Below are 72,089 nucleotides of genomic sequence, written 5' to 3'. Positions count from 1 at the left end.
TACAGAAAAGCTATGGAAAAAGCGATCAGAGGTAAGGATTAGCGACTATACCTCGAAACCTTGAAGCAGCAACTAACGGATCAACGATCAAGCAAGTAATGAAGAAAATTCTTCTTCCTTCTTCCTTGGATGAACTCGCGGCCTTGAGGAGAGAAAATGGAGGAGTTTTGTGTTTTTTTCTCACTTGTTTGCTATATATAGAAGATGGAAATTCGCGGGAAAATGAAAGTTTCGCGAATCTGATTTTTCCGGCGTCATTCTCCATGAATTCTAAGATAGGTTTTGGCGAAAGAATTCCAAAACTAAAATGAGGTCTCCTTATATTTTTGGCAACTAAAGCATAGTCGGTGTAAAACTATTTTACCCCCATAAGTTGCTTTTTGCATCGAATGTCGGAATGGAAAACTTCCTTCTGAAGAAAGATTGAAGTCATCAAGAGAAATGGGTGTACGCGTGTAGAATCTTCATTTGAAGCTCTGAATAGAAAAAGTCCCCATAGTCGGGTGATTCTAGGGTTTTGAAATATCAGGGATTCGATTTCGGCAAACTTCCGATGATTGGAATCGGACGTTCGTAGATCCTAGAGTTTCGCCTCGAAACGATTTTGATATATGGAAAAAGAGAAGTTCTAACATTTCTCTAAAGATTTTTGGAATTAACTTCCATCGTGCCTAAAAGTGAAAATTAGCTATATACTAGGGTTTCTGACCTAGGTTAAGCGTATAACGATCGTACTATAACTTTTATCGATCATGATGTAATCCTTTGACTTTTCCTGAACTTTCTCCTTCATAAATTTATTTCATTTGGTAAACTCTAGTTCAGGTTTCCCTTCACAATACATCAACCCTAATCGTAAATGGAAATCTCTTCCACTGATCCTAAGCTTAAAATCTTGGGTCTTACAGGGCAATCCTAGGAGACTTTCGTTCTGGGATCCGGTAATTAATAAACTAAAGAAGAGTATGTGGAAGAGTATGTTTGGTGGAAGAGTATGTTTGGTAAAATCTGTTTTATCTTCAATTCCTTTGTACTTCTTATCCTTTTTTAAGATGCATGCAGGGATTATTGCTAAATGTAATAGTATTATGAGATGCTTCCTTTGGGGGGGCTCGGAGGAAGGGAGGAAGATAGCTTGGTTGGGATGGTCTAAGGTTTGCAGGCCTAAAGGGGAAGGAGGTTTGGGTATAAAGGACCTTATGTCCTTTAATCTTGCCCTCCTGGGGAAATGGAGGTGGAGGATGTTGCAAGAACAAAATAGTTTATGGTGCCAAATTCTGAATGAGAAATACAGTGGTCCTCTCCATCAAAAGGATTCTCCTTGGTGGAAGGATTTGAATTCAGTTTGTTTTGGGGCGGAGTGTGGGCGTTGGTTTAATGAGGCGATTTGTAGAAGGGTTGGGGATGGTAGGGATATTGCTTTTTGGGTGGAGGATTGGACAGGGTCTGGGAGCTTCAAGAGTATTTTCCCGAGACTCTTTCTGTTATCAAGCCAAAAGGATGCTTCCATCTTGGAAATGGGAAGGTGGGTTGGAGATGCATGGGTTTGGGATTTTAAATGGGAGAGGGTGCTGCTGGATAGGGAATTGCAGAGGGTTGTAGAGTTGGAAAGGAAGACCGGAGGTTTTTCCCCTAAATTGGGTCAACGGGACAAATGAGTTTGGGTGAAGGATGAGTCAGGAGTGTATAGTGTGAAGTCAGCGTATGCTCTAATTCATGATGATTCTGTTGCAGAAGATAGCTGGGTTTTTAACAAGCTTTGGAAAGCAAAAGCACCTTCTGGCTTGATTGCTCTGGCTTGGAGGGTTTTGATTGATAGAGTGCAGACTAGATATGATCTTAGCAAGAGGAATGCTCTTCCAGTTAACGTTACTACTACTTGTGTCCTATGCGCTTCTGATGTGGAAAATAGCTTTCATCTCTTTTTTAATTGCCATGTCTCGTGGAGAGTTTGGTCTAAGTTGCTTGACTGGTTGGGGATCCAATTTGTATTGCCATCATGTGTTGTAAACCATTTCAGTCAATTCTGTGGTGTGTTGAGGGGAGGAAAAAAGGTTTCGCAGGCTCTTATCTTGATCTGGATTGCTGCTGTTCATTCGATTTGGCAGTGTAGAAATGGTTTAATTTTCAGGGGGGATTCAGTGGAAATAGGCAGCCTAGTGGATCTGGTGCAATACAAGGTTTGGTTGTGGTTATCTTCGCATGAAAGGAGCTTTTCCGCTTCTGTTTTTGAGTGGATTTCGAACCCTGCAATATGTATTTTTTCCTTGTACTAAGTGGCAGCAGCTGGTGATTTTCTATGTTGGATTGTGGGTTTGCTTGAAGGGAAGTACTTTAATCTTTCTAGTGACAGATTTTCTATGTTGGTTTGTGTGTATGTTGAATCATGTTTTGCTGTGGCCGTTTGCTCTTGCTGGGAGAATTATTATCTTATTGTTTCTGTATGGCATTGGTTTTCATCAGATGAAGGTTAGTAGGTGCACTATATCTATTAGTGGGAAATATATATTGAAGGGTATTAGATGGTTTGGTTTTGTCTTGTCTGTGATAGCATGTGGTGCTTCCGTCTTGGATTTTTTGCTCCTCCACTGTTGTGCGCCTTGGCTGGGTTCATCTGTGTGTTAGGTTTATTTCTCTTTAACTTTTTGATTGTTCTTCTGTGATTATCTTCTTCCTCCTAATACATATTTTCCTTAGTTTAGGAGCCTTAGGTGGACTTCTCATTTCCACGGTGAAGGTTCATTTGTTCATCTCAAATTTGTTTATTTGATTCATCTGAACTGTCACCCATACTTGCATTTTGGGTTTGAATTGAATGGATGTTTTATGCTTTTGTGTTTTTCTATTTTTGGGGTTTACTCAAGCTATAAACACAATTCGTTAGCTGATGCATAAGTTTGAAGGAAGAAATAATATGACCTGCATGTTTGATGGATTCTTTTGTTTCGAAAATTTCGATTCAAATCCCTTAATGTCCTCAATCAACCATCCTTTTCTCCAAACAGTTTACTTTTTCCGCATAGATCAACTCACACTGTTGCCTTGATTTTTCTCTTCGCATCTATTAATTTTTTTCATTTATGATTATGTGGATATGTTGGCTGAAAATATGGTTTGATTCCTTCATAGCAAAGCCAAGCTCTCCCAGGTCTGACAATGACCGGAAGTGGAAGGAGTAAGGTATAGGGGTTTTTGCCCGATGATTGAAAATTTTCTTCAAATTTTATGAAGCAGTCAAGTTCACTTCTTCCTGTATTGGTTAAATTCAAGTTTTTTCATTTTTAATTTTATCTTTCTTCCCAATTCAATTTCTTATTTATTCTTGAATTTATTTGAAATCTGATCATGTGTGTGGAAAAGGCATATATGTTAAACAACTTCTTATATTCTCAGTTCAATTTTTTTAATTGTGATTGTTGTTTCTTTCTCCTTTAAAATTGGATTTCATGTGTTAGAAAACCTCACACTAATTCGAGTGATTATTTCTTTTCGTAGTGTGTTCTGTGACAGCAACGCAAGAGGTATCACCACAGCTTTTCCTGTTAAGTGCCTCTTCTGTAAGGTTTGTTGTTGCAGACCAAGCTTCCTTTACAGTTTACATTTCTGATGGCATCCATTGCTTCTTGATTTGTCATTACCTTGAATAATTTAATATACAGATGTAAGAAGTGCAAAAATATGGTCCATAAGGTGTGTGCATAGTTCATTATTTGTCAAATCTTACCTTCCATAACCCATCACTGGCTAATATAACAAACTCTGCATCATCATCTATCAGCTCCACTACCATATATATGGTTCTGAGCTCAAGTGTTTCTTTAGGCTCAAGTGTGGTTTTGAGCTCAGTTTCAACATATGCTCTCTTCACTACATCTCCAAGTTCAGTCCAAGAGTCATGCTACATTATGAAAAAAGAAAGGTACTAATACCTGAGGTATAGTTTTCTGCATTATTAATTCATCTTCACTTCATACTTTTTCCTGCAAGCAACACACTCATGTCAAAAGTTTCACAGATGAAAACTCAACAAACACCGGCAATTTATCCACCCATGTTAGCTTCGGGACTATTTAAGCAAGGTACTAATAGCTCTACCCATATTTGTTGTTATTATAGTTTCAGTTTTCTAATTGCCATTTTCAAATTTTGGAAAGTATGAAAAAGTATAAGTTGAAATTGTCTAACACTGTTCTGTCATCTTCTATGTCTCTGTAGCATTTTGATTAACTACAATTGAATCACTTTTGCTGGTCCGGGGTTGACCAAGTTCAAGTCATGGCTATTTGGGCTTACGGTTTATTTGGTGTTGAACTATTCTCATTGTAGTGTGGTTCTAAATATGTCTCAGATTTTTTTATAATGGCAAAGCTGTGAAGTTCTAAATATCTTTCTCTATTAATTATATTCCCTTTCAGCTATATTTAAAGACTTGATAGTATCATTTTCATTTTTATCTTATTCTAGGAAACCCAGTCGAGAAAGTGACTTTGAATCTGCTACAGAGACAAGTCAGCAGTCGCCATTGTCATGAAAGAAAAGAAAAGGGATGCTTCTAAGGTAACATGAACTTGCCACTTCATTCAAGTACAGTTGTTTATATTGGCTTATGATGTGCTATTATTGGTTCTCCATTTAAATAGACTCAAACTTTCAATCAAATAGAGGTACTTAAACTTTCAATCAAGAATGGGAAGAACATGTGAATTTCGCCTCTGCATTGGCTAGCAATTCATTCCAAGAATAGCTTCCTTCAACTACTCTCAGAACCGAGGGAAGTGGAACTATTATGCTCAAAACTACCAGCAATCCAATAGCACTTTCTCATGATGGTGCAAATACTAAAGCACTTTCTCATGATGGTGCAAATACTAAAGGGTTCTAAGTTTGATAGCATTTCTTTGCTTTTTTCTGTCCCTCTTTTCTTTTTAAGTTGGGAGCTAGGTCTATGTAAATCACATTCCTTTTTCATTGCAAATGAATTGCACCTGATGCAGATTTCAGTTTGGATTTCTATTTGTTAGTTAGCTTATGAAGGAAATATTCTTTGTCATTTGTATATTTATTTTCTAGCCAATTTTACATATTTCTATCCCTCCTTCTTCAATATATAAGTTGCCTTTTGTTATGAATATTTGGATGCCCATCAGAGTTAGGAGTCCATGGGTCAGGCCCACATGTATACTTGTTCAACGCTCTAAACCTAATAGTATAAATACAAGGGAGTCTGCACCTAGCAGAGTATCCTCATCACACTATTTCTCTATCTCTTGTTCCTCTCTTCTCCTACCTTATTCAATTGCTTACTCTTTATTCATAACACGTTATCAGCACGATAGTCTCTCAATAATCCCTAAGTTCTTCCACTTCTCTTTGAAGAGAGTAAGCTCTCCACAATTCCTAAGTTCCTCCACTTCTTTTTCAAGCGAGTAAGTTCAAGTTCATGTAAGAACAGCAACCTTCTCATCTCAAGAAACTGGCAATATCTATCAAGTGAGTAAGTATCAGATCTACATGAAAGACATGTAAGTATATCAACCTTGATAGTTCTCATCTCAAGAAACTATCAATACCCATCAAGTGAGTAAGTATTAGATCTACATGAAAAGTTACAATTTTATATAAAAAAAATTCTGTTGGATACTCTGGAGGTCCCTGAAATTGTATGGAGTATGAAAATAAGTCCCTGGAAAAAATTTTTCCGATTCCGAATCCCTGGAAAATGTTTTTTAATCAGAATAGGTCCCTACTCGTGTTATCAGCTTACGTGGCTCAATTTTTGCTGAGTCATCATGTCCACGTGGCTTTTTATATATCCTAGTCATTTTTTTTAATTCCACAACTTATTAAATACTAAAAAATTAATTGAAAATCAATAATAATACCTAATTAAATCATCTCAGCCACAATTAAGCCCTAATTAACTCATCTCAACCCCAATTAAGCCTCAATTTGAACCCTAGATTTGTGGAAAAAGATAGAACACAGAGTGAGGGAGAGAAAAACGCAGCACCAGAGGTGTGTAACAATACAGATCATTATGCAACAATACATATCATACGCATGCAGGAACAAACAAAATTAAGTGACATTAGCCACATATATCACAATGGTTACAGAAGTATTGGAGGAATTGTGTCTAGAATAAGAACTAAATGCTTCAACGAAATCATGTGGGGGTACTGAAATCAAAGAAGGACTAAGTACTCGATAATGAAAGCACACATTTCATCTCCAATGCAGCAATTTCTCACCAACCCAGATGCTCAAACGAAACACAAACCCAGAAAAGCGATGACTTTCTAAAAGAAGAACAAATCAACAAAATTTGACTGAAACTCTGAAGTTAATTGAGGATAAAAAACTCTACTTTACTTGATTCTCTATTTGGGAAGGTAAGGTAAGAAGAAGCTCAATGATTTTTGCAGTAGTTTGTTTATTTCATTTGTGGGCGGCGCCGCTGGCAAAAGGAGAAGGAAGCACAGATCTGCTCGATGGGAAAAGAAGAAGGAATGCAGATCTGGTGGTTGTGTTAGTGGTTGGCCTTCCTCTGCAGATCTGGGTTTGATGGGGGAGGAAGAGACGACACGGAAGGCAGAGGTTGACGGAGAGGGAACAAGGTTCTGGATGCTCTAGTGTGAGCATGTTTTGGAATTAATAGTGTGAAGATGGAGAAGAGTTTTGTGAGATGGAAGAGATGGAGATTTTAATGATATGTAGAGTTGCATCTTATGTTCAAAGCCAACCAGATCAAAATGTGTTTTCGGAAGTAGAGATTATTCATATCTGAGTTTATAGATTATGGGTTTCAACATTGTAGCCTCTGTCTCTAAAACTGGTTATCAGTGTTAATAATGTTGATATGAAAAATAGAAAATTTAAAGAAAAAAAAATATGACTTGAAAATCATAAAAGCCACGTGGAAATAAAAATAAATATAAAAAGCCACGTGGACATGATGACTCAGCAAAAATTGAGCCACATAAGCTGGTAACACGAGTAGGGACCTATTCTGATTAAAAAAAATTTCAGGGATTCGGAATCGGAAAAATAAAATTCAGGGACTTATTTTCATACTCCATACAATTTCAGGGACCTCTAGAGTATTTAAGCCTAATTAAAATTGAGCACATCCAAAAATTAACTATAAATAACGCATCATGGTTAACAAAGATTTATGTATCTATTTTCTTATCATGTTTAAATATATATATTTTCAAAATATGACTTAATCTGATGTATAAAGAAAACGGACTGATCAATATTATATAATTTGAAATAAACTTATCAATATCATATAATCCAAAATCATCATTATGGCATTTGAAACATTCATTGTTATAAGAAAATAATAACAATCACATAATTAAAATGAGACAACCGTGACATGATAATAAAATCATTCATTGTTATAAAAAAAACCCGTGACATATTATCAACAATTTTTTTTTATTGACAACCGTGATAAAAAGTAATATAAAAGGATTTAATTAATCAATCATCATAAAAGGATTTATATAACAAATCATATAAAAACTAGTCAATTCAATAAAAAGATCTTTTACCAAAATAAAGAGTTCAATTTAATTTAAATATAGTATATTTTATGATTCTTTTGTTGATCTCTTCCTGATATATCCCATGACATTTCTTTATATCTTCCACTTCTAGTGGTAAGATTCAATAATACACCATACATTCAAGAATCTATATAAGTTTCTAATTCTTCATGAACTGTTCGTTGTGTATTCATGCTATGGTACTCCTGGACTCATAGCTCAAAATGAATATATCTTATGAATCTTCAGGATTCATTTTTCACAAATCTTGCACTACGGTACTTTTGGACTCGTAAGCCATGAATCTTCATGATTCATCTTAAAATCTCACTACGGTACTGTTTGACTCGTAGGTTATGAATTTTCAAGATTCATAAATTTTTTTTCTTTCTCAAAATAATTCAACTACAGTGCTTCTGGACTGTAAGGAGATGAATCTTCTTGATTCATTCAAAATAATTCAATTACAATACTTCTGGATTGTAAGGCTATGAATCTTCTTGATTCATGCAAAATAATTCAATTACAGTGCTTCTGGACTGTAAGGAGATGAATCTTCTTGATTCATTCAAAATAATTCAATTACAATACTTCTGGATTGTAAGGCTATGAATCTTCTTGATTCATGCAAAATAATTCAATTACAGTGCTTCTGGACTGTAAGGCTATGAATCTTCATGATTCATGCTTATTACTATGGTACTTATGGACTCATAGAAAAATGATTCAAAGAAGAAGAGAAGGAAGAAAAAGAATTTTTTTTTTAGGCTTAAATACTCTAGAGGTCCCTGAAATTGTATGGAGTATGAAAATAAGTCCCTGAATTTTATTTTTCCGATTCCGAATCCCTGAAATTTTTTTTTAATCAGAATAGGTCCCTACTCGTGTTACCAGCTTATGTGGCTCAATTTTTGCTGAGTCATCATGTCCACGTGGCTTTTTATATTTATTTTTATTTCCACGTGGCTTTTATGATTTTCAAGTCATATTTTTTTTTCTTTAAATTTTCTATTTTTCATATCAACATTATTAACACTGATAACCAGTTTTAGAGACAGAGGCTACAATGTTGAAACCCATAATCTATAAACTCAGATATGAATAATCTCTACTTCCGAAAACACATTTTGATCTGGTTGGCTTTGAACATAAGATGCAACTCTACATATCATTAAAATCTCCATCTCTTCCATCTCACAAAACTCTTCTCCATCTTCACACTATTAATTCCAAAACATGCTCACACTAGAGCATCCAGAACCTTGTTCCCTCTCCGTCAACCTCTGCCTTCCGTTTCGTCTCTTCCTCCCCCATCAAACCCAGATCTGCAGAGGAAGGCCAACCACTAACACAACCACCAGATCTGCATTCCTTCTTCTTTTCCCATCGAGCAGATCTGTGCTTCCTTCTCCTTTTGCCAGCGGCGCCGCCCACAAATGAAATAAACAAACTACTGCAAAAATCATTGAGCTTCTTCTTACCTTACCTTCCCAAATAGAGAATCAAGTAAAGTAGAGTTTTTTATCCTCAATTAACTTCAGAGTTTCAGTCAAATTTTGTTGATTTGTTCTTCTTTTAGAAAGTCATCGCTTTTCTGGGTTTGTGTTTCGTTTGAGCATCTGGGTTGGTGAGAAATTGCTGCATTGGAGATGAAATGTGTGCTTTCATTATCGAGTACTTAGTCCTTCTTTGATTTCAGTACCCCCACATGATTTCGTTGAAGCATTTAGTTCTTATTCTAGACACAATTCCTCCAATACTTCTGTAACCATTGTGATATATGTGGCTAATGTCACTTAATTTTGTTTGTTCCTGCATGCGTATGATATGTATTGTTGCATAATGATCTGTATTGTTACACACCTCTGGTGCTGCGTTTTTCTCTCCCTCACTCTGTGTTCTATCTTTTTCCACAAATCTAGGGTTCAAATTGAGGCTTAATTGGGGTTGAGATGAGTTAATTAGGGCTTAATTGTGGCTGAGATGATTTAATTAGGTATTATTATTGATTTTCAATTAATTTTTTAGTATTTAATAAGTTGTGGAATTAAAAAAAAATGACTAGGATATATAAAAAGCCACGTGGACATGATGACTCAGCAAAAATTGAGCCACGTAAGCTGATAACACGAGTAGGGACCTATTCTGATTAAAAAACATTTTCCAGGGATTCGGAATCGGAAAAAAATTTTCCAGGGACTTATTTTCATACTCCATACAATTTCAGGGACCTCCAGAGTATTTAAGCCTTTTAATTATTACAAAAATCTTTACCGAATATTAAAGATTTTTTTTCAAATTTGTGTAAATATTCATGAGATCATGAAGAGAAAATTTTTAGAAATAATTTTAAGAGTTTGTTATATAATTATTTTAGTTATTTATAAACAAATTTATTTACATATATTTGGACTTCCTTCTTGTATCATAAAGGAATAGTTAAACAAACTTAACCTTTTGAAATAAACAAAAGAAGAAGGCTCTATAGTCTTTTGTCAATATTTATATTGTAGTTCCTGAAGAACTATATCGTTATCATTATAAATGATCAAGTTGATTGAAAGACATGTGTCTATCATGTAAGCTACAGAAGTAGCTATATTAAGGAAGGATTGAGATATTTCCTGAAGTGAATATTTCAACAAACATGGCAAAAGTTGTGATCATTTAGATCAACGCATGATCAAATGTCCCTGAAGGACATCCAATGACATATATGGTATTATTTCATGAAATGAAACTTTTGTGGTGGCTCTCTAGAAGAAGCCTATGAAATTTCAAAGCAATATCTTAAAATGGATCATTGACACTCTTGAAAAGATCTATTGATCAATAATATTATATTTTCTTTTGAAGAAACAACCCCAGATGCGGTTGCAATCCTAAAAATGGTATTTGAATTAATGGTTGATGTGACCATGATAATAACTCCTCATATCGAAAGTCTTCTTGACACAATGTGGTGGTCAGACAACATGTCCTATTGACACGGTGATGAAGCGAATTGCACTGCAATTGCTAATAGTTTGTTGAGGGGGAGCATAATAATATGGTTGTGACTCACACTTAGGGGGAGAATGTTGAGAATTGAAGTGTGAGTTAGAGTCTCACATTGGCGCATGATCTCATGCTTTCTGCTCCCTTTATCTTCCCCTAAATTGGTATCAAAGTATAGAAAGATAAGGAGCAATATAAAAACTGTTGTTAGATATTGCTTGGATCGGTAGTAATCCAGACATGTAAATATGTCAAACCTATTGCGTTTTCCATGCGATGGATATGAGTTAAAGGAAATTATGAGATGTAGTACTCATCTTGTGACACAATTGTCATGTACACATATTCCTTATTAATTTGAAAGTCTTGAAGGACTTTATTTACATCTAATTGATGTAACGATAAACTATGGGTTGAAAATATCAAAATCCTTGAAGGATTTAAAATGCCAGAAAATTTTACTTCAAACATTGAAGTATTATTTTGAAGGATGAAGTTCTATATATGGAACAAATTGAATGTGATTGGCATGCATGACCGGTTAGACCATCCCGAGTCTTATGATGCGAAAGTATATGAATTCATATGAGTACCCAATCGAAGAACCTAAAGATTCTTCAATATAATGAATTCTTATATCTTGTTCTCATTACCAATTAATAATTGGTAAAATATATGGGTTTGAATCCAGCATACTCTTGAGTATATTAGATGCGATACATGTGCACGTATTCACTCTTTTTATGGGTCATTTAAGTATTTCATAAATTTATCGATGCATCGACTAAATGACCAAATATATGTCATCAACTCTCAATATTGATAGAGTGAAAATTCCAACCTTGATCAAGTTGGTAAATGACATGATTTTGAATATCTAGTTGCACATGTTCGTATTCAAATTATCTAGCTGATTTGTTTAATTAAATGCCTCATATTTATAGCTAGACAATTACATATGAGAACAAATATCCTTATTTATGGACATGTGATATTGCAATTAGCAGCATTGACACGCATCAAGCCAACAATTCATTAGAATTCTCCCCATTGCAATCGGTTCATGGTCAGGAACCTAATATCTCTCATCTAAGAATTTTCAATGTACGTTATATATTTTGAATCGCTCCACCACAACGCACTAAGGTGGGACCACAAGAAAAGCTGAGATTATGTAATCAATTTGAGCCAGTACCGATATATATTCTATATCTTGTTGTTTCTCAGCATTGGGGGGAGAGGTAATTAAGCAGCTCTGAAAATTTGTAAAGAATGCATATGTATACTCGCACTATGAACCAGAAGTTCAAAAGATGCATTCTCTGACCTAAAAGGAATTATTAAATTCCTTATATGCTGCAAATACCCTTCTCTAACTTGATATCCCAGTTGGAAAATTTGTCATTATTATTGGGTTAAGGCATGCCTAAAACTTGGTTCAAAAATATATATCCTAGAGAAGGATGATGGTCTTGTTGAGAAGGCAAACTATCTTGAAAAGTGTAGAGACTACAAAAATGTTTATTCCTCTTGAAGAGGTTCAGGTACCTGTAATTATTTATTTAAGAGATCTCATATGATTATGTCTCTACAAGTTAACACAAGGAACCAAGAACATGAAGAATTGTCGACATGATGAAGTAGCGCTCAATATTAGAAATATGTGCGAGAATCTTGAACCCGAAAATGAATGGGTGTGATTGGCCATAAATAGAAAGAAGCAATTCATTTGTTGAATTTAAGGGTCTTTGGACCTCATATCTATATCCTAAAGGTATAAAGACGATAAGGCTTAAAGAGTCTTTGTAGTAAAGTGAAATAATGTTGTCATATTTAAGACAAACAAGTGACAATCGTGGTGGATACTTGGAGTTACAACTTATTGGTATGACTCACTTGAGATTGATATCTCTATAAAACTCCTTGAAGATTGTAAGATGCCTAAAGCACACAATTCATGTTCTCAACAATGAACAAATTACTAGATTGAGGCAATCTAGATGATTATTTTCTTAAGGACGGTCACAAAATGACCCAACAAACTCATGCATATTTATGATGAGATATGAGATTGTTTATGTCATAATTAATATTTATGACAATTATTTATTGAGACTCTAGAAGAGCTCACAAAAGCTGTAGATTTGTTAAAGAAAGAATTTGAGATAAAAGAGTTGAGAATGAAACTTTTGTCTAGCCTTATCAATTGAGTATCTAAAGGATGAGGTATTTATGTACCAAAGGACTTATATTGCAAAGGTACTAAAAGGATTCTATATGGAAAAATCATGTCCACTGTGTACTCTATTGATTTTAAGGTCATTAAATGTAAATAAAAATCCTTTTAGACCTTGAGAAAAGAATGAAGAATTACTTGATCTTGAAGTACCATATCTTAGTGCTATCAAAGCATTATTGTATCTTGCTAGTCATACTCGACTTGATATATCATTTGCTATTAACTTATTAGCAAGATATAGTTCTTCACCTACACAAAGACATTGGAATGGAAAACAAGTGTTTCGTTATCTTAAAGGCACATTAGATATGAGTTTTCCCTTTATGTCCAAGCTTAATCTAATTAGTTATGCAGATGCTGGATATTTATCTAAATATCTCAAACAGGTTACTTGTTTACATGTGGAGGAACAACCATTTCATGGAGATCTGCGAAAGAAACTATGATAGCCACCTCAGCTAACCTTGCAGGAATATTAGCATTACATGAGGCAAGACGAGAATACGTTTGACTGAGATTCGTGATTCAATGCGTACTTGATATTGGTGATTTGTCCTCTTGAAAGATGCCGCCAACAACTATATATGAAGATAATACTACATGCACTACTCAATCAAAAGAAGGATACATCATGGGAGATGGACGAAGCAAATATCACCGGAGCTTTTCTTCACTCATGATCTACAAAATAATGGTGACATAGACATCCAACAAATTCGTTCAAGTGATAATTTGACAGACTTATTTACGAAGACTCTTCCAACTACAACATTTGAAAAGCTTGTGCAGAATGTGGGAGTTCGTCGGCTTAAAGATTTCAATTAAAATGCATTGTACTATTTTTTCCTTAACCATGTTTTTTCCCATTGGGTTTTTCATGGTAGGGTTTTTAATGAGGCAATGTACAAAGACGAACTATAGAATGATGTACTCTTTTTCCTTCACTAGGTTTTTATCCCACACTGGGTTTTTCCTAGTAAATTTTTAATGAGGCACATTCTTAAGGGATGGTCATCCAAGGGGGAGTGTTATGAATATTTGGATGCCCATCAGAGTTAGGAGTCCATGGGCCAGGCCCACATGTATACTTGTTCAACACTCTAAACCTAATAGTATAAATACAAGGGAGTCTGCACCTAGCAGAGTATCCTCATCACACTATTTCTCTATCTCTTGTTCCTCTCTTCTCCTACCTTATTCACTTGCTTACTCTTTATTCATAACACCTTTCATTATTTCTTAGTTTTTATTATTTATTTGTCTTGATGCTAAAGATAAGTTTTTATTCATTGTTTTTCTTTATCAAATAATGGCTGAATTAAAAGTTATGTGCACATGTAAATTAATTTTTTATTGGTAACATAAATAATGCATTTAAAAGTTAGTGGTGAACCTTTTTCAATTCCTTAGCTTATATTAATTGCTATTAAAAACGGCTAATGGTTAAAATTTGAAATAAAATTGTAACTGAAAGTCAAATGTTAATTAGCCTACTTAACTTTTGTTTTGAGTAAGTGAAAAAATAATTAAGATTCTAATAAATTTTATATGAATGTCATTAACATTCAAATTCCTCAATGAGTAGTTTTTTTTTCCTATTTTATTATTGAGAACACAATCCCCATAAGTTCAATCATTATAATATTTATGAACTTAATATGATTGATATACCCCAGTGTATTATTAACGGATCACAATCCAAGAAAATGAAAATATCAGGTGCACTTTGAGTGGATCAGTCTCTCTAAATCCCAATCTAAATTTCAATCTTGGAAAATATCGAGTGCATTTTTTTTAAATATTTATAGTTCATTTTTTTTTTTAAATTAAATTTTTGTTGTATTTTATTTTCTTCAATTAACAAATAAAATGAAATAGTATGTTAAGATTTTTTATTTTATAAATTATAATTTATATAATAATAGAAAGTATATGTGAAAGGTTTTTATGTCATTATTAGGCACTCCAAAGTTGGTTTTATTTTTTTTTTATTTGTTTTCAAAAAAAAAGTTGGTTTTATTTGTAATATTTAATGTTATAACTTTTTTTTTTCCGAAAACTGTAACTATGACACCCTTTCATATGGGTAAACTATACAGCAAATAATATGTAACTAATATGCTTTTTAAAGACATTTTTATCAATTTATTTAGTTTAATACCTTACATTTTGATTTAAGACCTCCCATTAATGTCCAGCTGCTACATCCTTATTCTATTTTAAACAAGGTTATTATTATTTAGTTCATATCAGTTATGAAATTCAATATGACACATATAAATTAGTTTGGATTTACATAATTATTAATTGAATAATAACTAATAATAATATTAGTCTTTAGCAACCCTTTCTAATTCACTACCCATTAAATTAGAAATTTAATATTAATTATAGAACTCCACAGGTCATGCTGAATTATTTTGGATTTATATTAATATTAATATTAATCATTAACATTACATTTGAGATATGAATGCTTAAATAAATATTGAACTTCTTTCCGATGTACAAAAAAAATATTGAACTAACCCTTTCACCTTCACCAAATTTTGTTTTTACGATCATAATTAATATTAGCTACACACACAATAATGAGGTTAATATCAGTTACAGAATTTCATAGGACTTCATAAGTTACTTAGGAGTAATTAAAATCATGATTAATATTTTTTTTGACAGCAAACAGAGCAATTCCTTCATTAACAAGAGACATAATATCTTTGAGTACACATTGCTGAATACAAAATGGAGTGACACCCACCCAAATCCTATCTTCATGAACCAAAGAGAACCTAGACAAATCATGAGCTACCATGTTTGCACTCCTACCTACATGATTAAAAGAGAAAGATTGAAAACAAACACACCAGATAATGAGGTTACTATCAGTTACAAAATTACATTATAAGTGATAAATTATTTTGGTTTTATATTTTTTGCTAATCAATTCTATTTGATAGTTTAATACTTTCCATCAATATCATGCTACATGCGTCTTCTATTTTTTTGATACATCGGAAAGATAAATTGCATCTGCCAGGAATCGAACCTGGATCTCCCCCTACCCAACCATATGTCCCCAGCTCCTACCACACATGCGTCTTCTATTTTAAATGGGTTTAAATAATAATTTAATATTAATATTAATCTTTAAATGTTAAAGAGAGTGATTTTTTTTTTCAAGAGAAAAGATATCATGTATTGAGAGAACGGGGATTGAAATCCCATGATACAATTGTATGAAGGTTTACAATTGTAGCATGACTTACAGAAGTAACTACAAAACATAAAAGCAAGGAACAAACCTACAAAACAAGAACTACAGTGGGGTACAAGCAAACATGGTTCAATCTCTCAGAGAGTGATTTTATTATTACGCATGATATCAATGAAAAGATTGAAAACATTCTCACTGTCCCTTTTCCTTCAACTATATAAACATTAAATTAAATGGTTTTTAATTGTATTAATTTTTTTATTATTTACCTCAAAAAAAATTAAATGGACTTATTATTATTTAGTTCATATGAGTTAGGAACCCCATATGACACAAGTAATTAGTTTTGATTTCTAAAATTATTAATTAGTTATAGAGAAAAAGTTTGATGCACCGACGGTGTAAAGTTTTTTTACACCGTCAACCAATAAGATTTTAAGGATGTGAGAAAATCTCTGTTTTTATTTAATTTCATTAATTGACATGACACATCCTTGAAATCTGATTGGTTGACGGTGTAACATCCTTGAAATCTGATTGGTTGACGGTGTAAAAAAACTTTACACCGTCGGTGCATCAAAATTAAACTCTTAGTTATAACCATTTCACTAACTCTTTCCCATTCATATATAAACTGAGTTATTTGCATTGATTTTACAAAGACTCAAACTTTAAGTCATTTTACGGGCACATATAAGTGGGTGTATCATTTGTATAATTTACTTCTAGCCAATTTTGCATGTTTCTATCCCTCCTCCTTCAATAAAGAGTTGCCTTTCATTATTTCTTAGTTTTTATTAATAATTTATTGTCTTGATTTTTTTTTTGAAATTATTGTCTTGATGCTAAAGATAGGTTTTTATCTATTGTTTTTCTGTATCTAATAATGGTTGAATTATTAAAAAACATTATGTCCACATGTAAAATAATTTTTTATCGGTAACAAAAAAAATTCATTTAAAAGTTAGTGGTTTAAAAAAATTAATGTTTTTATTAATCTTTAGAAAGTTAATATCATTGATGAATTTTTATAGCCATAGGACATGATAAAATATTTCGAATTTATAAAATATATAAATATTAAATTAAGGATAAGATGCATATTGTGATTATGATTTTAGTAAGCCATTTAATTAAATTATACTAATGAGAATTTTATTATGATTTTATTTTCACAAAATTAGTTACAGAAAAAATAGTTGTCACTGCGAACTTGGGTTGACACAAATGGTCATAGGTTTTGAGTTTAACTCTCATCTTCACATAGGTCGAGGGATTGAATCTCCATGCGTCTAATAAAATCTCAAATTGTGGGCAACCCTCATCGGGGAGATTCTCAATGCCCCTACCCTAGAGTGAACCTCGGTTGGCCTTCCCAACATGCCGCTAGCGGCATGCACGATAGTCTAAAGGTGATTTCTTTCCATTCTACCATGTTTTTAGACAAAAAAAATTGTAGTAAATTTCCCATATAATTATTATATTAAAAAAATCAATTAATAAAAATTAAGCAAATCCAAATAAATTTATCCCATTCTACTAATTATTGTCTTCTATTTTCTATCTTATATTTCAAGAAATCACAAGGGTCAATCATAATTTCAAGTTTGATTCTCAATATATGACCTATGAAGAAGATCTTTTACAAGAAATGTGCAACGCTACATTCTCAATGTGATTATTCCAATCGAAAAAAAATATTTCAGTATCTATTTTTAGCACGTTCATGTTACAATCAATCAAGCATTTAGGAAAACAACAAAAGATAGAAAAAAAATCATAACTCAAAAAAAAAACAAACATTCAATAAAAAAAACTTACATATTTAAAATTTCTTATATCTAAAATTAATTTTATTCTTTTAATCCGTAAAATATTTTTAAGAAAATAACACATAATTTAAACAAATCACAAAAAAAGAAGAGAATATCCCCGTGCATCGCACGGGTAAAAAGTACTAGTTATGCATATAAATGTAAAGGCAGATATCATTCCAAACACCAAAATACTGACATTCTGTTTGTCAACAGAATGGCATACAATGTTCCATGTATTCTGAAAAATTGCATATGTAAATAAGTTTTCAAAAATAGAAAAAGATTCAACAAATTGAAGGCCGTGTATTACTCATTGATTAAGAATCCACGTATAATAGGGCACACCCTTGGCAATTGGCATTATTCGCCAAACACTTTCAAATTCTAGAGTAGACTAAACATTTTAAAAACTAAGCAGAATCATTCCAACCATTAAAAATATTAACATCTGCAAGTCGCGTCGTGCAAATGAAGAATTATATTTGGGAAATGGACCAGAAAAAGAATTACCCTCAGAATGCTTCCACCAGCTACACCTCCTTTTATTTCATCAACCTCATAACCAGGTTTATTGACATCAAATGATCGAATTAATATCATATTTGGTGGAGAAATGAAGTTCCTTTCAGGGATTAGGATCTTTTTCGCAATATATTCACACACAACATCAATGTTATACTTCAATTGTGCTGAAATAGGTACCACAGGTGCCGTAACAGCAACAGTTCCCTGGTAAACCACCAAAAAATAAGAGTATGTTCAGTACAGTGTAAGCTTATGAAAGAGGGATTCACATGTATAGCATAGACCACTTCAAAGAACACTTACTGCAATGAACTTCTGAATATCTTCATGCTGATTGATTGCCACGTTTTCTGGGATTAGGTCTACCTTGTTCTAAAGGATTATAATGTGCTGCAGACGCATAATTTCAACCGCAGCTAAATTCTCAGAAGTTTGAGGTTGAGGGCAGCTTTCATTAGCAGCAATGAATAGCAGAGCTCCATCCATGATTGCTGCTCCATTAAGCATTGTAGCCATGAGAATATCATGTCCCTACAGATCGGCCAAGTAAAAACAGAAATCATAAGTAAAAGCAACCAACATAACATACATTCAATGATTTAGCAGAGTGGAAACATGTAGCCACCTGACACTCTATTAAAAAGAATTCCCATAGAAATATAAAAATCTCACTATATGGGAAACAGTCAAAGCTAAAATATACAAGCAAATTTTAGGTTTCTTATTCTAAACCATTGGATCTGAATCACATCAAATGCATTAAAAATGAAACTACAGAGACATCATGATGGATTACATGGTTGAGGGTGGACACACATTTAATGGTAAAGAACAGGTGTTATCTCTTGCTCTAGAGCACTTGAGAATTTGTAATGGACATATAGGTATATAAGTACATTCATATACACACGCATAACAATAACAGTATCTTCCTAGGATTAAAAGAATTGGGTTGAGGGGAAGAAACGTAAAACCAAAACGTAAATACTCCTACATTATATCTAAAATCTAATGAAAGCATGAATAAAACAGCCTAGCTAGCAAATGACTACTGGAATTTACCGGGCAATCGACTAAAGAAACATGTCTCAACAATTTCATCCTGCAGTTTTCAAACCCTGGTACTTCACACATAGGAGCATCTTCCTTCCCACTTCCATAAGCCCTGTGCAAAATGTTAGATCACATCACAAGAGTTGAAATAAACTGATAATATAATAGAGAAAAAGGGTGCGAAATAATAACCCCACTTGTAGCTCATAGGCCTCATACACCGTACATCTTCACATTTATATATTTTTGCATTTGCATAGCCAAGCTTTATTGTAATGTTACGTTCCAACTAACTTTTAAAACGCACGGTCTGCACAACAATCACAGGAAACCATAGAGGGGAAATATATCAATAATACAATCTTGCAAGGTTTTGCATAACCCTTCTTAAAGATTGAAGATGGAAAATAAAAGGGGTAGCATATTCAATTGATCAAAATATTGTCAAATATCTATGTAACCACGAGGAGATGATTGCCACTTCATATTCTATGGCAACTCATTTTGACAAACTTGATGTAGGTACCAAGTAACAGCTACTTATACTGAGCAAATATAAGCGGTTAGCAATAACCCTTATGAGTTATGACTTATGTCAATTGAGTAGATACTTTATTTCCATTTGAAACAGATCACACATGAGACAACAAAGAATAACCCTTATGAGTTATGACTTATGACAATTGAGTAGATACTTTATTTCCATTTGAAACAGATCACACATGAGACAACAAAGAATCTATATAACGGGAATTACATATATGTTCAAAGTTAAAGTGTTAAACAGCATTATCCTAGTGAAAAATTTAAAACAAAAGAATACCTGAACACCTGATATTGCTTTCACAACGGTTGACTTTCCATGGGCCACATGGCCTATGGTGCCTGCCAGGTTACAATATTACTCATCAGGATTAATGACCATCAATATAGAAAGAAGCTAACATAAATTTTTAAATCACAAAATTGTTCAAGTTCAAATTCTAATGCTGTAACAAATCGGAAATAAATACAGAACGTATTACCAATATTAATAGTAGCTTGCCGAGATATGACTTCAGGAGAAAGTGGATGCAATTTTGTCACATCCAACTTACTCAGGTCTTGTTCCATCAAACCCTTCCGTGACATGGTGGCTGCTTCCAATGAAGTGATTTTTGATGCTAAAGTATCTGATCTGCATTTATATAGATATTGATTATTGTTCAGCATCTTTTTTTTTAACTTTTCCAATATAAGCCTTCATATATCAGACCTATATAAATAGATTCGATTCGATTGTAACCAAAAAAAAAAAAGATTCGATTCGATTTGTATTTGTATTTGTATTTTTATTGGCATATCACAATCCAAAATTCTCAATACTAGACGGCAGTGTTCCCATAAGCAGAAAAAGCAAGAACATGAAAATAAAAAGAGTGAAAAACGAGAAGGGGTACCTCGAGTTAGGGTTTCGGCGCAGATGAGGAAGAAGAAGATTTCAGAATAGAGTCCGAGTGCGTTGTTGGAGGAGGGTGTATATCCTATCAATTTCCTCATCAATATAGTTATTGCTTTCGAAAAAAAAAATTATTGTTAGTATTAATTATTACTTGATTAATGATTTAACAACTTTAAACTAATATAGTGTGTCTTATGGAAATCCCTAAGTTTTAATGTTAATTTTTTCCTATGAAATTTCATAACTCATATTAATTCAATTATATATGTGCCTAAATACAAATTTTGTACTTTGTTAATATTAGATTTTTCTATTTTTTATCAAGAAAAGTATTCGTAAAAATCATAGTTATATTAATGTTGATATATAAACTGGAAAGTAATAAATATGTAAAAAAATAAATAATTCATAGTTTTTTATTTGGTTACAAATAGTTCATAATTTATTCATATTAAACCTAATATAAAATAGGATGAAATCAATTTAAATCTGTCTAAATAAAATTTCCACAATTTAAGTAAATTTGGACATACCCATTCTTTTTAGAAAAAAAACCAGAGAAGTAGTAAGCTATAAATACTTATTTGTGAAAATGGACATCTAAAAGTTAGGTCAGAAGAAAGATTGCATATATGCAATATGCATTTTGGGGATTATGAGGAGAACGATGCATGTAATGCAGAGTACTATAATGCAGAATGGAAATAATAGTAAAAATCAACTTAGTATTAGGGTAATTCATTTAAGGAAGCAAGGTTAGAGGTTAAGTTATATTGATTTTTGTTGCTTAGAAGATGCAATTAGTTGTCTTGTGGTATTATATGTCCTTTCTTTTAAAAATTAAATTAGCACTGTAAACTTTCATTTCTTCAGAGATGATCGACTACATGAAAATGATGTCAACTATATTAAATAGTACAAATCATATTTTGTTGTAGGAGTAGTGTCACTTGTAGATTAGGGGTGGGAAGGATGGAGATGGGATTAATTTTTGTTGTAAGGGTAGAAGGGACAATTTATCTAGTTGTGTAAGGTTACACAATTAAAAACTTGTGTATACTAGTATCCGAACCTGTGCGTCGCACGGATGAAATAATATGGTAAAAGAAATAAAAATGAAGTGAAAAGCAATAAATAATGTTTTTTATATGGCCTTTTGTTTTAACTGAGTCGAGATACATTTAGGTATGTTTTGGTGATGTTTAATTTTTACTTTGATTTTAGAGAAGACACTATCATACACATAATCATGTGTGTATTATATTCATAGGTATAATCTTGCATATGTTGATCACCATGCATTAAAAATATAGTAATTAAATATAAGATAAATTTCATCCAAATTGACGTAATGTAGAAAACTGAAATAACCCACATCTTAAATAGTATTTTACTTAGAGGTACAATGAACCAAATTACATAACAAATAGATTCAAAAAAAATCCTTAAAATGTGAAAACCACTTGAACTGGAAAATTCATTATAAAATAAATAATAGCAATGTAAAAATGCCTTCGATTTATTTTCGTATGAAGTGACATTTTTTCTTTTTCTTTTTCACAAGTCTCCACCTGCAAAGAATGAGACACCATAAAAATTACATCACTAACTGGTTAGGACTAAAACTATTTATTCAAGAGAGAAAAAATATATATTACTAAAATAATAACATATTTGTAGTCAGATGACAGATTAGTGCATATTTAAGTAGCTTTCAATTTCATGTGTGTAGTGATAGACAATTGTATTCCCAGCATGTAATAGCTTAAGCATCATAGGAACATATAATATCATAACATTTGACTAATATGATTATTCCAAAATAAGATGAATGCAATATGTACTTCAAATACATTATCAGAATCAATAATAGAAATCATCTAACGGCTTTAAGTAAAACTATTATTACCAACACAATTATTTGTCGGGCTGAAAGACTCCATGGGTATTTTGCCACACAATATCTCTTGCAACCTTCAATCATAATATTCAACAACAAAAATAAAAGGAATCACACAATTGGATTGGAATCTCATCATTCAAGTACCAAATAGAAATAACAACATATTATATGATAATTTGAAAGTACAAAGTAATTTCAATTGACTACAAATATTAGATAAAGAACAAACCTCAAATATTTTCAAAGACCTCCCTGTAGACAACATTTGTTGTTGAAGTGGTATTTTTTCCTTCATCATCCAGCATTAGGATTCTTAACCCTTTTCTACTTTTGACTCTTGATACTGCTACGTAGAACTGACCATGAGTGAATACTGGTCTAGGAAGGTATAATCCAACATGGCTCAAAGACTGCCCTTGACTCTTGTTGATGGTCATTGCGTAACAAACCGCTAATGGAAACTGTCGCCTTTCAAATTTGAATGGAAGACCAGAGTCTTGGAGAATCAAACTCATTCTACCAATGTAAACTTTTTTCCGGAATTTGTTCTGGTCACAACAGTCGCACCGATCACATGTGGGCACAAATCCTCTATTAAAAGTCTAGTTCCATTACATAATCCAGAGGATTGGTCTAAGTTTCTTAGAAGCATGACAGGCACCCCTTTCTTCAACACCAATTTGTGATTTGGAATTCCATAACATTTTACTTCATGTAGAAACTCTGGGGTTAACCATGCAGCTTCAATATCGTTGTCCTCATCAGACTTGCAAGCAGAATCACAACTCAGATATTCTTTTTCTTCCCCTTCAATGCAAGATAAAATATATTAATTGACTTTTTCAACTGATTCTAATGTGGGGGCTAATATAGCTCTTTCTTGATAAAAGGTTGGATCTGTAAGATGAGAAACCATATCTGGATAAACAAACTGTATAAGTTGGAGCAACGGTTCAGATGGATCAGTAATCAAAAGATCATGAGGAACATCAATAAGCATTTCACCGTCATCATTGGTTGCTGATTCACCGTTTCCCAATTTAAGAATCCACTCATCAAATTCTTTGACGTCATCATTATCTTAATGTCCATTCGTATTGAGTAACCTCATATTTTCGGTCAAGGAAAGAACTTTGCAGTTTTCCCATAAATATGAAGAATTTACAGTTGGTGCAACTATATCTTGTCTAGACCCCTTTTGAATAACAGGGAGTATTTGTCTGAAATCCCCTCCTAATACAACTACCTTACCTCCAAACGGTTTATTGGCATTTGTTCGATTCTCAGATGACATTATATCCTTGAGTGTCCTATCAAGAGCTTCAAAGCAAAATCTGTTCAACATAGGCGCTTCATCCCATATGATCAAAGAAGATTGCTGCAACAACTTTGCCTTCAAGCTACCCTTGCTGATTTTACAGGTTGAGGTTTCATTGATATTAAGGGGAATTGAGAATCTTGAATGTGCCGTTCTGCCCCCGGGAAGAAGTAGTGATGCAATTCCACTTGAGGCCACATTTAATACAATTTTACCAATTGCTCGTAGGCCAGCTGATAAAGTCTTCCAGATGTAAGTTTTTCTCGTTCCTCCATAGCCGTAGACAAAGTAAAACATACCTGAATATTTGGTTACTGCACCCATGATTTGATCATGCACCTTTCTCTGTTCATCAGTTAAGGATGACACCAGGTTTGCATGCATGTCTTGCATTTCTTCACTATTGTATGCCATCTCATCGACAACAAATTTATTCCGGTAGTGTTCCACCCCGGATAAGTCATAATTTGAGAAGCATGTAAAATCTGCCAAAGACTTCCCATTAGATTGCAAAATGTTGTCAATTTTTAGAAGACACAGTTTCTTCAGTTCTGTTTCTTCAATTATCAAATCTGCAAAAAAAAAAGGAAGAAGCATAAGTATGCATATTAATACGCATTGGAAGAATTTTTAATGTAATTAGCATGTTACCTGGTCTATCAAGGGACATGCGTAATGAATATTCAATGTCTTCAGACAATAACTGCCAAGTACTTTCCCATACATGGTCCGGTCTGCTCATAGAATTTGTTATGAGCAAAGAAACAAATAACCCTCTTAACTGGTTACCTGATCCAAGCTCACTGGCCTCTCTAATAGCACCAATGTACTGTTTATCGTCAGACAACAATCCAAGAGCATAACATGCTTTTTGGTAAGTACTGTGAATTTCCCCTTTTACGGTCCTTATGCTCTCAAAGCTAGTGCATCCTCTTTGAATAGCCAATAACATCCTCATGTAATATAATTCTCCAGTACCTGGTGGAATATATGTTCGTCTTCCAATTGAGTATCCTTGTTTCCTCAACTCCCATATTCTGTCCTTTTCATTATACACAAATTTACTTGGAAACTCAGAGTAGGTCAAACTTCTTGCTTCTGGTATCTTTTTGTTGGCATCCATCCACGCCAAAAACATTGTGGTACAGTCCTTCTTTTTTTCCAGTACATCTGTAATGTCTTCATGATCTTCAAAAAGAACGGACTGTTGATTCTCAAGGTGGAATTTTAATCTTTTTACCGGAGGCCACCTGAGATGAATGTCAAATGCAAAAGAAATAATTAGTAATTTTATGGGGGCATCAAAGATAACCTATGTAAAGTTGAATACAGTAGTACAATTAAAAGTAACCATGAAAGTATAGGTAGAATCAAATAATTATTAGGTTTGCGTGTTTTGATGAATAATCACCTTTCATGGATCTCAAACTTAAAAGTTCTCCATACTGCTTCACACGGTGAAAGGTAGCGACAATCATAGTACTGCTTTATTTCGTCAACAACACGTTTATTTCCAGATGATTCAGCAGTTGTTGTAATCTCAGCAGTGACCCTGTCTGGTCCTTTGTTAACATATTTGAACAGTTACTTGATGGAATTCGACTTGTTGCAATACTCGACATTAATATGCGCCTGATACCTCATTAGAAATTTTGGGTTATAAGGTACAACGTTCTTGTTATCAAGTTCAATTCCATTCTTCATAACTTTAATGTCAGACTGTCTTCTACGATAATGTGGATACCCATTATCATCAATAGTTGTAGAATTCTGGAATTTCTTTGGGAAGTACTTAGTACACTTTCCATTCTTCATGCATGCACATTTTGGATTAGCTTTACCACATGGTCCATGCATCATGTAGGTGGAAACAGCATCATACAATCTAGGGTATAATTGAGGATCTGGCAATTCTGCTGATATCTTTTTGTCAAAATCATGAGGTGAGGTAAGCTTGCTTTCACCATGTAACCATAATAGTATATGAGCATGCGGAAGACCTCGCTTCTGGAACTCAATTGTGTACATTCCTATTTTTAATCAAGGAAATTATTTTGTAGGTGTTAGTAGCATAAATACTTGAAATAGATATAGCTAAAGTTAACTAACATAATTGAAAGTTAATGAAACTTGTAAGTAATCTGACCTGCATCAACTTCACCAAATATTTTTTCCTTCTTAAGATCTGAAATAAGATTATCAACCTTCATCTTGAACACTCGACATACTATATCTGGTCGCTCGTCTGGTTTTAGGTTTCTGGAACGCACAAAATCTGAGATTTCTTTCCAATTAGAATTGCAAGTGATTGTAATAAAAAGGTCTGGAAATCCCATCTTCTTACATATCGCCATAGCATCCTGGCAATTGCTGAACATAAATCTCGCTCCACCAGTGAATGAAGGTGGAAGTATGATGCGTGTTCCGATAGATGACGGTTATGTATCACCTCTATTTACAGCTTCTTGTGTGCCTGACAGGACATCACATCTTATTTTGTGTTGATTTTTCCTATACCATGATAGCCCTCGAGACTCAATCATTGTGTATGCATCAACAACAAATTGCTGAAATAGTCTACCATCATTTACAATAGTACCGAGCTCATCCACCTTTTCTTGAATTTTGAAAGCAATGAATTCTCTAAGCGAAACTGTAATCCTTTTTCGATTTCCTTCAAGCAACACAGAGCCTCTTATGGGTATGTCATCTTGCCATCCATCTTGACCAAGAGGAAACAATAACGGATACTGCAAAGGAATGAAAGAAGCATGAGTTTCATAAATTCTTTCCAGCCGACCAGAAGTCTTCTTAACAATGATGTCCTTTCCAAGGTCAACTTCACTAATATCACCAACAATCAAGGCAGCAACTTCATCGCATGTTGGAAGGTTATAAGTCCTTGGATCCTTTGACCTACTTCTGTATAATCTAAGTGAGACATTAAGTGAGTTGTCCACTGCTAAGACGTCTCTGACACGTCTAAATAGTTGTGCTAGAACATTTTTTTCATCGATCATTTGTTGCAGGTCTTGAACTAATGATGCATCAAAATTTTCCTTATCAGAACCAGACCTGTATTGAAGAAACATGATTTGTAATTGTAATGGTTAGTAAATGCAAGATTTAAAAAAACAATTACATAGATTTGAAGCAAACTTACCTAAAATGATTCATCATGTTAGCTATCTCATTGTTTGTGTCATAGATATACAATTGTGCGAATTTCGGTCTGGTACCATTTTCAGGAAGCAAGCTGCCAATGCGATGATAGTTTTGACCACACAGAGTGAATTGGGGTGGTGCAGAGCCATTGTTAAGAGAAGTATCAACTTTACCACCAATAGAAGTGAAGGAAAACATGCTGTTATATGCCCTGATATTTTGCTTGAAGTGTTTGCTTCTAGGGTCGGTACCATTGTTTAAATTTAATAGCAACAATGGGGGTTCTTTTAGTAAGGGAAGCTCAATCTTGCCTTTCATAAAACATATTGAAAAATCAGGACTTAGACTTGTTCTAGTCTTTTCTGACCTTTCTTCGTACCAAACAATTGCCTGACACATGGAGCACGTGTAATTCGGTTCCCCCAGATTGAAAGCAGCTGTAATTTGTTTACAAATGTATTATCAAAAACTCATAAGTAGATAATCTTTTATTATAGTCTAAGCAGTAAAAATATTTTTGAATATTTAACTAAACAAAACAGTAAATTATGATGTTACCTTCAACTTCCCCTTCTTGATGTACGTCAGAGTAAACAAGATCATGGTTATGTTGAGGTGTAGCTTCACCTTGCATGGTTTCAGCAGAACCTTAAAATGCCATTTTAATCATAATATGGTTAGAATTTTATTTTTCCAATATATAGATTGATTGAAATTGATGTTGTGGTGTGCGAGGCCATGAAACATTATAAAATCTAATTGCACTTGATTATAAACTTTCCAGGGTGCATAATGTGATTAATTTGTTCATGAGTTAGTTAGGAACATATGTTATCCACTAAAGCTACATGTATATGAAGGCTTACCTGATTGAAATGGTTAGAATTTTATTTTTCCAATATATAGATTGATTGAAATTGATGTTGTGGTGTGCGAGGCCATGAAACATTATAAAATCTAATTGCACTTGATTATAAACTTTCCAGGGTGCATAATGTGATTAATTTGTTCATGAGTTAGTTAGGAACATATGTTATCCACTAAAGCTACATTTATATGAAGGCTTACCTGATGGATTTCCACCACAAGATGAATTTTTTTTTTCATTCTTGTCTTTCTTTGGAACCGTGTCTCTTTAGCCAATTCTTTTCGCATTCGTCCTGTCATTTGAATATTGGAAGATATGTTCTCAATTCCAGTGTATTTAATAAATATTTATAATTTAATGTAAGTTGGAATAAACATAATCATAGATAGGATGAGTTATAGCTCTACCTTGCATGATTTCTAGGTGGGTTCCACTCAAGCTGTTTTTCCGCATTGCAGAACCTTGCGATGCCATGTTAGTCATGATATGCTCGGAATTTGAGTTTTGGAACATATCTTTATTGAGAAAGTTTGATGTGGTATGTTGAGCCGTGTAACCTTATAACATCCAATTTCACTTGATTATAAACTCCGCCGCATATATAATGTGATTAACGTGTACTTGATTTTTTTAGGAAAATAAGGTATACAGTAAAGATATTTGAGTTGCAAGTCTAACCTGATGTATTTTCACCACCCGATGAATGTTTTACATTCATTGTTGACTTTCTTTGCCGCCGTGGTTCTTTAGCAATTTCCTTTTGCATTTGTTCAGTCATTCATATATTGGGAGACACATTCTCAATACCTGTGAATTGAATTATTATTTAGGAAAATAAGATACATGATTTTTTTAGGAAAATAAGGTACCCAGTTAAGATATTTGTTCTCAATTCTTGTAAATTGATTTATTATGTAGGGAAATAAGGTATATATGATTTAATTAGGAAAATAAGGTATGCAGTAAAGATATTTCAGTTTGAAGTCTAACCTGGTGTATTTCCACCACGCGATGAATATGGTATATTCATTTCTTCAGAGATGATCGACTACATGAAAATGATGTCAACTATATTAAATAGGCTTAATCCTCAAATTGGTCCCTGTCTTTGTGTCGCCGTCTGATCTAAGTCCCTCACCGGAAAAATTTGTGGAAAAGGTCCTCATCAATGCAAAATGTCTGGAGCAGGTCCTCGCCGGAGCCCGGAGCTCCGGCGAGTGATGATTTGGCACGCTGACTAGTTTAATGATGCTTATGTGGATTTAAAAAAATAAAATAAAAAATAACACATCAGAAATTTAATTTAATTAACAAAAATAAAATCAATTAACAAAAGTAACTCTAATTCCATCCACAGGTTCATCTTCATCATTCTAACCCAAAAACCCCTTTTCCATTACATCAAACTCAAAATCTCCTTCTTCTAATTCCACGTGATTACTCACCACGCCGTCGAATTGATAATGAAGGGTGGCTGAACAATTGCTACAAACTTGTCAAGGAAAATCAAATTCAAATTTCCGTTTCTCTTCTTATCCCACATGATTTCTCCTTCTCATCATCACCGTGTCGAATTAAACCGCTTCGTTTCCACTCCACGGTGGCCGAACACAAACTCCTCCTCGTCCTGGCTACGAACGTGAAGGTGGTTAGATCTGGGTTTTTCTCGAACCTCTGCTCTGTCGCCATCCACGTTCGTCAAATCTGGGTTTTTTCATGAGCCTCTTGATGCTGCAGAACAAGATGCAAGATGCATCTGGGGATTTTTCCCTTTAGGATTTTATGGGGTTCTTATCTATGGGTTTTTTGGGTTCTTATTTCACCCTTTCACCAAAGCCCAGTTCAATTTCCCAATCATCTCAATCTCATCTTCCTTCGCCTTCAGCTTCTTCATCACGCCCATTTCAACTGCTTTAATTAGCCTCTTCGCTTGCTTCTTGCATTTTTCATCTACCTCCATTCTCACCTTCTCCATCTGAAGAAATCAATAAAACAAAAACAGATGAATGAGCGAGAGAGAAGGAGAGAGGAACATGGAGCCATTTGGGTTTGTTTGGGGAGAATTTGTGTGAATCAGAAGAACAAAAACAGATGAATTTGTGGGATTTGGGGGGAATTGGGGTTAATTTGGGGAGAATTTGGATTTGTTAATTAAATTATGATTAGTTAATTAATTTAGATTAATTTTGGTTAATGTGGGTAATTAATATTTTAATTTTATTTTAAGCCATGTCAGCTCATTCGTCCTAGTCAGCATGCCAAATCATCACTCGCCGGAGCCTGGAGCTCCGGCAAGGACCTGCTCCAGACGTTTTGCATTGATGGGGACCTTTTCCACAAATTTTTCCGATGAGGGACTTAGATCAGACGGCGACACAAAGACAGGGACTAATTTGAGGATTAAGCCTATTAAATAGTACAAATCATATTTTGTTGTGGTAGTAGTGTCACTTGTAGATTAGGGGTGGGAAGGATGGAGATGGGATTAATTTTTTTGTAAGGGTAGAAGGGACAATTTATCTAGTTGTGTAAGGTTACACAATTAAAAACTTATGTATATTAGGTGGATCCCTAACTAGGGTGGGCAAAAGGTAATTATTTGTTTTTCATAAAGCATAAAGAAATTTCCTCAGTCATCATACCACATGGATTTAATTAATGCTATATGGATTTTTTTATTTTTTTAACACAACTCATCTTCTTCCCCTTCTCCCTCACCTTCCCTTGAAGTTCAAGTATAAATATAATAACCTCTCACCTTTGGCTTTCTCTTGAACATATTTATTCAATTTTGAATATTGATATATTTAATTTGAGCGGTTGAAACTAGACGGCTATAATCATGAGTTTGTAAATTTATGAGACTATAAAAGTACAATTAAGCTTTTGAAATATTGATAAAATTAAAATAAAATTCAATGTTTTTTTAATGCTTAGTCCAACAAGTGAGGGGCAAAACTACGGCTTCCATTCCCCCACTTCACCATCCTCATTTGTTCACAATAACTAAATTACTTCTAAATGTTCAAAATAATTTATCAGCTCTCTTCTCTAACAACACAACAGGTGTCTCACAACACAACATAAACAAACTTGTTTATGAAAGTTAAATAATTGTCTCCCTTCCCATATACCTAAATTCATCTCACGTTTCTATAACTGGTGTTTGTATTTCAACACAGTGCAGGGGCAGGAGGGACATCAAGAGTGATTCCGGCTTGAATTTGACCCCACCCGATAAGACGCCAAAGCTTCTTGACACGTCGACTAAGTGCGATCTTCTCACCCTTGCTAGTACACACAGGGGTAGTGAGTTGCAATTTAGCAAGGTCATTCTTCACAGCAATTACTTTGCCACCTGCTGACATTGATCCAATGTTCAACAGTAGCGGCTCTCCTTTGGTCAGCTTAGCTACCTTTTCCTGTCTCTCTGAGCCTTTTGTTCGGACACCAAGAAGCCGCCGAAGCAAGAAAAAGTTAACCTGCAATACCAAGTCACCAATTCATCTACAAATAAAGTTTTTCCAGCAACAGGAGAACTGAATGTCATCTCTCTCGCAAGTCATGACAAGGAAGCTTAACACACAAGTAAAAATGAATAACGAAGATATTTTGAAAGGCAAGTTATTTATCCCCACTTGTCATTATGAACTAAATAACCACCTACCTCAAGTTCAACAAAAACCTCAGGCAGTGATCCAACCTCTCCAAGAATATGCCCTACCAACTGGTCACCACGCGTCAAAGTAGGATCCATCGTGGTCCCAACACCAATAAGGCCTCCAGGCACAGCAAATTGAAGCTCATTTTGTTCAGCGTACAATGAAACTATCCTGGAGTATATGGGTGTGCATTGAATGTTTCCATTCACATCTTTACCAATTAACCCAGGTCGAACTTCAATGAATTGGTTGACCTTTAAAACACCCTGTAAAATACAAATTGTCAGCTTTGCTTTACACCCTGTAAAAGTTTTGGAAAATAACATGCATCAAGAGTTTCCAAAACAAAAATCAACAAATTAGAAGGCCACTTGCTTCTCATTCATTAAGCATCCATGTATTATAAAGCACACAACATACACTTCAAAAATCTACAGCAGACTTAACATTTTAAAAATTATACATATAAATGTAAAGGCAGATATCATTCCAAACACCAAAATACTGACATTCTGTTTGTCAACAGAATGGCATACAATGTTCCATGTATTCTGAAAAATTACATGTGTAAATAAGTTTTCAAAAATAGAAAAAGATTCAACAAATTGAAGGCCGTGTATTACTCATTGATTAAGAATCCATGTATAATAGGGCTCACCCTTGGCAATTGGCATTATTCGCCAAACACTTTCAAATTCTACAGTAGAATCATTCCAACCATTAAAAATATTAACATCTGCAAGTTCGTCGTGCAAATGAAGAATTATATTTGGGAAATGGACCAGAAAAAGAATTACCCTCAGAATGCTTCCACCAGCTACACCTCCTTTTATTTCATCAACCTCATAACCAGGTTTATTGACATCAAATGATCGAATTAATATCATATTTGGTGGAGAAATGAAGTTCCTTTCGGGGATTGGGATCTTTTTCACAATATATTCACACACAACATCAATGTTATACTTCAATTGTGCTGAAATAGGTACCACAGGTGCCGTAACAGCAACAGTTCCCTGGTAAACCACCAAAAAAGAAGAGTATGCTCAGGACAGTGTAAGGGATTCACATGTATAGCATAGACCACTTCAAAGAACACTTACTGCAATGAACTTCTGAATATCTTCATGCTGATTGATTGCCACGTTTTCTGGGATTAGGTCTACCTTGTTCTGAAGGATTATAATGTGCTGCAGACGCATAATTTCAACCGCAGCTAAATGCTCAGAAGTTTGAGGTTGAGGGCAGCTTTCATTAGCAGCAATGAGTAGCAGAGCTCCATCCATGATTGCTGCTCCATTAAGCATTGTAGCCATGAGAATATCATGTCCCTACAGATCGGCCAAGTAAAAACAGAAATCATAAGTAAAAGCAACCAACCTAAACATATATTCAATGATTTAGCAGAGTGGAAACCTGTAGCCACCTGACACTCTACTAAAAAGAATTCCCATAGGAATATAAAAATCTCACCATATGGGAAACAGTCAAAGCTAAAATATACAAGCAAATTTTAGGTTTCTTATTCTAAGCCATTGGATCTGAATCACATCAAATATATTAAAAATGAAACTACAGAGACATCATGATGGATTACATGGTTGAGGGTGGACACATTTAATGGTAAAGAACAAGTGTTATCTCTTGCTCTAGAGCACTTGAGAATTTGTCAATAGACATATAGGTATATAAGTACATTCATATACACACGCATAACAATAACAGTATCTTCCTAGGATTAAAAGAATTGGGTTGAGGGGAAGAAACGTAAAACCAAAACGTAAATACTCCTACATTATATCTAAAATCTAATGAAAGCATGAATAAAACAGCCTAGCTAGCAAATGACTACTGGAATTTACCGGGCAATCGACAAAAGAAACATGTCTCAACAATTTCATCCTGCAGTTTTCAAACCCTGGTACTTCACACATAGGAGCATCTTCCTTCCCACTTCCATAAGCCCTGTGCAAAATGTTAGATCACATCACAAGAGTTGAAATAAACTGATAATATAATAGAGAAAGAGGGTGCAAAACAATAACCCCACTTGTAGCTCATAGGCCTCGGACACCGTGCATCTTCACATTTATATATTTTTGCATTTGCATAGCCAAGCTTTATTGTAATGTTGCGTTCCAACTCACTTTTAAAACGCACGGTCTGCACAACAATCACAGGAAACCATTGAGGGGAAATATATCAAGAATACAATCTTGCAAGGTTTTGCATAATCCTTCTTAAAGATTGAAGATGGAAAATAAAGAGGGTAGCATATTCAATTGATCAAAATATTGTCAAATATCTATGTAACCACCAGGAGATGATTGCCACTTCATATTCTATGGCAACTCATTTTGACAAACTTGATGTAGGTACCAAGTAACAGCTACTTATACTGAGCAAATATAAGCGGTTAGCAATAACCCTTATGAGTTATGACTTATGTCAATTGAGTAGATACTTTATTTCCATTTGAAACAGATCACACATGAGACAACAAAGAGTCTATATAACGGGAATTACATATATGTTCAAAGTTAAAGTGTTAAACAGCATTATCCTAGTGAAAAATGAAAAATTTAAAACAAAAGAATACCTGAACACCTGATATTGCTTTCACAACGGTTGACTTTCCATGGGCCACATGGCCTATGGTGCCTGCCAGGTTACAATATTACTCATCAGGATTAATGCCCATCAATATGGAAAGAAGCTAACATGATTTTTTAAATCACAAAATTGTTCAAGTTCAAATACTAATGCTGTAACAAATCGGAAATAAATACAGAACGTATTACCAATATTAATAGTAGCTTGCCGAGATATGACTTCAGGCGAAAGTGGATGCAATTTTGACACATCCAACTTACTCAGGTCTTGTTCCATCAAACCCTTCCGTGACATGGTGGCTGCTTCCAATGAAGTGATTTTTGAAGCTAAAGTATCTGATCTGCATTTATATAGATATTGATTATTGTTCAGCATCTTTTTTTTAACTTTTCCAATATCAGCCTTCATATATCAGACCTATATAAATAGATTCGATTCGATTGTAACCAAAAAAAACAAAGATTCGATTCGATTTGTATTTGTATTTGTATTTTTATTGGCATATCACAATCCAAAATTCTCAATACTAGTTCCCATAAGCAGAAAAAGCAAGAACATGAAAAGAAAAAGAGTGAAAAACGAGAAGTTGTATTTGTATTTGTAATTTTATTGGCATATCACAATCCAAAATTCTCAATACTAGACGGCAGTGTTCCCATAAGCAGAAAAAGCAAGAACATGAAAAGAAAAAGAGTGAAAAACGAGAAGGGGTACCTCGAGTTAGGGTTTCGGCGCAGATGAGGAAGAAGAAGATTTCAGAATAGAGTGAGTGCGTTGTTGAAAAACGAGAAGGGTACCTCGAGTTAGGGTTTCGGCGCAGATGAGGAAGAAGAAGATTTCAGAATAGAGTGTGAGTGCGTTGTTGATAGGATACTGATTAGGGTTCGCCAAGAATTTTTATATAAAATGGCAACTTTTTTTTTTTTGGCTTAATCCTCATATTAGTCCCTGTCTTTGTGTCGCCGTCTGAAACAGGTCCCTGACCGGAAAAAATTGTGGTTTAAATCCCTCTCTTTTAAAAACGTATGGAGCAAGTCCTCGCCGGAGCTCCGGCGAGTGATGATTTAGCGTGCTGACTGTGTAAATGATGCTTACGTGGATTTTAAAAAAAATAAAAAAATTACACATAAGGAAAATAAATTAATTTAAAAACCCAAAATTAATTAAAAAAATCTAATCCCGAATTAATTAAAAAACCCAAAATTAAGCAATTCATTTCCTAGAAATTCATCTCCTCCTTCATCTTCTCAAAAAAAGAAAAACCTAATTTCCTAATTCATCCAGAACCCCCAAATTCATCTCCTCCTCCTTCATCTTTTTAATCTTCTTCTTCACCATCAACATCATCAAAGACCCATGAAAACGACACCACCACCACCTGCAACCCCCACCTTCTACCCCTGAAAACCTGCAACCGACTGCAACTGATTGTCTGTGAGAGAAAAAAGGAAAAAGTGAAAGGAAATGGCGAGTGGTGTTGGTTGGCGACTTCGCGGTGGTGGTGAATCGTCAAATCTGGGCAAGGAGCGGCGGAGGTAGCTTATGGGTTTGGTTTCATGGAGGCAGATCGGAGCCCTCAGAAAAGCGTGGTCTCCCGTTTCTCTTCCCTTCGCCTTCAGGTACCATCGCACCCACGCCCCACCATTCGGACCCAAATCGAAGAGACCTAGGACCTGTGCACCGCTGCGCCAACAGTCGCGACCAACACCCAGACCTCTGTCGTGAGCTGCGTCTTCATCGAAGATGAACCTAGATTTGTGCAAGGCTGGAAAGAACAAAACAATTCTGGGTTGCGGTGGATGGGGTTGTAGTGAGGTGGGTAGAAGATTGAGCAGGCTGCAGCAATACCCATGTGTGTCTGGGTTTTGAATCCTTGTTCTGGGTTTCCTCTGTTGGTTTGTGCACTGTTCTGGGTTCTTAATGCTAGTTCTGGGTTTCCTTCATCTCCTCTCCCACTATTTTTTATGCCCATGGAAATAAAGCTTGCAACTTTAAAGTCAAACTTAGCAAAATTGGGTTTTGCCCTTACGCCTTCATCTCCCACTAGCTTTGAATATTTATCTTCTGGTTTTTCCCTTATGCCAGTACCTTTATTTTAGATATATGAAGAATTTAGGGTATTTTTAATTATTGATTTTACCTTATCTGGTTGTGGGGTTTGATGGTGGAGGTTGAGTTGATGATGTCTGGCCAAAATTGATGAAGGGTGATGAGACAAAGATGAAGATGGATGATTTCAGATGATATGTTGTTGAAGATGATATGGTGGGTGGGTATGATGGGAGAGGGAGAAAGATGAGAAGGTGGAGAAAATTTGTTAATTAAAGTACCCTGAAGTAAAAAATTGAGAGGGTTGAATTGTTTTAAAAAAATTGGGGTTTTAATTTTATTAATTTAATTTAATTTTCTGATATGTAATTTGTTTTTTATTTTTTATTTTTTTTTAAATCCACGTAAGCATCATTTACACAGTCAGCACGCTAAATCATCACTCGCCGGAGCTTCGAGCTCCGGCGAGGACTTGCTCCATACGTTTTTAAAAGAGAGGGATTTAATCCACAAATTTTTCCGATCAGGGACCTGGTTCAGACGGCGACACAAAGACAGGGACTAATATGAGTATTAAGCCTTTTTTTTGGGTCAAAAAGTTCTTATCATTGCAAAATGGCCAAACGGCCGAGGCATTACCGAGAGGCCCAACTTAAGGGCTAGAGAGTTACACAAGTGCTGCTTAGAATAAAACAAGAGGATTAAATCTAGCCTAGTCTTATTATACAAACTGGCCTAGTTAAAAGACTCAAGTTGGCATAGAGCGGATGTGACATCTGTGTAAGGATTTTGCGAGTTTCTTTTTAAACTGAAATTTTGCGAGTAAATGACCTATACCCAAAAAGTTTTATGAATAGGATGATCATTGGATCAAGCTCATGTACTCTTATCTCTTTACTAGTTTATTTTACTCGTGCGTTGCCGGGGCATTATTTTTTATTTTGTACAGTTTTTTTAATGTTTTTTTTTAATTATTTATTCGTAAGTAAAGAAGAAGAAAATAATATTTTTTATATTTTTTTTGTCGAATTGTTAATTTATATTTTTTTATTGTGTTTTTATTTGTCGTAGGTTTTTTTATGAGTGTATTTGATTTTTTTATATGTGTTGTATATCCTTGTTTATATAATTGATACTTCAGATTTATTCTTTTGATATAACAATTTTATTTTACTTTACAGATAAAAGAAGTCTTTTTTATTTGTAAGATCTTACTTTTTAGTTCCATAACTCATATGCATTTTTTTTTTTAAACTTTTCCAATATAAGCCTTCATATATCAGACCTATATAAAAGATTTGATTCGATTGGAACCAAAAAAAAAGATTCGATTCGATTTGTATTTGTATTTGTATTTTTATTGGCATATCACAATCCAAAATTCTCAATACTAGACGGCAGTGTTCCCATTTGCAGAAAAAGCAAGAACATGAAAAGAAAAAGAGTGAAAAACGAGAAGGGTACCTCGAGTTAGGGTTTCAACGCAGATGAGGAAGAAGAAGATTTCAGAATAGAGTCCGAGTGCGTTGTTTTTCTTTTTGAATAGGATTCTGATTAGGGTTCGCCAGGAATTTAGATAAAAAAGGCAACGTTTTTTTTGGGTCAAAGAGTTCTTATCATTGCAAAAAAACCAAACGGCCGAGGCATTACAGAGAGGCCCAACTTAAGGGCTAGAGAGTTACACAAGTGCTGCTTAGAATAAAACAAGAGTATTAAATCTAGCCTAGTCTTATTATACAAACTGGCCTAGAGGTCTCTTGCTCCTCTCTTCTGATTTCTCAACACGTTATAAGCACCATAATCCTCTCCTTTCAAGCAAGTATGCATCATGATTTTTTTTCCTCACTTCAGGTGTGAACATTTTCCTCACTTCTCCTTTTATCTATCTACTAGTACTTTTACCCGTGCGATGCACGGGGATACTAATTTTAGTTTATAGCATGTAATTTGATTAAAATCTGTGTTTTTTGTTACTTTTTTAAGAAAAATTTCATGAATAGAAAAATAAGATTAAAAAAAAACAAAAAATTGATTTTTTTGATAATAAATGTGTCTGATTTACTGAAATGAATGTCTAATAACTGGTTCATTCACCAAGATTTGATTCCTGACTCTTCACCTTGCAAATCTCTTCATTTCCCTTTGCTCACCAAGTGAGTTACCCTTCCCCCCCGAATGCCTAATAACTAACCACTAAATTGTATTTAATTTCTATGTTAAATGATTGATAGTGCAAATACATTACCCCCGCCTCCTACTTGCATAGAATAGATATTGCAGTTAAACCACAAAAAACAGTAGATGATTGATATAAAACTCTAGTAAAGTGCACTCATCTACCACGTCATGAAATAAATTGCATCACCTAAAACTAAATATATATAAATGAAGACTAACTGGATAATTACAAACTCTCAAGCTGAAGTTCATTTATTTTAGGAGACCATAGCATTAGCCATTAACATTAGCATCATCTTCATCAACATCTCTTGTTTCACTGAACATGTAATGACTTAGATATTCCATCAAGTAATGACTTAGACATATATCAAGGATGTTTCTACGCCTATTTTGGTTAATTAACAAACACTTTGCGCCTTCAGTCAACGCTACATCTTCCTCATGGCATCCAAATCCAGAGCTATAAGTATAATAGAGGTATAAACTTTGAACAATAACAGGCCCCCCTCAATGACAGAGTTATCAATCAGAGCAAATATCTGCTTGTTCAACTTTCTGTATCCTCTATGTTGGTTCAACTTTCCAAACATGAACTCTTCAAATTCGGGATCAACTATGTATTATGCAGCATTTTCATTGTTGATTTCTTAACTTTAAGAAAAACACCATTAAAAGTTTGTCTCAATCTCAATAGCTGTAGAATCCTCCTTGTCTTAGGATGCATGGCATTAATGCCAAGGATACGAATAATAAATAAGAGAGAGCTTAGCATTAGGATCTACATAAAATCAACCTTTCGGCTTTTCCTCACATTTCAATGGAATCAATTCCATTTTCTGCTCATTGCACTCCTTCGCGCACTGCTTAGTCCTGTTGTAGATAATCTTACGACTCTTGGCTCTCTTTTCTTCTTAGCAGCTTCAAGCTCCTGCTTTTTCACCAAGGCAGGTCCCTCTCCCGCTTCTTATACAATGTCCTACATGCAAAGAGAATTTGATCAATAATAGTAAAGAAGAGGTTACCTAGAATTATGCTCCTTGACTGACTAAGACCTAAAATAATTTGTACACTTGATGCTAAAATTATTTCACCTTCAGCCTCAAGTTATTTCAGTAAATTATTTCAAGCTTTCATGCCAAATCCCAATATCTTAGATCAAATTTAAGTCCCAAAGATCTGAAGCAGCAACCAAGCAGCCTCTAGTTATTTCAGTAAATGAATAAATCAATGTGCATGAAGATAAAAGTTTGCTAATAGATCATGGTAACTTAGGTTGATCATGGGAAATGGGTAGGAGCTAAATTTGAAAGTTAAAGGGGAAAAAAAAAAGGCATAAATGCAAGAAGGTGAAGTTGGACCAATAACCTAAGAAGGAAAAGCGCAGGAAAGAGCTTGTTGAGGAAACATATGTATGAATCTAAATCAATTTATTTGAAAATGTAGATCAAGTGCACAAATGTCCCAGAACAGCAAGTCTTAGAGTCCAAAAACACAACAGATTTTGTATTAAGGAGACAAAAAGTAGTAGGATGAAATAAAATTTAATCAGCTATAGAAAAGATATATGTCTAGCATTGGAATTTATTAGTTGCAGCTAATGTAAGAACTTTCTTTGACAACATTACATCTCCAACATGGTCACACTCACACCCAACATAGAAAGTGCTAACCTGTTAAAACTCCCCATGTTATGAGATCAGCGAATTGCATAACAAACATTAGATGTTAAGAAAATTAACAAACTTGCTGCATTAAAGAAAGAAATTTATAAAATGCATGTAAATGAAGCAATTTAAGGGTGAAGCGAATTAAGCCAAAGCCAAAGAAAGAGCACACTTACCTATTCACTTTTTGAGATGTAAAATTAGATTCCCATTGGTTTAGAACTTTCACCTCCCATATGTTGTTCGAAACCTTGTAAGCTACTCAGTGGTTGCAGCTGATTCTGAAGTAATTCCAGCAGGTACTACCAAAATTAAGTGTTTTCATGCTCTAGCTGCTACATTAAAATGAATAAAATATATCAGAATCATGGATAAAAGAAATAAAGAGGTGGGAGTATATTTGGCAGCAACATAACAATCAAAAGAATGTCAAAGTAGTATGAAATATTTTGAATTTCTTTTTAGGTCAGATAGGGAATATGATAAGGATTATTTTTCCAGACCACATGCCCACCACGCTTTTCTTTTTTTCTTCAAGTTACCTTCTTGATTTTTATCATGTCTGATTAATTGCTTATGCCCTGGTTCATAGCTGCATAGATAAATATTAATGTGCTTGGAAAACCAAAAGTCTTCCATCTCTAAGACCATAGACCTGAACAAATTGGATAAGAAATAGGAAAATAAGAAGCTCTAATTAAGAGCTTGTCTAACAATCAAAACCCTTTTAAAATTACACTCTTTCTTAATACTTTTAGAAATAAAATAGAAGAGTATTTGTGAAGCCAGTCCAAAGAGCATTGATTTAATAAAAAGGCATTTAAAAGGCACTATGCAAGAAACAATACAGGACCTGCTATTCTCACACTGACGCATCATGTTCCTTGCACATTACGTGTGGAAGCCCAGACACCATTTCAACAGCCATTTCTCCTACATAGTAAATATCAAAGAATGTAAAATTAGCAGCCTTTCAAAAAAAATTTAGTTCTATAATTTATGTAGGAGGAAAAAAGAGAACCATTCTTACAATGGGGATTGACAACTCCATAACAGTAAAAAAACACATGCATAAAAAACATCAATTCAATTCTAACCCAGAAAATGCGAGCATGGGCGTCAGTTCAAATGAATCAAAGTCCCTCAAATTCGGCCTGTCCAGAGCAGAACTGCAAGTAAATTAAAATGAAAGAGAAGATGAGACCCTAAATCACATAATAAGGTTGATTGAGATGAACAAATGAAAGATAAAAAGAAGAACAATCAAAGAGTTGCAGATAAAGAAACCTAACACCATGATAAACCCAGCCAAGGCGCACCGCAGCGGCGAAGCCACAAATCCAAGGCGGAAGCAGCGGTGCGGTCAGCATCGGCGGCAGTTCCAAATCCAATGGTGAGATGAATCTAGTGAACAACAGCGACAAAGGAATTAAATGAGGCAGTGGGCAGAGAGAATAAATGGAAGGCGTACAACAGAACTGAAACCGTGCGAAAGAGACGAATCAGAACGGTAGGAGAAAATGAAAAGAGTGAGCGGATACGTTTGAGAAGCCAAAAAGCCAGGAAGATTGTAAAGGGAACTAACGGCTGTGATTTAATCAAGAAGAACTAATTAGTATTTTTACCAAAATAACCACACTTAAATTTTAAATATTGTACAATAAAATATTGAAGTACCAAATTGTTCTCAAGGTTGCAAAAATTCTTCCTTTATATATAGTATCTATCTATCTATCTATCTATCTATCTATCTATCTATCTATCTATCTATCTATCTATCTATCTATCTATCTATCTATCTATCTATCTATCTATCTATCTATCTATCTATCTATCTATCTATCTATCTATCTATCTATAAACTATATAAAGGAAGAGTTTTTGCAGCTTCAATGGCAGTTTAGTCATTCAACAATTCATTGCACATCAAATTGATTTTTAACATGGACATTTTAGTAAAGATACACATTATTCCCCAAAGATTAAATCTTAGCCGTTCATAACTTCTCTTGCAACGCTTCAGATTTGCTGCTCATATTTCTTCACCGTTTTGGTCTTTTTTTTTTCTACATAAGCACCGTTTTGGTCTTATGGGTTTCTCATTTTGTAACGCTTCAGGTTTGGTGCTCTTCTTTCTTCCACCGTTTCACTCTTTTCGGTTTCTTATTTTCCAAAGTGTAGGAATGCTTAAAGATCAAATGGATCCCCATGCACGAGAAAATTTGTTAGCTTTTCCTTCTCCCTTAACCTAGCAGCCCCGCTGCTCACATGAGAGAGTTTTGAAACCATAGCGGCTCTGCGGTATGGGGCGGTGGCCCGTGGTGGTCTGAGACCGTTCTAATCATGCTGTTTTTTTTTATAATCTCTTCCTTTTGGGTTTTTTCGGCTTCATCATAAGCATCGCAGATGGCACCAAAGATGTTCTTCTCACTCACGTTCTTTTGTCTCCGCGATTTTATTGTTTCATTTATGAAGCAATGGAGCAACTCTGCTCGACTGAGAGATAGAGTGAGAGAGAAGTGAACGTGACTGACCAGACTCTCGATTTCTCTGGTCTTGCTGCCCTATGATACCAGATTTCTTCAAATCCCTTTATTGTTTGTTTGTCTTCTTCGATTTTAACCTAACTCTAATGTCAACAAAAAAAAAACCTAACTCTAGGTGCTTATCTTTTTACCATTCATATATTCTTCTTTTTGTTGCTTTCGGGTTTGAGAATTTGTTTTTTTCTTTTTTCATTTTCCCTTTACAATCAAGCAAGTTTTGGAGAGTTTTTTAAGCTGTGTGATTCAAGAAACATGTTTTGTTCATAAACAATAAGAAATGCCTTTGTTTTTGCCATAACACTTTCGAGACCGTTTCTTTTACTATTGGGTGGTGCTGTAATTTAGAAATCTTACCAAGAAAAAACATAATTTGCCCAATAACAATATATAAATGTTGTGTTCTAACCAAACAAATATATAATGGATTTTAATTCTATATGTGGCGCTAGTTATATCTAGATTTTAAAATTCTTAGTTTACACAAGGCGTACCTTATGTGTTACTGCTTTCGAAAGAGCACGTACTACATTATGTTGAACAAGTTTCTGAGCTTGTGTTCATTTCATCGCATGTATTAACATTATTATGTTCTTATGAATGGATAAAGCATGTCACTACTGAATGTTGAGGCTGTCCAAAGTTGAAAATTGAAAACATACAAATGTTAAAAGCAGAGAAGATAAACAATGTGAGAGTATTTATGCACAAGGTGACCAGAATAAACAAATTGGGAAGAAGAGGGGATAAAAGATGTTTCAAGTATTTCAAGGATCTTCCCAGAATGGATGAATCATGATTGCAGAAACTAACTAAAACAATCAATGTGCAACACTGTCTTTGTCAGATTCAGTTCAACACCATCAATCCACCTTCCCAAACATTTTCCAAGATTGCTTCCCGACATGACATGCGACCTTCAAACCATGGTTTTCTACCAGCCATAGAGAAACAGCAATATCATTGTGGATTGAAGCTGGAATGATTAAGAAGCAAATTAATGATTAGCATTTAGCATTGTTACCACATAGACATATTAGAAGTTTAGAATAGTGAACTTTCAAATGAATACCTGTCTATACACGTCATTCACAAGCAATCTTGGTATCAAAGCTGCTGAGGCAGATTGCAAATGCCTGAAATGCTGAGATAAGGTACCGGTAATCCATTGTAAACAAATCCTTCCCAATTTTCCCAAATTGTAGGATAATCTTATCATGTTCTGGTCCGGCAGGTCCATTTTCTGCAGAAGCCACAAGCTGAAAGTTTTTCACGGAGGCAACTGTTACCCGCCCATGAAAGTTTAAGCACCAACACTGCAGCTGCTCGTGCCACCTGGGAGCCTTTTTTTTTCAACACGAGTGTCCCATCCTTTTGATCAGCCAGAGGTCCAGACAAAGTTTTCGGCACGACTTGACTTTGATCTGAAAAAGGGGAATGAGGGGAACATATCTACGTTGTTAAGAGAAAATTCGGTCTGTGTAGGGGCTACCCCTCCTGGTTCAATTGCAGAGGTCGGAATGGAATCCATGACACAGTGCATTCGCCTAGGCCCCCTGCTTGCCATAAAAAGATAGTAAGAACAGCATATTGGGTATATAAGAAGAGTGCACAGTAAGATAGAATGTATTCAAACACTTTGGCTGCTCAAAGTCAAAACATTATTGTCCACCAAAAGAAAACTATGGATGCAGGTCAAGATTTATGCATTGAATTATAGTATATGCTAGAAATCTTGTAAATAAGTAGGATATCATGTATTCATTATAATTAGGTAGCATAATCATTGTAAATAGGGTAGCAATAATTTTGTATATCAATTGCATCTATTATATATAATACATTCCATTGTGTAGTTGAGACACACAGATTCAGTCCAAAACCTCTTGATTCCTTCGCATTTAACAGTATAAATCCTAGTTGTTAATTTCATTACAATTTGTATTATCTTAAGATTACCTGGAACCTAGCACATTCAATTCGTATGAGATGTGAGCTATTGGATAGTTTCCTGTTGGGACCTTGGGTGAAACTTGTTTTAGATTCACCAGCCTAGTGGAGCGACTTTTTGTAATCTTTGCCCCTGCATGAGGTGGCTGGCCATCATAGATTGTGAACTTGGTTCCCAGAAAATTTGATCTGAATAAGGGGGAAGAAAAAGGTATAAGTACTCACGCCAATAAAAATAAAACAACAACAATCACAGAAATTGATCAGCAATGCACCTGAGTTTCCCAACATAGGTGTTGCTTCCCCTTGACATATCATCTGCATGTAAAGACATTATATAATCTGTGCAGGTGGGACGCCTGCATTTGCGTGCAGCAAGAAGGAACTTTCCATCATCACATAGTGCTGAATTGAAGACAATAACAAATAGGAAGACACTCAATTAGAAGCTTTAGATGTCAAAATGGAAAGTAAAGGATGAAAGAAAACAAACAAATTAAAGTTTTTCTAGGAAAAAATAACCATGGAGTTGTATCATACTCACCACTAGTTAAATTGAGATACAAATAATATGTTTGAGTGGTCCGGTTGCGGCTTATAAAGCACTGGAGGAGATTTTCCCTTGGACCAGGCTGCGAAAAATATTCACCAATCATGTTAGGTCATGCCAGAGTGCAGGAAAACAATTACATTATCACTCAGCAATAAAAAGACAAGCATGACAGTCACATTCAATCATCACACCCTTCCACGAGCAAGGGAATCTTCAGAGGAGTCATACTATGGACAGTAGGAAAATAACATATCAAAGTATTCCACATCAAATAGGCATCTTCTGAATTCTGATACTCACTAAAAGAGTTGCCTCTACTTTTACTTTTGGGTTTGGTATCGCCACTAACCAACCATAACAACATATATCCTTGCTAAAACAGTAGAACATAATTGACTTAATCAAGCTGGCACAAGAAAACACAACTTGGATGTAAGAGACCTAAGCTGCCAATATTAACAGTGATTATACCCCGGTGCTGCATAACCTGGTTATTTACAATGTCTAGGTAGAAATTACCCCCATGTAATTTGGTGGACCCAGCCTTCTAGGTAATATAGAAAACATAATTCTGGTGAGGTAGGAGAGCTATAAGCATCTAGAATTATGCCCAAAAACCCAAACTTCCCAGCAAAAAAACAAGGGCCAACCAAAATAACAATTTTACACGAAGAGAAAAAAGAACAGTTGAGAGGGGTTTTCAAAGGATAAGCAGGAACCAAGTATTTTCTTTTGTCCAGGAGATAGTATAAAAATCAAGAATCAAAGAGGTAAATGTAAAAGAATACGAAGGAACAGATAAATTATACCCCAAACCCAAGGAAATCAAGCTAACATTTAATTTAGTTACATCTTGCAAGACTCCAAAAATCAAATGATTAGTTCAACTCTACTACTATTCACAGTTGAATGCTCCCTTACCTACACACCCATGGTCATGAATAGTGCATAATCTGCTTAAATAACCTTGAACACAATTCATTACAACACCAAGCTAAATTGCAATCAATTTTTCACACAAACAAAAAATGACACAGGATTTAAACTAACAAAGAAACAAAATAGCATAGGAAAACCTTGTTTCACTCATTCAAGCAACCATGCTAACCAAATTGGAAAGTCAAAACACAATTAAGCTCAATGCCCAAAACAATAATCAAAACAAAAATCTTCCCAATAAAAAACAGCTTTCAGAAAATTCAACTCACAAAACAAGCAAACAAACAAGTATATGGTAAAATCAAATTTTCATTTCATAGAAAAACCATGTAAAAATTGGAGATGGGGTTTGTTTAGAACCTGCTTAACAGAGATGGGGAAGGTTAACTTGGATGAAAACTCAGGTTTCTTAACGATGTCCTTGGTGATCTCCCTCCAGCTCCGGCAAACTCCAGCACACGCCACCACACTCTTCCTCGCCGGCCACTTCTCCTCCGACGCCTCGATTCGGAGAAGCACCTCACGGAGAAGCTCCTGCGGCATGTTAGCCCAACAGCTCTGCCTCAACCCATCACCGACCACCTCCACCGCCGCAGACTCCTCCTCCACCACCACCCTCTGAGACCTCGATCTCATGTCCTGGATTAAGCTCCGTATAATCGCCATTCAGATGCGGAATTCACAATGAAAAGCTTCAAGGTTCAGAGGATAAGAGTATTAGTAGAGAGAGAAAGAGTGGGTGAGTGGTTTAAGGCTTTAAGCGTTGTGATTGCGTTGATTGAGGGCAAATTTTCAATCTTTTTCTTATGGGGATGAAGAAAATTTGATTATTTCTTGGTGGGTATGAAGGGAAAAAGGTAGAGACTAGAGAGGTTCTGATAAAAAGGTGAAATGCACTGTGATGATTCTGAGAGAAGAGAGAGAGAGAAGGAAGATGGAGAAGATAGATAGAGAGTCAAATAGTGGAAGTCAGGTTCATCATAATTGATGATTAATTGATTATCTATCTATCTATCTGGTTGAAATGTTCATTGTATCATGTTTGGTTGGTTGTTATATTTTACTGGTTTTTGTTATGCTTCCTTTGTCACTGAAAATTAAGATAGAAATTTGCACTTAATTAATGTATTCAAACTGAAACATACATCAATTTGGTTTTTGAAAAGTGAAGTGTATGGTGGTAGGTATAAATAACAATGATTCAATATAATATATCAAGATATTTAAGAGCTGTGATTATGTGTATTAAATCATTAAATTATTTGTATTATAGGGAAATATTAGTTGCTAGTAATGTTAGTAATTTATTTTAATTCAGGATTTAAATATTGGGTCATTCCCTCTTCATCTCACCCAACCAAATACCAACCATTATAATTTATATATCTAACTTTTACCAGTTGAGTTAAACATATATATTATATTTATATATAATTAACTCTTTTCATTCTTCGATGTTTCTACTCTACGGAGGTGGCGTGGTTATAGTGGGAATATAGAAGTAGTATATGCCAATATGCCATGTTGGCTTGGCTCATCGTTAGAGTTAAGGTGGATAAAAGTATATGTTATCTAGTTTTTACTTTTAAGTAGATTTGCATTTTAAAAAAATACTTTTAAGTAGAATTTTTTACAAGCACCTTTAAATAGATGAAATTCAAATATAAATCCTTCATGTAAGTAAATTTATATGTTTGCATTTGGTCAAAATGAATTGTGCCCAATATCATTGGAAGTGGACTTAATGGTGTTCAGTCTAGATGTTAAAGATTTTCATTACAATTGAGCAGACATGGGTCGACATGTTTATAAAATCACGGTAAGATTGCTTATGAGCAATCATTGTCTCTGAATGTTTGCATAAAGACTTTACCAATGCATAACGCATTGGGTATGATTCTTATCACGTCTAAGACAGGTTTGATGCTTCAGTTATATAAACATTAATCATTTTGTTATTTATGTCATTGTTCTTTCATATATAATTTTGAGTTTCTTTTTAAACACTCTCATTCTTATTAGACTCTAGAGTGTTAGCATGCTTTTACTCTCTCTCCTGTGTCAACTCATCTTATCGTATTGAAAGTTCCTTCAGGACACTACCGCGAGAAATTCAAAGCATCTTGCAATTCAAATTTTAGATTTTCTATCTTTCAATTATTTTTCTTGTGATATTATCTAATCATGTTTGTGAGTTGTTTTTATTAATCTCGGTCTCTAAAGTGAAAGTGAAGGTGATTTATGATCATGATATATAACAATGAGATTTTTTTTTGAACTCTATAACAATGAGATTAAATTCAACAAATGTTAAAATTAAATAAAAATAATAAGATAATATGAAAACCTCGGTTAAATTTTAACTGTAACCAGATCAAATCTAGAATAAGATAATCTAATAAGAATTTTACTTTCGGCACGGGCCCATAGCTTTTCCTTTTTTCATTTCAGACAGTTATATCTTAAATATTTTATGAATTTGATCCAGAATATTCTTTCACACTCAAAATCAAAACTGTTCATTTGACAAACAAACAAACAAATAGGTAATCTTCGCCGAATGCATATATTATAGTAGCAGCACATAGATTTAACATTCTGCCGATTTGGGGTATTATATCACTAATCATAAGTGGGTAGTTGTTAATAGACGTATATTACTACAATAAACATTGAACCTGGAGTCCTGGATTAAAGAAAAAACATTATATTACCATAATCTAGTGCAGAAAAAACATTAAATTGTTGAATTGAAGGGGAGAAAACGTTGTTCATATGATCATATATATCCAATTCAATAACAAACATTAGAATTGTAAGCGGTTGGTTAGAGTATAGTCAAAACCGATGGCTCAGATCAATGATAGCATAATAGTGAAGAAAATTAAAAGAAACTAAACCTTGAGTCCTCATCCAAAATTGGATGGATAAGCTTAATTTGTGGCACTTCTTAGGCTTCAAATAAGTCTAACCACAATTTAGCAGTAGGTAGAGGTAGAGCAGTATTCATAGTCCCACCATACCAAATATCAATACGCAAAAGCAATGGTTTTCAGTACATTGTTAGGGCCCATTTCAACCAACCACTTAGATTAATTTGCTACCCAATTTTGCCTTTCACACTGTTATAGATATCAATCATCATCTTCCCTTTTTATGATTAGGGGTTGAATTCCATTTTTCTATACTCCCATGTCCCATCAATGTACTTATCATATTCTCATAAGTCATGACACTTCCCATTGAATTAGGCTAATGGAACCAATCAACATGTTCTTCTACCTTTTTCATCTTTTTCCAAATTAATCATGCTGTATATATAGTAAACACTGACCTCACAACATATTGTAGTGTAGATGAGTTTTACATAGGCCTCTAATTATATTTACTAATATTATTTTATATCATAGTTTAATTAAAATATAAAATAATTGGAAATTGTGGACATTTATTGATAAAAAAAGAACACTAAGATTCATGGAGTTGCACCCAGTTTTAACCAAAAACGTGGGCCTTGGGTTGCTCTATTAAATTGAAAAGATATATAAAACTATTAGTTGCATAAGATGTTCTTAGAGCATCTCCAATGGTAGTATCTAATGTTAAATACATACTCATATGAGTATCTATTACCATTGAAGTACATATTCAATTCCAACATGGCAAAGATGAGTATGTGGGAATAGATACTCCACACTAGACTTGAAATGTGAGCTTGTATTTATTACAAGCACTTATAATTAATTAAAATTGAGATAAATAATAAAATATACAAATGTGATGTTGATGGTGAGATCCACTATAGAAACTTTTAAGAGTTGTTGGGTTGGAGTAAAAAGTTAATAAAATGGAGCAGATGATGTGATATTATGGGAAATTGAAAAAATGATGTGTAGATATTTTAGTGAGAATGATGGATGAAGATGCTCTTAGTTCTTATTTTGGAGTTAAGAACTAAGAACTAAGAAATTTTCCATTGGAGGTGCTGACATGAACTCATTAGTTCTTAAAAATAAGAACTCAGTTCTTATATAAGAAGTTTTGTTTTTTGAGTTCTTAGCTTAAAATATTAATTATTTCTCTCTCATGCAAATTACTTTATTACTTTATGAGTTTTGTTTTGTTACTTTATGAAAATAAAAAGGGTTAATCCTCTAATTCGTCCATGTGGTTGTGTCGCCGTCTGAAATTGGTCCCTTCCCGGAAAATTTGAAAATGTAAGTCCTCACGTTTGGAAAGTGTGTGGAGCAGGTCCTCGCCGGAGTTGGGAGCTCCGGCGAGTGATGATTAGGCTTGCTGACTGGATAATTTTTTCTGACGTGGCATTAAAAATAAAATATAAATTAAATTAAAAATTTAAAAAGTCCCTTAATTAATTAACTTACCCTAATTAACCCTAATCTTAATCCAAATACAATCTCTATTCCTAATTAACTTACTAACACATATTCAATTACTCCCCCCAATAATAATCCACAATTCCCCCCTCAATTAACCCAGGATCCTAATTTCAAACCCTAATCATCTTCAACCTTCTCACTCGTATCTCAGCTTCAAGGCTCCCTCTCGCATCTCATCTTCATCCATTTGCATCAACATTCTCACTCGTATCTCATCAATCAAGTTCGTCGACCATTGCAGCAAGTTTAAGCAACTGTGAGAAGGCGAAGTCGAAGTTGGGAGCTCGCGTTTGAACTGAGGTAAGCTTGCTTCTTCTTTGCGTCTTCGTTGTGTATGTCGTTTGAAGTTGGTGATTGCGAATAACTCATGTCTTCGTTGTGTAAGGATTGCTTGGGTGGGTTTGATTTGGGTTTGGATGCTTTGGTTCTTGGGTTGCTATTTTTGGTCTTTGTTTGACTGAACAATGTCTGTTTCAGGATGGTGTTTTCCTTGGCTGTGCGGCATGGTGGGTGGTTTGGTACTTCTCCTTATTGGCACTACTTTGGTGGTGGTAGAACTGTGCTAAGTGATATGGATGAGGATAGATGGTCCTTCCTTGATACTGTGGATCTTGTCCAGAAATTGGGTTACGAAGAGTTTGATCTATGGTGGGTAAATGCTGAGGATATTGCTGAACACAAATTCAGGAGGTACAAGACTGACAACGATGCTATGGAATTAGCTAAGTATGCTACTAGTAATGGTTACAATGAAGCTTTGTTGTTTGTTGAGACTAAAGGTGTCCCTGGTTTTGTGCTTGCTGGAAAAAAGGAAAAGGAGAAAAAACAAGTAAAGAAGAAGGTTCACCAAGGTAAAACCAAGGCTGTGAGGAAGTCACATAGACTGCAAGCAGTGATGAAAAAGACAAACAATGAGGGCCAGAGTATAACTATTGTTTTGTCTGATGATGATGAGTCCCAGAATGATGTTGTCCTCCCAGATATTGTCCCTGAAGTTTTTGATGAAGTGAATGATGAAACTGGGATTGAAGTTCAAGTTGCTGAGAGTAATGCTGAGAATGAAGCTGAGAAAAGTCCTGAAGTTGTTGAGAATGAAGCTGAGAAAAGTCCTGAAGTTACTGAGAATGAAGCTGAGAATAATGCTGAGAATGAAGGTGAGAAAAGTCATGAAGTTGCTCCCAATGCAAATTTGGTCTCTGGTCATGAAGCTGAGAATGATGCTAATCCTGAAACTGTTGATGCTCCCAATGCAAATTTGATTTCTGATATTCCCAACCAAGATGGAGAAAACAGTGATAGTGGCAGTGACATTTCTGAGGAAAACATAAGGCTTGAAGACAGTGAAGAAGAGAGAGACCTAGGGAATGAAGATGGGTTTCCAAACTCAACTTTTGTTGAGGCAGAGGCACTGTTGAATGAGCATATCAACCAAATGATGCTCCAAGGTAAGGGGGATGATCCAGACTATGATGGAGGCTATGAGAGTGAGGACCTAGAAAGTGTTCCAACTGATAGTGACCTTGAAGAACTTCCTAGAAGAAAGTTTCCAAGGTTCAATGAAGAGGATCTCAATGCAAATTTCAGATTCAAACTAGGGATGGACTTATGTTCCCTACAAGAGTTTAAAGATGCTCTAGCTGACCATGTTGTTGCATGTGGTAGGCAATTTAGCTTCAAGAAAAATGATAGCATAAGGTGTAGGGTGGTATGCAAAACTGATGGGTGTCCATTTGTCATGTTATGTAGTAAGGTTTGGAACAAGCAGACATATAGAATCAAAACACTTATAGATGAACACACATGTGCCAGGGTGTTTGACAACAAGTCTGCCACTGTTAGATTTGTAAAGAAGAAGTTGTTGAACAAGGTGAGGATAGCAAACAAAATAACCACAAATGAGATTGTTGATGACTTTAGAATCAATCTAGGGACTGGGATTACAAGATATAAAGCATGGAAAGGAAAGAAATTGGCTACTGAAGAAATAGATGGAGCTACTGAGTTGCAATATACTCTCTTGTGGAGATTTGCCAATGAATTGAGAAGAAGGGCAGCAGGTAACACATGCAAGATGAATTTTGTGTCTCCAAGGACTACATTGCATTCTAGATTTAGCAGATTCTATATGTGCTTGGATGGATGTAAGAAAGGGTTTCTCCGTGGGTGTAGGCCATTTATTGGCTTGGATGGATGCCATTTGAAGACCAAGCATGGAGGAATTCTATTGTCTGCTATTGGTAGAGATGCTAATGAGCAGTACTTCCCCCTTGCCTTTGCTGTGGTTGAATCAGAAAACAAAGACAGTTGGATGTGGTTTATGGAGTTATTGATGGATGACATAGATCCTGATAGATCATCTAGATGGGTCTTCATTAGTGATCAACAAAAGGTACACCTACCCCTTTCTTTTCTGCTTCTATGTATTACAATATCCTACTAGATCATCTAATGCTTATTCAATTATTCCTCAGGGTTTGATGGAGGTGTTCAAAGAAGAGCTTCTACAAGGTTGTGATCACAGATTGTGTGTGAGGCATCTATATGCCAATTTAAAGAACAAGTTTGGTGGTGGAGTCCTTCTTAGGAACTTGATGATGGCAGCAGCCAAAGCTACCTATGAAGGAGCATGGAGGGAGAAAATGGACTTGATTAAGCAGCATAATGCACTAGCCTATGAATGGTTGATGGACAAACCTAAATCCTCATGGTGCAGACATGCATTTAGCATCTACCCAAGGTGTGATGTTGTCATGAATAACCTCTCAGAGTCCTTCAATGCAGCTATTTTGATGGCCAGAGACAAACCTATACTAACTATGATGGAGTGGATAAGAACCTATGTCATGGGGAGATTTCCAATTATGATGGAGAAGCTCAGAAAGCACAGTGGACAGATTATGCCAAGACCCTTAAAGAGAATGGCATTTGAAGTTGGAAAGTGTAAGAATTGGATCCCTAGGACTGTGGGTGAAGCTACTTATGAAGTTCAACATTCTGACCGTTCAGAGAGGCATGTTGTTAATGTTAATGCCAAGAAATGTTGCTGTGGATTTTGGGAGCTGAATGGATTTCCTTGCAGACATGCAGTTTGTGCAATTAATTTCCACCGCCATGACCCTAAGGATTATGTTGAAGACTGCTATAAGAGGGCTGCTTTCCGGGCAACATATGAAAACTATATCACACCACTGCCTGGTCCTAACCAGTGGATTGTGACACCAAATGACCCTGTCTGTATTATGCCACCCTTGTATAAGAGAGGGGCGAGGAGGCCCAAGAAATTAAGAAGGAGGGATCCTTATGATGACCCTAACCCTAACAAATTGAAGAGGGGGGAGCATTTGTAAGGTGTAGCAAGTGCAAGCAGTTTGGACACAACAAAAAGGGATGCAAGAACCCAGCTGTAGATGATGATGAGGCAGATTTAGAGGGAATACTGGAAACAATTGGAGAAGAAGTTGATGCAGAAGGAATAGCAAATGATGTGCCTGGAACTGATGAACCTGCAATTGATAAGAACAAAGCAAAGGTATTACATATGTGTTGGTAATTAATCTTGTATCCTAATACTATGCATATGTATAAGCCTGAAAACTAATGCTAATTTTATTGTTTGTGAATATTGGTGTGCATAATATTTTCAGAAGAAGGGTTTTAGAAAGTGCAGTAAATGCAAACAATATGGCCACTACAAAAACAGTTGCAAGAACATCCCACAGGTCCAACCCCTTCTCTGCCTGGGATTGTTATAAGGGAACCTGTGAATACTCCTGCCCCTGTCACACTGCTTGTGAATTCTGGAAAACAGGCATTGATCTATCCCTATTTTGGACTTGTAGTGATAAACAAAGGATTAACTGTGAAACTAACCTTGTTAAATTGTTTCAGAAAGAAAAAGTAGTAGAGGTTCCCAGATCTGAGAAGGGGAAAGGCACCAAAAGCAAGCAGTTTTCTGGAATCACTTTTGATGGAGATGCAAGCACTTCTGCCTCAAATTTCCAAGGTCAGATGGAGAGTGTAGCAGTTGCAGTTGAAGCACAAGAGACCCCCATGCCCAATGAAGAACAAGCTATGGTCGATGGAGATGCTGTACCTACACAGTGTAGTGGTGTTGTTGACAAAACCCTTGGATGAAGAGATGACTTTTGCATAGTGGGAAAAAGCAAGGAATCTCAGCATAATTTGGACCACATGGCCACTAGGGTCTGATTTTTTGTAATATTTATGGGGGGTGGGGATTATGGACCACATATTATGCCCAAGACTATTATTATAAGTGTCTTTTTTGTTGAAACCCTGTTTAAGATGCTCTGTCTTTTTTGTAACCCTGTCTTTTTTGTTCCAAACAATGAGCAGTGTGCAGCATGTCCACACTTTATGTATTCAATTTCATGGTTCCAAAATCATGGTCTCATTTGAATTATGCATTCAATTTCTTTTTCTGTACTTGTTGTCATTTTAATGAGGATTCAATGATAAATGTGTTTGGTGAGTGAGGTATGAACTCAAATTGAGAAATAAATTTCACAACTCTTTTTCAATTTCATTAACATCTGCATACATCAAGTAGGACAGAAATCACACCCTCCCATTACATTTTTTCCAGTACCACAAAACAACAGACAAATCAAACCCTCCCCTTACATTTTCATACCCTCCCCTTACATTTTCTCCAGTACCACTGTCACTTTAAACCCTCCCCTTACCTAAACACCACACTGTCACTAAAAAACATATCAAAGCAGTCACACTTGCAACATTCTTCTGAAATCTCTCTACTTCAAGTTTCTTCTTCAGCCTTTTCATTTTTTTCTGCAAATCAAGAACATGCTGCATAGAGTTGTGGTTTGATGAATTGCCAATCTCAAAACTCATTGTCTCAGCAACTACATGCGGTATAACTGGTTCTCTACCTTCAAGTGGATCATCAATCCAAAAAAAGAAATCACATGTGCCTGGAAGCTGAAGATTTAAACAAAGTCAATGTTGAATAAAGATAGGGGATTTAGGCATAACACACACATATGGCTGCAAATTGGATAGATAAGTGACAACCAACTTACCTGCCAATTTTTGCACCTAAGAAATCTCCTTTCTGAGTTTTCACAAGTACCAGCAGTGTAGAGCATTAGAGGAACTCCACATTGACATTTTGCCCTACCACCTGCACTTCTATGCTTGGAACGACAGGAGGATGCAAAAGAACCATTCATGTCTAATGAGATCCAGTTGAAGGAGAACACACCACTGTAGATCGAAGAGAGGAGATACACGAGCACTAGAGAGGAGAAGCAGAGGATCGATGGGAGGGATGAGGAGAAGAGAGGAAGGAGATCGCAAGGATGGAGATCGCAAGAGGGATGGAGATCGCAGGGAAGGAGATAGCAGAGGGATTATGTCGATGGGAGGGATGAGGAGAAAGAGGATCGAAGGGGGTGATGAGAAGAAGATAATTGGGATAGCATGAACCCTAATTTTACTTCTTATGATCTGAAAATTGGGGTGAAATTAGGAATAGAGATTGTATTTGGATTAAGATTAGGGTTAATTAGGGTAAGTTAATTAATTAAGGGACTTTTTAAATTTTTTAATTTAATTTTTAATGCCACGTCAGAACAAATTATCCAGTCAGTAAGTTTAATCATCACTCGCCGAAGCTCCCAACTCCGGCGAGGACCTGCTCCACACACTTTCCAAACGCGAGGACTTACATTTTCAAATTTTCCGGGGAGGGACCAATTTCAGACGGCGACACAACCACAGGGACGAATTAGAGGATTAACCCAAATAAAAAGTATAAATAATGTGGTTGGTGAGACCAAATGAATAATGGTAAGAACTAAGAACTCATGGTTGGAGCAAAATTGCTTGAGAGTTGCTTAAACACATGTGGCAATATGAGTCAACATGAATAGTGTCAAGAACTAAGAAATAAAAACTAGCATTGAAGATGCTCTAAGTAAGACGTCATGGCTCATTTCTAGGTATACCTGAACAATTTATACTTCCTTGCCCTATGAAAAAGCTTTTATTGTTCTATATCTAACCTGAATTTCATATGGTAATCCTAGACTTTTTCCGTCAACATTTGAAATGTATTTTGGACATTTTCATAATAATAAAAAAATTGAGTTGAGAATTTGAAATCCCTTCAACAAAATCAAGTCGCCGGCTTCAACCGCAATTGTGTAAGACTTTCAAACATACAAACTAGTTGTCAATTTTAGAAGATGCATACATACAATAAGACTTACATAGTTTTCAATGTTTTTATTGATGACCAAAAACATCATTTGTTTTTTAATTGTATAAATTATACTAATTAATACCTTTGACCGACATGTAATTTACCATTGCAAACTCATTCTTTCTCCTAGTTGGAAAAATTCTAGAAAACATACGTAATTAGCGAAAAAAGAAATTAACATGTTTGTAATGTTCTTATGTCATTAGTAGACTAGTATGTATACCCGTGCCGATGCACGGGGCACATTTCTGAGTGTATAATAAATTGTTTTTAATATATAAAATTATTTGTTTGATTTATTTGTAAAAATATAATAATATAATAAATTGTATGATTTTTGTTTTTTGTTTTATTTTCGTTTTTCTTATCTCCAAATAAGTCTACAAAATTTATAACTTATAAAATTTGATAGAAAATATGTATTACATATTAAATCACATTATCATTGTTTAGGGGGTTTGATGTAAGTTGTATTTATTTTGGTTCGGTGCATGAGAGTTTTGTTCAGATGTAGATTTCTTATTCAATAATAATTTCAGCTTTCAAATAAAATCATTGTGATTTCCTAAACTCTAACGAAATACGTATGAGTAATCAAAATTGAAGGGATGCAATAATAATTTTCTTGAACTCAGACTCTCTCTTTGGGTTCCACCCTTTTTCAAGGTGCACTCAGACTCTCTCCTTGGGTTCCAAACCAATTCACAGTAAAATCTCTTGTTTTCCTGAACTCGCAAAACAAAGTTGTAATGTTTCTGTATATCTACTCCTAAAAATATTTAAAAAGTCTAGAAAAAGTTTAAAAATTATATTAAAACATTTTTTATTAGATTTAATTTAAAGGTATCTTCATGCTAAATATTCCTCTTCGTATCACCATTTTATTTATGTAACCTAAACATCATCAATCAATCTCTCTCTCCCTCTCTCTCTCTCTCTAAATAATTCTACACAATTTATAACATGTAAAAGATGTGATACTTTTTGGTACATCGGACTGATAAATTGCACTATCTAGGAATTGATCCTTGGACCTCTCTCACTCAACCCATAAAATTATAATGAAATTTGTTTTTTTTTGTTATTTTTAATTGGAAATATTTTAATGAAAACGTTCTTCCCCGTCAAATCCCTATTTTCACAATCAAATTAAAATGGTTATGTGTATCTATTCTTAAAATTAATTAAAAGTCTGATAAAATTACTAAAATTAAATTAAAACATTTTATATTAGTTTCAACTTGAAAGTATTTTCGTGCAAAATGTAACTCATGTAGAAGCTTTTTACAATATAATTAATAAATATAGACTAAATATGTTTACTTTTCTGTAATTCCCCGTGAGAGTCATATATTCACAATAAAAATTAAAATACTTTTGTATATCTACTCTTAAATTATGTAAAAAGTATGAGAAAAATACTAAAATTAAAACAAAACATTTTCTATTAGTTTCAACTTAAAAGTATTTTCATGTAAAATGTTCCTCATATAAGAATTTTTTACTATATAATTAATAAATAAAGACTAAATATGTTTATCTTTCTAAAATTCCCCGTGGGAGTCCTACATTCACAATCAAATTTTAATGCTTATGTATATCTACTCTTAAATTATGTAAAAAGTATGGAAAAAGTACTAAAATTAAAACAAAACATTTTCTAGTAATTTCAACTTGAAAGCATTTTCACGCAAAATCTTCCTCATGTAGGACTTTTTTACTATATAGTTAATAAATATTGACTAAATATGTTTATTTTTCTCTAATTTCATGTGGGAGCCCTATATTCACAATCAAATTATAATGCTTATCTACTATCAAATTAATTAAAAAGTATGAGAAACTACTAAAATTATAACAAAACATTTTCTATTAGTTCTAACTTGATAGCATATTCATGCAAAATGTCCCTTCGCGTATGAAATTTTTTTATGAAGCATTTTTTTAGAAAGCACCTTAATATGTAACTTATATACATAAAAATATAAGCTATATATGTTCATTTATTCCAATACTCTCAAAATTTTATATATATATATATATATATACCTTTAAAGGTATGAAAAAAATTCTAAAATTATATTGTTTGTTATTTTCAACTTGGAAATATTTTAATATAAATTTTATTTCCTAGCAAAGTTTTAATGAGGCTCATCTTTAATATCACGTTTTAAGCTACTGTTTTGTGGGGAAATTTTTTTCGGACCTATCGTCTGTTTGGGAAGCAAGGTTTATTTTGTACGTTGTATTTGTCATGAGAACATTTACCTCATGCTTCATTATTTATTAATAATACTTTCACTTTAAAAAAATGTTCTTCCCCGTTGAATCTTTATTTTGACAATCAAATTAAAATGGTTTTTTATATCTACTCTTGAAATTATTTAAAAGTAAGGAAAAAGTACTAAAATTTTATCAAAACATTTTTTATTATTTTCAATTTAAATAATTTTCATGCAAAATGTTACTCAAATAGGAGCTATACAATTAATAAATATAGACTAAACATATTTATTTTTTTCTAATTCCCCGTGGGAGCCCTATATTCATAATCATATTATAATGCTTATATATATATATATATATCTACTCTTAAATTAATAGAAAAGTTTAGGAAATGTATAAAATTAAATTAAAACATATTTTCTATTAATTCCAACTTGAAAGTATTTTGATGTAAAATGTTTCTACCCGTATGAGCTTTTTAATATGTAACTTAAACATAAATAAATAATAGCTATATATGTTCATTTATTCCAATTTCAGTCAAAAATTCATGTTTTTATATATTTAACTTTAAGCTTATGAACAAAATCTAAAATTATATTAAAATTTATTGTTTGTTATTTTCAACTTGGAAATACTTTAATATAAATGTCCTTCTCCGTGGAATCTTTATTTTAACAATCAAATTAAAATGATTCTCTATATCTACTCTGAAATTATTTAAATTTCCGGAAAAAAGTACTAAATTAAAGTTATGTTAAAACATTTTCTATTAGTTTCAACTTGAAAGTATTTTCATGCAAAATGTTTCTCGTGTAGGAGATTTTTTCTATACAATTAATAAATATAGACTAAATATGTTTACTTTTTTCTGTAATTCCCCGTTGGAGCCCTATATTCATAATCAAGTTATAATGCTTCTGTATATCTACTCTTAAATTATTTAAAAATTCTAAAAGTACTAAAATTATAACAAAACATTTTCTATTAATTTCAACTTGAAAATAAATCTAATAGAAGAAGAGGATAAGGAATGAAACATCTCGTAATTAAATCTGTTAAAACCTATGAAGTTTTGAAAAGAAATATATTATTTGTTATTTTTAACTTTGAAATATCTTAATGTAAATGTTCTTCCTCACGGGAGCCCTATTTTTCACAATGAAGTTAAAATGATTATGTATATCTACTCTTAAATTTATTTAAATTTCCGAAAAAAGTACATAAATGATATTAAAATATTTTCTATTAGTTCAACTTGAAAGTATTTTCATGCAAAATGTTTCTCATGTAGGAGATATTTACTATATAATTAATAAATATAGACTAAACATGTTTATTTTTCTCTAATTCCCCGTGAGAGTCGTATATTCACAATCAAATAATAATGCTTATGTATATTTACCCTTAAATTATTTGAAAAGTTTGGAAAATACTAAAATTATACTCCCTTGTCCCATAATATAAGTCGCTTTATATTATCTATGAAGCATTAATTATATTTTTCCATGTTTACCCTCATATTTAATTAATAGTCCACATTCAAAGAATTTTAATGTTTCTCAAAATTTTGTTTGATTTCCAAGACCCTTATAGTTTAAAAGTAGTGGAATATTAATATGGAGATCGAGAGAATTTCATATGAGAGTGATTTTGAAAAGTTTTTTTTAAAAAGTTACAAATTTATTGCTCTTAACTAATTTTCTTAATCCTAGAGAATTGGTTAAAAACGACTTATAATAGGGGACGGAGGGAGTAACAAAACATTTTCAATTTGTTTCAACTTGAAAGTATTTTCATGCAAAACATTTCTCCCCGTATAAGCTTTTTAAGATGTAACTTAAACATATATTTACCTTTGAACTTATGGAAAAAAAGAGTATTGGTTCAATTTTTGGTAGTGGGAGACAAAATATGGTTAGTCATTAATATGAGACATAAAAATATTTTAAAAAAATAAAAAATAAAAAATAATTAGATGGCCTATTACATGTTTACCCTCAACGAAATAACTAATTCCATTTGACTCGAGCTTAAGTTGCTAAAAAAGGAAATAAACCGTAAACCTACTAAAAAAGTAGATAAAAAGGTTCAACAATTAATAAATGAAAATAGAAAAGAAAATTAAATATCAAAAATCATGTTGTAAGTTTTTTAATCTTACATTGAATCTATTATAATTTTTAAATACATTTTCATGAAAAATAATTTTTTTTGTAATACTAATGAAATGATAGTTATCCAAAGATGCTTTTTACCATATATTTTCCTTTTATTACTATTTCTAATTTTGGCTTCAACATTTAAAACATGAAAATAGTAAAGAAAAGGGGTTGTCTAAATGACCCATGATAAAGTTTGGGTTAAATAACCCACCATCCAATCACATTGCAGATAAATGAGTTGAATTTTTTATATTTTATTTATTAATTGATTTCCAACTCATTTATCTCATTTTAGACAACCCCTTTTCTTTACTATTTTCATGTTTTAATTAAAGTACATATATTTTCTTGAGTTTTTAAACTAAAATTTTAAACAAAAGTATTTTTAAAGATTACAAAATAGAGGAAGGGAACGCCACACTTCTTGAACTCTCCATAATCCACATTTGATTCCCTTCTTTTTTTCAACGCAACAATCGCCCGACAACCACTTTTGACATCACCAACCGTGTCAACCCCATTATCAAGCTATATATATACTTCTATTACAATTCAAAAGAAACAGGAATTAGTTATAAGGATGAGAAGGAGGAACACATTTCAAATTCATAAATTTCATTGCTCAATTAGAAATTTCTACTACTAAATAACTTCAATGAGCCCCAAAAAAAATAGTTAGAGTTCTCAGGTAGAATATGCCTCTTTGTTCCCATGAGAGTTTTGCTCTCATGTATCTTTATCAATAAATATTCATTGTTGAAAAAAAAAATTGCTTGCTCACGTTGCTATACCAATTGATTTTCATGTGATGTTGCTTATTATGAAGAAGAAAAACAACAAAAGATAGCCAAGTCTTCTAAGAAGGAGAAAAAATATAGTTCAAAAGAAAGATAAAAAACTGAAAAACAGAACAGGAAAAGAGAAGTACAACCAGCTCCTCAAAATCTTTAACTCTTGTCAACTATATCTGAAATTTGCATAGCTAGTTATAAGAAAAAACTTCAGGAAGTGATTTAATTTGACTGATTTCTTATCACCTCCTGCACCGGTGAAGTGATCCTATCATCAAGAATCACCTTAAGACTTCAAAACTTACAAAAATTGACATTTCAAGATCATCCCCTTGTGTCCCAGCAACACATCATAGCCTTTAAAAACTCTTCAATGTTCTCCTTCTCCAAAAGCTGATGTAGCTTTCCTTGTATTTCAAGCAAAAACATACACGCAAGAAAGCAAATAGACATAACTTTAGAAAACAATATATGAGAAATCATAAACATAACACAAAAACAGAAGAGTCTAGGCTACACGGCAGTAAAAAGACATAGATTCAAAATCTTTGCAACACACAAAACCCAAATTACATGATAACTAAGCAAGAGGGAAAACTAAGCAACTGAAAAAAGAAGAGTGGATTGAGAAAGGGATTCATATGCATTGAATTGAAAAATTCTTGAGTTATTTATAGGAGAATGCTATTAGAGAGGGGTGGCAAAATTAACCAATCAAATGTAATAGTGTGATAATATCCAAAAAATTGAATTCAAAAATTTAAATACGTATTGGGAATATAGTGACTTAATGATAAAAGTAAAAGCTGGAAATACCAATCAAATTGACTTAAATGAGTGTGGTTAAGAAGCATTAAAAAAGTGTTTAGGCAGGTAAAACGTGATTGGTGTAGTGGTAGGTAGTGGGATTTAAATTTGAACTGATAATTAATGACAGATATATTATAGATTAAAAAAATCAAAAATAAAATTAATTCTATGACTTATTACATGCTTATCCTTCAATAAAATATCAAATATAAATTGAGCCATGACAAAGTTTCCAAAAGTGGAATTAACATTTTCATTTTAAATTATTTTAATCTTGAAAAAATACTTGAAACCTATCCTAGTGATTGCCAAGTGTCAAAACTTGCTATCTTTTAGGTTCTCTTTCATATACTATTTAGATTAGATTTAGATAAGATCAAATAGAATAGAGATAATTCTTAAAACATAAAAGACAAAAGTGTTGATTTAAAAAAATGACAAAAGTGTTGATTAAAATGATTTAACAATAGAAAGTATCTATATCTATTTCAAGTGTTGATTAAAATGATTTAACAATAGAAAGTATCTATATCTATTTCAAGTTCATCTGAACAGGTACCGCACCGCCTCTTCACCACCATTGGCATGGCAACACCGGTGAGAGAGACTACTTGCCTATTCTTATGATATTCATTAAAAAATTGCGTATGAAACTTTACTTTTTAGTTTAAAAGCCATTTTTAATAACACTTAGTTTACATTATTTAAAATAAATATCTTTAGAAAGAAAAAATATTTTATTTTCCAACTAATCTTTGTTTTTTGTTTTTGGTCTAAGAAAAGCAGATTGACCTTGTTGGAATTGCAATGTGCCAAACGTGGAATGGCGCAATTAGATATCTATATCTATCTATCTATACTAGATACAAAGCACAAGCACAAGTGCTTAAGGACGACAAAAATCATAGGTGTGATCTTCTCAGAACCTCTCCACGCGTCAGTTTATTGGAGCGTTTCAATTTCAAGCCCTTTTAGTCTTCAGCTTAGCAGAACAAGTTAATCTCGGATTTCCCCACAGAATTGCTCACTGTCAATTATGGGTCTCGCTGGTACATATGTTGGGGAAGGATTTGAATTTCAAATATATTGGTTGCACCCCATTTTTTCGACGGTGTTTCACTTCAAAACGCGCTTAGCTTCAGTCACAAATCGAGTCATTTGATAGCTATGGATGCTGTTTTCCATGACGTTTTCCCCGCAGAACTCACCGTCACTGGCGACATGTACAGTTGCAGCTTCAACCACCCCACCATCGACAACCACCACAATAACAACATCAACGACTTAGATTCCATCATCCGCGCCGCTGATTGCTTCGACACCAACCAGCTCCAACCGGAAAGCCCCTTCAGTGAGCGGCGTTTCACTACAAAGACGTGCTTCAGTCCCTTTTCTCCGGTTCGAACTCGCCGCCATTCAAACTTCTTTTCCTCTTCCTGTTCCGGAAACGAACCCTCTTCTCTGTTCTGTTCTCGACTTCGGCATTCACCTCACCTTACTTCTCGGCTAACGGTGGCGCCAGATCATAAACGGTGCTTCCAAAAAATCCATCGGTAAGATCTTCTCCTCTTCCTCCTCCCTTTGTTTTCATAGATCAGAACAATAGAGAGAGAGTCGGAATGGCCCGTGCAAACATGTTTCTTTAATTAATCCTGATTTTTTATGAACTGTTATTGTTACACGAATTTGATAAATTATGAGGGTTTTGTATGTATTCTTTGGTATTGATATTGTTCATTCTTTTCACTAGATACCTTAACTGTGTTACTTTGGAGTTGGAGGTTTGCAAGTTTTATCTGTATCAGATTTGAGTTTATTCCTCCTATCTTTTGCACATTTATCTTTGGTCATTTACTTATTTCAACCCTGTTTGTTCTTATTTTTCAGAGATCAGAACGAGAGAGAAATAAGGGCTTGAAGATGGAAGATGGTGAATTGTGAAACCTTCCCATGAACTATATTGTCCTCTTTGTTGTTGAACAATCCATTTTTCTCAACCTTTTTTATTTCTTTCATTCTAACTTTGCAGGCCTTTTCCATATGATAGAGATGCACATATTGAAAGCATTGTAATATAATATTGCAGATCGATAAACTCTTACCTGTCAATGAAGGAATCATGAGTGTTAATGATGCTAATGCTACTCGAGTTGCCATTTTCGGAGACAGGGAAAAAAATCGAAGTGATCCAGATTATGACCATAGCTATGGAAGGTGAGTTCTATCACTGTACCATGAATTTAATGCTACCTATGTCATTCACAGAGCTTTATCATTTAATTTGTAAGACTTTTTATTCTCTTATGACTATGAATGAGAACCGTGACATATAATTGTTGACGATTGTTATCTTAAACCTTCCCATGAACTCCAATGTCCTCTTTGTTATTGAACAATGCATTTTTCTCTTTTTTGTTTTGTTTTGTTCTCAACTTGCTAATTTCTTTGTTCTCATTTTTGCAGGGTTTTTCCAAAGGAGATGGGCAGATTGAAAGCAATGTAATAGAACATTGCAGATCAATGAACTGTGATAAGGAGGGATCTCAAACATGGCACTATGGACTCCATCAGATATGGTCAGTTCATGCATTCTGAAACACAAGTTGCAATATTAGGCTTTTTCAATCATTTTTGTTGAAATTAGGGGTTTGTATTATGATTTCCTTCCCTAACACAAGTTGTTTGGATTTTCAATCTTAGGCGTAGTTTTATTTAATCTTCTGAATTCAGATCTGCTAAATTCTTTTGTTGCAACTCCTAACTATAGTTACCTTTGTCTAATGCTAATCATCTTGCATATGCTTGGGCAGCGTGAAGATCAATATATTTCAAGACTGAGCGATCATCAGTGGTATGATTTATTTCAAAGTCATTCAAAGATGAGTATATTTTGTTGTTGTATGGGTCTTCATTAATAAGTATAATTGCAATGTTCTTCATTACTTTATATTTTTCTTTCTGCTACTTTACTTTTGCTCCTCTTATGCTTCATCTTAGTTGATTTGGGTTTTGATAAACTGTAATGTTCATTTCAATTATTTTATCTTAATTCAAAGATTTTGGTTTGCCTTTTTGGTGGAGAGTATGTGTCATCGAATTGAAGTATATTTTTGTTGTTGTTGTTACCAATATCTTATAGCCTTTAATCTAGAAGGTTGCTCATTTTAGCTTTCCTAAACAGGGATGGAAGGATATCATAGTTAAGCAAGATAAGACTAAAGAGAACCAATCAGGTATGGAAATATCTCTTCCAATTTGTGACTAGGATCTGATGCAAATCATTCTGGGTTGGGGTTTGGCTTCTCAAGGATCTGATGTAATTTAAAGTGGAGGCTCTATTTGTTGTTAGCTTCCTTTTTTTTCTTCTTTTTCTTCTTTGTAATACCCCAAGGTCCTCTATGAAAAGAACTAAATAATCTCAATTAAGTGCTCTTTGATTTGCATCCAAAAAGGTAAATAGACTATATGACATTTACGGTACTGTAGGAAAAGATGCATATAGGTTCAGTATAAGGTCTGTTCACGTAACCCTGTTGAAAAATATGAGGGTTTTTTATGTATTATTTGGTACTAATGTTGTTAATGCTTTACACCAGAGACCTTCACTCTGTTACGTGGAGGCTTTACACCAGATTTGAGTTGTAAATTCATTTAAAATATGGATCATCAGTTTCTGTTCTTTTTTTTTTTAATCTTATTGTTAACTACCCACTGAAATTGGCTATTATGTGCAGGTATTCTGGATGTTCAATATCCAGGTTCTTATGAAAATCATGAAAGAGTATGTCTGATTCTTGCAATGTAGATCACACTGCAGTTCAACATGGTATTAATCACTTCACAACTCTTCTTGCTTACTTTGGGTTTGTTTTACTTCAGGTTTGTTTGATGTAATTGGAATGTATGTTTTTGACGATTGAGTAATTGAGGTTACTATTTGATTATGCAGGTATGGGAATTTCACTGTGGTAGAGAGGGGATGGCGGGATCTCATTGTCCACAGGAATAACATTTCAACTATGGTTGCATGTAGGTGAGGATGGCCATCGCTACATATACCTACTATATTAGAAGCTTCCATATGTATATACAAGGTGTGGTTAATTGGAGGTGTTAAGAACTCAGAGACCAACTTGATTTGTGTTTTCAAGATAAGAAATGGTGTATGACTGATTGTCTATTTCTCTGCCCTCTTAATTTTATCCATTTTTATATAAATTTGTTCCCTTGCGTTTCTTTTGTCTAAAACTCATTTTAGTTTGAACTTTTTTCAGGTGATGTGGAGATTGGCCAAAGAGGAGGAAACGATACATGCTTTAGGTATGTTTGAAAGTTCCTTTCATCTTTGCTATCACCATCAACTTATTTACTCTGGCTTAAATTTTGCATGTGGCAGGCACGATGATGGCCAAATATCTCATCTGAACTCATTAAAATGAAAATGTTCAAGCTTAACTCAATACATTTTATAATTTTGTTTGATGTTTAAGCTTACAATTATGTGAATGATAAGGTCATATGTTAAATCTACCTTCTTTGCCACATGTATAAAACATAGCATGTAGTTTAGTTGTCTTATAGGCATTAAATCAAATTATCAATGACAATAAGTGCATTATAGACAAGGTATCTTGATGCAACAATTTTCTACAGGCTATTTTGTCATAGACACATCCTTACCTTTCAAAAGTTATTATGGTGCATGAGACTATTTGATACCATGTCATATTACTGGCAGCATAACATCTTAAAGTGTATGTCAGACCATTTTAAGCTTCCACTTCCCCGCCAATTTGACCTTTTCATTTATTTCTGAAATAAATTGAGCAATATGATGCTCTTCATGGCTTCTTATTATGGGGTTGGTATTATTTGGTTTACAAGCTTTTTTCTAGAAAGTTTTGAATTTAAAGTTCATTCTACAGGTTAACATATGTGATTAGATATAGAAGACTCTACCGCTGAATCTACATATTGCGACTAAGTTGAATTGCTACCAATCCAATGTCTATGCAGAGGAGTTCCGGCCTACCAGAAAGCAACTCACCATTTATAAGTGTTTTTGTTTGATTTTAGCCCTTAAAGGTAAAATATAGTGTGACAAAATAAAGCAAGCCTTGGCAGCAAAGAACCTTACCTTACTGACCAACCCAAACCCATTAAATGTGTTTCCACTTCATCATTATCTTGCTCATTGACAACTATCTGCACACATTAATGGTGCTACTGTCATGTGTGAATCTAGCACGTTGTAGGACTGCACTTACATGCGTGAAAGTGGCAGATGACACTCTCGCTTAGGATTTTGTCAACCCTCCAATACATGATTTCCGTACCTTTACAAACGTGTTTTCTCCGCCAACTATACAACAAGCATTTACTCCTTTATTCTTTTGCACATAGCAGGTGATGTTATTCAATGCTTTGTCTGAGTTTATGTTTTTTTTGAGTTGTCTCAATTTCCCAATGTGTGTTTCTGTCTTCTTACTCACATCAGTTGTGTGTTTGGTTCTTAAATTGTGGGGAATCTATACTCCGCCTCCACCCGTAATCACATTGTATTACTCCACCACAAATTCTGTTTTGGTTTTGGTTTTGTTCTTTAGTTGCTTACTTGCTTTATAATGGTTTGTGTTTTGTTTTGGTTTTCTGAACTCCGTGCTCTGTTTGATCTTTTCAATTTTCAACATGCCTAAATTATTTTGCACATGCCAAAGTTGCAAACAAAAAGACTATGATTCAGCTAAGAGCATAGGGGCATGCACTATTGTTGGACAAATTCAAGATGCTTATGAGTGGAGGAAAATCAGGGCAGTTGTTTTTACCAATTTGTGGGCAGAACAAGCATTTTTAGCTGTTTGATCTTATCTGGGCAATTTTTTCTTTCTTAGAAGTATAGATTGAGTAAAACTTATGGCTTTTTCTTTTTGGATTTTTCTTATCCTTTTCGTTTGAATGTTATTTCAGGGTGCCTAAGCGTTTGTTACTTTTTTTCTTTACTGGAAATGACATATGTGAGCAAATTAAATTGGAGTGGGTGAAGATATAGATAACAAGTTTTCTAAACTTCAATAAAAAACCATGATAGAGCAGTCACTTAAACAATGGTTTTTGGCGATAGTTAAAGAGTTTTGGTTCAAGTATGATGTTAATGAGTTGGTTTGCAAAATCCATGTAGGATTTAATAGTACATTTAAATTTAAGGGAATAATAGAATGAATTAAATGATCTACACGTATGCACATTTTAAGGAAAGTCAGCACGACGTAGGCACCAATGACACATGATAAAAAAACTCATGTGAGGAGCATTTTCCATGAAAATAGATTTTCATGTTCATGTAAAAATTAATAGAAAAATAAATTTTAATATAATTTCAGTATTTTTTTTAATGATTCTAATTTTTTTTATATGAAAGTATGATAAATTGATAGTGAAAGTATTCAACATGCTTCGTCCCTTAAAAAAAAGTATTCAACATGCCACATGCACATCACATGTGCTTAGAAACACATGTGTCGAGTTTTCCGATGTAACAAAAAAAGAAACACATGTGTCGAGCATGTGATTGCATTTATGTAAATTAATAGAATTTTAATTGAAACTTTTTTTTAAAGATAATTGAAACTCATTTTGAGAGATATCGTTTTCTGGTCACAATGACTAGAAAATATTAATATGCATGGTTTATATGAATGTATGATTAAATTATGGGTAAAGAACTGCCCACAGGAAATATTAATATACATGGTTTATACGGATGTATGATTAAATTATGGAGTACCATTTCATATGAAAATACTTCAATATTGTTAAAACTAATAGGAAAATATATATAAATAATATGTATAAGAGTATTATCATTTGATAGTTAAAATATACCATACTTGGATAAATTAAAGAAGAAACTAATAGATAAAATATTTGATGGGGAGAAACATCTTACATGAAAATACTTTCACGTTAAAACTAATAGAAACATAATTTTATTATTGTTTCCAGTCATATTAATTTAGCATTGTAACAAAAAAAAAATAGCATTGAATATGATTGGTGTTTTTCTTAAACAAAGTGCAAATAATTATTTGACTATGTTAATAGTTTCCAAACCAAACAATGATATATTATATATTATAACTATATTAATTAATCTTATAAAAGAATTTTTTGAATTTAGTTAATAACATTTTAATTATCATGTGGGGGTTGATTAGTTGAAGGGATATTGGTAAAAGAAAACAAGATCTTAATTTTGGTAAATCTTTTTAGTTTAATACACATTTTTAATTATGAATAGAAGTTGAATGCGAATATATGTATATTGACATGGATAAGAGGATGGTTTGAAATATAGCTTGAGTTCCAAAAAAGTAAAGAAGATATCTTATATATTATGTATTAAAATTTAAAAGTGTGTGTATTGTTAGTGTGAACGAATTTTATAGGTTATCTATTGAATTTCACCACAACATAAAATATTTTTGTCTTAATTAAAATTTTAAAACGAAAGTGATTGTTCTTTCTACATGGTATAATGTAATTGTTTGTGAGTGTTTTTTTTTAATAGACAAATGTTAGTGGTTAGTTGTTAGTAATTACAAATGCTCATCCTCAAGGTTCAAACTCTAGACCTCTATCTCAAACACATATTTCTTTTGACCAAAAAAAAAAAAAAAAAAACACATATTTCTACCCTTATCTCAACTAAGTGAGCTATCCCATCCACTATAATTGTTTGTTAGTGTAGAATTACTTTACACCAAAATTGCATATCCTTTAAAACTCACGTATTATCAATACACTGTTAATTAATTAAATGGAGAAAAAATTAACCGTGCAAAGCACGGGTCTTGATACTAGTTCAACACATTTATTGATATTTTATACTCCAGGTGGCATAAAAGGAGAAGCTGCTTTAAGATATTAAAAAAGGCAGAGACTATTTGCGCCTCCCCGTTTTGCTAAGTCCGCCATCTCCGTTTTTGAAAATTCCAACATTGCCCTTAGTAAAAAAAACATAAAAGCTAATATTTAATTTTTACTTCCCACACACCATCTCCTTCTTCCTCCTCACCCTCCTCTTAATCCTCCACTCCTCCACTCCCAAGTTCTTTTGGGTGATCTCAAGTCAAGAATAGAAGCTTACCCATGTAAGTTTTTACCTTTTTTTCGAGCTTTTTTTTCAGCTTTTTTTAGCTGACATCGCGATTTCGCGACTTTCCGACGTAACTGGTTAGTCCCGCCCTTAAAACTGCGGTAATCAAACAAATTACACGCTCCCGCTAACATGCGTGCGGAAGTGTTAAATTTATACCTTCCGCTAACTTGTTAGCGGAAGTGAAAAACTTAGTCATTTCCCGTGGTTATAACTGCGGATGCGTTATAATTTTCAACCTGTCCGCACTTATAACTGCGGTAGGTTCATAAAACATGAGGCATCTGTACGAGGTTACTGTAAGCCTCTCTAATAGCACAAATTTCCCGTTGTTATAACTGCGGATATGTTATAATTTTCAACCGGTCCGCACTTATAACTGCGGTAGGTTATGAGCCTTGTGTAAACGGTTACTGTAAGCCTCTTTAATAGCACCAATTTCCCGTGGTTATAACTGCGGGTGTGTTTAAATTTTTAACCTGCCCGCAGTTATAAGTGAGGAAGGTAGTTTTTTTTTTTTTAAATTAAAATTACTGAAGGGTATTTTGGTCTTTTTGCAGTTTTGGGATGGCTCACTTAGCAAAATAGGATGCGCGAATAGTCTCTGCCATATATATATATATATCCCTATAGTACTGCTTTTTCCGTTCAAAATCTCGTGGTGCAGGTTTGAGAAAAAGCCAAAATCTGTCCTTTCCTACTACCACGTGTCACATCACCATTGGTCCAAGTTGTAAGTGAATATTCAACGCTGCGTGGGTGCATGGTCTTATCATAGACCCCTGGCCAGATTAAGCCATGTGGCAGAGAATAAGCTGCAACCGTTTGATCTCCTGCGGTGCATGGAAGCTCCCGTGGACTATCAGCACCGGATCAGATCCATTTTTTCCTGACTGTGTAAAACTATTTTACACTGTCAGTGCATATCCATTAAACTCTTCTTTTTATTCTTAAATTCATAAATAAAATAAAATAAAAATATTAAAATAAATCAAATAAAATACTAGAAAGATAACAATCCAAAAATAAACAACTTAAATCC

General features: G+C 34.0%; 3 protein-coding genes, 1 long non-coding RNA gene and 2 pseudogenes across 32 annotated transcripts; 1 reads left to right on the top strand and 5 right to left on the bottom strand.

Annotated features, from left to right (window-relative positions):
• The first annotated feature begins 987 nt into the window (after positions 1 to 987).
• Positions 988 to 5,050, top strand: LOC130718897 (uncharacterized). 27 transcript variants are annotated; one of them, XM_057569531.1, is made up of 7 exons: positions 991 to 2,469; positions 2,552 to 2,625; positions 3,496 to 3,562; positions 3,779 to 3,934; positions 4,016 to 4,079; positions 4,465 to 4,557; positions 4,663 to 5,050. In XM_057569531.1, the coding sequence occupies exons 1-6, from the start codon at positions 2,203 to 2,205 to the stop codon at positions 4,554 to 4,556; spliced, it is 720 nt and encodes a 239-aa protein (XP_057425514.1). In that variant the 5' UTR covers positions 991 to 2,202; the 3' UTR covers position 4,557; positions 4,663 to 5,050. The 27 variants fall into 27 exon arrangements, 12 of the variants coding, with proteins under 12 accessions (XP_057425522.1, XP_057425514.1, XP_057425512.1 ...); XM_057569530.1 differs by having other exon boundaries at positions 992 to 2,469; positions 4,641 to 5,050; XM_057569538.1 differs by adding an exon at positions 3,660 to 3,690 and having other exon boundaries at positions 997 to 2,469; positions 4,465 to 5,050.
• Positions 5,051 to 18,236: 13,186 nt separating this feature from the next.
• On the bottom strand, positions 18,237 to 20,907 carry LOC130718699 (uncharacterized; annotated as a pseudogene).
• A 2,071-nt stretch (positions 20,908 to 22,978) lies between these two features.
• On the bottom strand, positions 22,979 to 30,059 carry LOC130719498 (uncharacterized; annotated as a pseudogene).
• A 913-nt stretch (positions 30,060 to 30,972) lies between these two features.
• On the bottom strand, positions 30,973 to 35,258 carry LOC130718107 (uncharacterized). The gene is made up of 9 exons (XM_057568573.1): positions 35,089 to 35,258; positions 34,563 to 34,714; positions 34,361 to 34,422; positions 33,812 to 33,924; positions 33,624 to 33,726; positions 32,865 to 33,092; positions 32,559 to 32,777; positions 31,767 to 32,027; positions 30,973 to 31,581 (listed from the first exon to the last, which is right to left on the bottom strand). The coding sequence occupies exons 2-9, from the start codon at positions 34,666 to 34,668 to the stop codon at positions 31,273 to 31,275; spliced, it is 1,401 nt and encodes a 466-aa protein (XP_057424556.1). The 5' UTR covers positions 34,669 to 34,714; positions 35,089 to 35,258; the 3' UTR covers positions 30,973 to 31,272.
• A 3,969-nt stretch (positions 35,259 to 39,227) lies between these two features.
• On the bottom strand, positions 39,228 to 41,748 carry LOC130720200 (uncharacterized). 3 transcript variants are annotated; one of them, XR_009012983.1, is made up of 5 exons: positions 41,556 to 41,748; positions 41,299 to 41,437; positions 41,122 to 41,201; positions 40,445 to 40,600; positions 39,228 to 39,580 (listed from the first exon to the last, which is right to left on the bottom strand). It is a non-coding gene; the product is annotated as an uncharacterized LOC130720200 (long non-coding RNA). The 3 variants fall into 3 exon arrangements; XR_009012982.1 differs by having other exon boundaries at positions 41,366 to 41,437; XR_009012984.1 differs by lacking the exon at positions 39,228 to 39,580 and adding an exon at positions 40,274 to 40,350 and having other exon boundaries at positions 41,366 to 41,437.
• Positions 41,749 to 43,454: 1,706 nt separating this feature from the next.
• On the bottom strand, positions 43,455 to 47,335 carry LOC130718466 (tubby-like F-box protein 3). Its single transcript, XM_057569060.1, is given in 8 exon segments — positions 43,455 to 43,787; positions 43,884 to 44,163; positions 44,165 to 44,207; positions 44,209 to 44,367; positions 44,771 to 44,950; positions 45,037 to 45,166; positions 45,306 to 45,393; positions 46,614 to 47,335. Coding segments are annotated over 7 exon segments (1,173 nt in total). The 5' UTR covers positions 46,920 to 47,335; the 3' UTR covers positions 43,455 to 43,787; positions 43,884 to 43,896.
• Positions 47,336 to 72,089: the final 24,754 nt, after the last annotated feature.

This window comes from Lotus japonicus, chromosome 5 (assembly GCF_012489685.1).
Source record: "Lotus japonicus ecotype B-129 chromosome 5, LjGifu_v1.2".
NCBI classification, from domain to species: Eukaryota; Viridiplantae; Streptophyta; class Magnoliopsida; order Fabales; family Fabaceae; genus Lotus; species Lotus japonicus.
The sequence above is the reverse complement of the archived record's forward strand: the minus strand, read 5'-3'. Positions and strand labels throughout refer to the sequence as shown.

Bases quoted from the DNA above. Each gene is read 5' to 3' on its own strand.
- LOC130718897 (XM_057569531.1), top strand. From the start codon at position 2,203: ATGAAAGGAGCTTTTCCGCTTCTGTTTTTGAGTGGATTTCGAACCCTG. The intron at 3,563-3,778 runs GTTTGTTGTTGC...ATCATCTATCAG, and splicing joins TTAAGTGCCTCTTCTGTAAG to CTCCACTACCATATATATGG. The intron at 4,080-4,464 runs GTACTAATAGCT...ATCTTATTCTAG, and splicing joins TTCGGGACTATTTAAGCAAG to GAAACCCAGTCGAGAAAGTG.
- LOC130718107 (XM_057568573.1), bottom strand. From the start codon at position 34,668: ATGTCACGGAAGGGTTTGATGGAACAAGACCTGAGTAAGTTGGATGTG. The intron at 32,028-32,558 runs GTAATTCTTTTT...TGTATTTTACAG, and splicing joins CTGGTGGAAGCATTCTGAGG to GGTGTTTTAAAGGTCAACCA. The intron at 31,582-31,766 runs GTAGGTGGTTAT...TTGGTATTGCAG, and splicing joins AGGTTTTTGTTGAACTTGAG to GTTAACTTTTTCTTGCTTCG.